Consider the following 72,089-nt stretch of genomic DNA (forward strand, 5'->3'; position numbering starts at 1 on the left):
TGAATACAACTTGACTACTCTTCTGAATGAGCTACAGACTTACCAAACTATGATGAAAGCTAAAGGTCTGGAACCGGAAGTACACGTTACTATGCTGAGAATAGAGGAATGTCCTCCAATAAGCTTGATGTTGCTTCCTCTTCACAAAGAAAAAGTATTCCTATTAAGAAGAGCAAAGGGAAGGGGGAGAAGAAAACTACTAGGAGAAAAGGCAAGGCTAACGTTGTAGACAAAGGAAAGTGTTTCCACTGCAACGAGAAAGGGCACTGGAAGAGGAATTGCCCTCAGTACCTTGCTGAGAAGAGAGCAAAGAAAGCAAAACAGACAAACTAGTTATTGAGGACTACTTGCTCAGCTTAACCAGTGAGAGATGTTGCTGGCTAGAGATAATCTTATCTGCTTTTGTTATCTTGTAAAGAACAAATTGTATATATTTTTGTTGTAAATGAAATGTTCATTTTTTTCGAAAATTATGTTTGTTCTATCGCATAGCAACTTCTGTTAAGAATCAACCTAGTTAAAAGCCATTTGCAAATATTCAGATATTTAAAACGACTAGAAATCAATTAAAGCAAATAGTTATTTAACCTAAATGATAAGTTTAAACACTTGAAAAGTTCAGAGTGTACAAAACTTGTTAGGTAAAATAAAACTAAAATACTTCGATTGGATCAAAGTATGGAAAATTTAAGATTTCTATATCTATTTGATAGAACATGAAATCTAGTGAAAAACTTTTTAATTGCCTTAAATTGTTTTCTCAACATCATTGGAATGTTGTTCCAGATCACCTTATATTTTTTGTTTCCATAAAATATGCATAAATCAATAAAGAGTTATCGAGTTAACACTGTAAACAAAAGTTGTTTAGACAAGTCAAATACTTCTTGAGTACCTCAATGTAGTGGAAGGAGTGTATGACTTCCTCGTCGTTATTGAGAAACAAATATTGTGCGAATAAGATGCATTCCCCGTGTAGTTTAATAAGAAGTCTATTGTACATTAACATGTTTACAAAGATTCTCTCGGCTAAAGTATTTGAGAATCACCTAGTAAGACTAGAAATACTAGATTAATAATCTAGAGCAAGTAGGAGAAAAATTGGGTATGAGATACCATATGGTAAACCATGGGTTTGTGATGCCCTTGTTTATTGTATTTCTCTTTAAAACTCATAAACACAGTTTTATATATTAAATATATAAGTTACCATTGGAGTTTTAGTCTAAGAGGGAGTTTGTTGGGTTTTATATCCTAAAACTCGTGGTTTGTAAACAATAAAACTTATTATGAGAATTCAATAAGTTGTTATTGAAAATATGTATTGCTTATTTCGTTTTAGAAACAAATCCAATAAACTAAAAGATCCATGACTATTACATGAGTACTTGAACTTTATGTGGAGATATAAACGTGGATCAAGTTCGAGTAAATAGTCAAAATGATTTATAATATATGAATGAGGTTGGGTGCCTTATTTTGATAACACTATCAGATGTGGCACACTCTGTAGTTGTTACAAAGAGTTGTAAAGTGCTACAAACGATATGATCCTAATTCGTACATGTTAGGATACGAGGAGTGGAGGCGTCCTGTGCAATGGGTTTTGTATAAGATCAGACCACGAAATCAGTCACTCTTACTTTATAATGTTGTTTACTATTTAAGACTGACTATTTCAAAGCGATGACCTAGGTAACCCGACCTTAATCCTGAGCTAATTATGAACTCCTGTTTATTCGGGATTATCCTTATATTTGCATAGGTGAGGGTTGACTCAACAGTGCCGGCTCAATAAACCTCCATTTTAGGGGTATGACCGGGTACATAGTTGGGGACATAAGGTGCAAGATGGAATTCACTCCTACCCGTGGAATTCACTCCTACCCGTTTTCAGGGATAGTAGAAAAGGTTGTTCCCTTAAGTGCTGACTCTGGGTTTGAACAAGGGGCCTCATCCTCTCGTTGCCTGAGGGAGACTCGATTTTTTGATTGGATCACAAACTAATTGTTCATTAGAGGATCAGTGTGACTTAAGGAACAAGAGGTAATCTCAGGGGTAAAACAGACATTTGACCCTAGTCGTTATTACGAATAACATATGAAGGGTTAACTTACTAATCATGGTTATATTGAGTGGACATAATATATCTACAGTGAGGGGAGTACAACTATGAGTTTTAGTGGAGTGACCCATTAGTTAACGAATTGAGGTTAATTCGGTATAAAGAGTTTAGCCAATTAATCTTAGATCATTGGAGCCCATGATCTGTAGATCCGCGAGGTCTCCCTACTAGCTCGTAAATGGGTTAGCTTTAAAGTAGTGTGATAAGTTAATTTGAAATGTTCAAATTAGAATTAAGGGAATGAGTAATTATATGAGATATAATTACGCGTTTAATTTTGGAATTAAACATCATTAGATAATTTAATTAATATTTAAATATGATTTAAATATTAAATTCATGAAAGTGGAATTTGTGTAAAATTAATTTAATCTTTGATATTAAATTCATTAGAATTAATTAAATTGTTTAATTAATTAATTATTATTAATTTTATTAGAAAATTAATTTCTGAAATTAATTTTGTAAAATTAATAAAGTTTTAATTTTCAAAACTAAAATTGATTTTGGAAATCAACTTCTAAAAATAAAATTGAAATCAAAATTGGAAAAAACACAAAAAAGAAAAAAGTTGGATTTCTCCACTCACCTGCCAAGTAGCTCACTTAACATCCACTAGACTCTTGCTTCAATTCACCAAGCATGAGTTGCACCTCATGCAGCCTTCTCCATTGCATGATAGTTCTACAATAAATAGAGAAGATTCAAGTGGAAATGTAGCATGCATCAGTTGAACTTTTACCAAAAAAAAGAAAAGAAAAGAAAAGAAAAGAAAAAGTTGAAGAATGTGTTCTTCAAGTGGGTGCAGCAATGAGTTCTTTTCCAAATTTCTTTCATTCAAGCTTATTTTGAGTCCCACAACTCAATTTAAATCTCAAAGAGAATAGTAGGGAAGATCTTGAGGTGGTTCACAACGAGATTTGAAGAAGATTTGCAGCTGAGAATCGTGATTCAAGGTGTTCTTAAAAGGTATGTCATGAAACCCACTTTGTATTTTATGAGCACACTTAGATTTAAAGCCAAAATGAATGAATTATAATGTTTATTGATCCTTGTTGCTTCTGCTGCATGCTGATATACTTCTACAATAAGGGTTTGTTTGGGGGCTCATAACCCCTATATCATCGTTTGACCCACTAATATACTTTCTTCCCCTTTTACTTCTTTAACATGTGCACAGTAACCTTCTCCACCCCCACTTCCATGTCTCCTCCTTTTTCATACTCGATCGTTATTCTCATCACTCTCTCCTCCCTTCCTATGACCTACTTACATTTTTATTTCTTTATTCTTTTCTTGAGTTTATTTCATTATACTTCGGGTGTAATTTTTTCCCCACTACATTCATTTTATTAAGAAACCATGGTATTTCATTCTAGTTCCATGCACCCATATTTTTACCTTTGATTTACATACATCATTTTTTCCTCCAGTGTCCTATGATAAAGTGTATCAATAATTTATTATCTATAAATTATGTCATTCAATTTTTCATTTTTATTTGCTCAGTATATCAATTATTTATTTGTATAATGCCTATTAAAAAAACCACAATATTTTGGATTAAATCTTTGTACACAATTTCTTAAAAATAAAAAAATCTCTTCATATACAACATCAATATTCAAAATCTACTATTCAAAAGCCTATTAACTAAAATATTTATCTGACAATTCATAACCATTTAGTTCTTGATAGTTTTTAAAAATTAAATTTATAAATACTACTTTCACTCGTTTATTTTAATTTTTTAATTATTTTGCTTTTGAAGACTCTTTTCAAAATTCAAGTCATGATTATATATATTTAACTAATTAATTAAAATGTGGAAAAAGGTTTTAGAAAAAAAAATTGGTACGTCCATCCCTGGCTTAGAATTAAATTTCTATTTTTAAATGTTGGTATTTCGTAGACTATTTACGATTAATCTTAAATTTTGACTAAGTTTTTTTTTAACAGCAATAATAAAGAATTATTTAAAAGACAATAATTGAATACAAAAAACTGAATTGATACAATGATTGAATTATAAGAATAAAAAAATAGTGTTCATACAGGAAAATTATTTTATAGTGCAAAAAACTAAACCAGATAGCACTGACATATGAACTCTGCATACCCAAACACAAACATATGAACTCAGACATAACAACTCTACACACCCAAAGCAAATATCAAAACTCCTCATACATCAGAATTCCCGAGACATCAGAACTCCATACATTCTATATCATCTAAGTGCCCCAAATAGCCCTTAAGTGTCATGTCACATCTCTATTAGTGAGCTATCCATATTTTAATTCAGGGGTTATTTAAAACCATTTTATGGACATTAAGGACTAAAATGTTTCTTTTGAAACCTTATGATCCAAATAGACACTAACTTAAAACCCCAAAGACTAACATTTTTTTTTTAAAAAAAATGTTTAATTAAAGAAATGGGGAAAATAATGTTATAATACAATTCGTGTGCCATGTTAGTTTGCCATTAGTGATTAGCCCCCCCCAAAAAAAAAAAACCCACAAAAAAAAAAATTTAAAAAGTAAAATTGTCGAGTTTGAAAACTCGCTTCCCCAAATGCAACTAAGGCCACATTTACCTTAGGAAAAACGTAATAAATCAATGGTAATCTGAAAGTAGGCTCTATTTGATTATGTATGGTGTTGTTTGCTTGTGTTCCGTATTGTACGGGCATGTAAGGTCTATCTCTAAATCTGTAATAAAGAAACACAAATCGATTGATAAACGAATGATGCTTAATCTAATTGTGTTTGAAAACTACGATAATATCGTTATCGTTATTGTTACCATTACAAACATGAGAATTATTGATTTATCACATTTACTATCACTGTTTGATCATAAAACGTAACAGTAATAGTAAATATGACATATTCATAATTTTAAATAAAAAAGATAAAAACAATTTAATTAGATTTGCGATTGTGGTCTATTATAATTTATCTATCAATGAAATCTCGTTACAATTATATCTATTTTCATTACGGATTGTTAAATGTAACCCTGGAAGTGTAGTTTCTACTCCATAAAATTTAGCAAAAAAGAAAAAAAAGAAAGGGGCAAATGGGATATTTAAGTGAAATAAGAGGGGCAAACGAGGAGAAGAGTGAGAAGAAAGACAAAGATCCAACGAGCTTACACACTGAACTCGGGTTGCGTGCGATCCGTTCTCCAGTCTTTGAACACTCTGTGTTAGTGTTCCTTCAGTGGCCAAAAAAATCAAAATACCCTCTCGAATTAAAGCCAAGGTAAAGCAAAATTCCTTCTTCAACTTTCTCTGCAACTCCGAAAAGCTCCTTCTTCTTTTTTCTTCATCTTGACCCCCAAGATTTTTCCCTTCTTCCATTTCCATTTCCCTTTCCATTCACTCGTCTCGTTTTCTTTTCCAATCACCACAATGCCCATCAATAGCGAATCTACGCCGCCCCCTTTGATCGGAAAAATTGGGCCCTATACCGTCTTCATGACCCCACCGGCCACTCCTTCGCCGGCTTCTCAGCCGCAGCCGGTGTTTGAGTCTCCTAAGAAGGTCATTCAGCCGCCTCCGGTTCAGCCTCCGCCTCACCAGTTCGATAAGTCTGTTTCTGTTGCTGCTTCCCCTAATGGGAATGCGTCCGTCTCTGGATTCTTTAGAAATGCGGTCTCTAAAGTGCAGAATGGTAATTCTTATGATGCGATGTCCTGTTCTGGAAAATGGGTTTCTGCTTTGAGTTTCCTTTTTTTGCTTTATTTGAATTTAATGTTGGGATATTGGGGCTTCAGGAAATAAAAACGAGATTCGCTTTCTATTTTTCTGTTTTTTCTGATAGTGGTAGAGATAAATCTATCTAGGGAAGCTGATAAGTTCGAAAATTATGAAATTTCATGAGTTTATTCTGTGTAGTGTAGCTACAGGGGGTTTAGCATTGTTTTAGCCTATTTTTTGATGTGAAATTAGACTAGGATTCTCATGGAATAGTCATATTTTTTATTATTCTTTTTCATTTTATTGTTTCCATTATTACTAATCAGGGGAGACATGTTTGTGAATGTTAGTTCTTCTCCCTGTATTATCTTGTGAATTTCCTCTACCATGTCTTGTTCTTCTGTATTTGATACTTTTTTCTTTTTTTGGAAATTCCTGTTGATATTTTAAAGGTGGTTTTCTTGTAAAAATTGATGGAGGATCTCTTTTGTTTAAGGTCCACTCCATCTTGTGCTAAATGTGTGCTAGTTTGTAAGTAAGTAATCTGTTATTGTTTGGGAAATTGGGGGAAAGAAGAGAAGAAACTGAAGAAAATTAGTGGTGAAACTTTGCTTCATAATTCAAATATTTTCTGCCATGCCGTTATTTTTGTAAATGATCAAAACATTAAAGGTTTTGGTGCAATTTTGCAGCACATTCAAGCTTGGATGACCATTTGGCACGCTGGTTCGGGTTAAATCAATCTAAGTACCAGTGGGCACTAGATGATTATTACGAGAGCAAGGGAATGGTATGCATTTGTTCAAATTTATTAGTACAATTACATATTCTTGTGTATTGTTTTTTTAAATTAGTGTTTTTATTTGTCCTTAATCTTAACATCGATTGTCCATTTTGTCTATTTATGTAAGCAGGTTGGTCTGGTGTTTGATCTTGAAAAACATTGATTGTCCATTTCACTTATTCTTTCTCATCCCTAGCCTATAATTTTGGTCTATTCGTAATTGAAATAGTAATAGTTATTGATTGAAACCGCATACATGAAGTAGCATTGAAGCAAACTTGCACTACTTACATTTGAAGTAACTTTGAAGTCAAGTGTCTCTCTAACTTGTTCTACTTTTCCATTCAGTATTTCATTTATTTTCATTGAATGCATACGGTTAACTAGTGGAACTTATTTGCTTTCCACTCTTGTTTTTATGAGATAGATAAATAGGACGAAGAGGCTAACCGTGTTATAGATTTGTGGTCGAAGTGAACCTGTATGCTTCTGTAGAGTAAAGGGAAACAATAAGATGGACATTTCTTTCTTGCCTTTGATAAATGGTATAATTTGGTGCATGAATAAGAAACAAGCAATTAAATACCAGACTAGTTGAGATGGTTGTCCTTCAAGATTAAGTCTTCTTTTAAGTTATTTATTTTATTTCTTTTTTCTCTATCTAAATGTAGTTATAATGTCATTATTGGTATACTCGTAAAGTATCCTTTCTCTATTTGCAATAGAAGGAACTATAATTGCTTTACCTATGATATTGTTGACACGAATGATTGCCAAATATAAAAAAAGCTATTATATATATGCATGGGTTCAAGCCCTCCCACTCCCCAAAATGATTTGGTTCATCTTTTTGCATTTTACTTTCATCAGTTATGATTAGATGTTATACTTATACCTAAGCTTTTACTCTGACTTCCCTGTTCTATAACGTAGAAAATCTCAATAAACCTTCAAAGCTTGTGCTACACAATTCCAAAACTCAATAAACCATTTATTGTATGGTTAGGCATGGGTCTGGGCATTTTCTTCTGTTCAGTTGTCTAGTTTGTCCTTCTGTATTCTTTCATATTATCTCAATCAGGTTTTCTGATTAAAAAAATCCCAAAAAGCCATTATGTTTTCAACCCTAAAATAATTGGACATATTCATACACAACCCCAAACCTATCTTAAATTGAATTTCCAACTTCTGGTAGTTTGGTGGAAAGACCAATTCAGTTTTCTTTTTTAATTGAGGAACTTTCATTGAGAACAAATGAAAGAAGAACACAAAAGGGCATACAAGAAAACAGGACAGCGAAGCAAAATGCCCCCAACCCAAAAAACTATACAAAAAAAGGGTCCGATCTAAATGGATCAAACTAAGAGAATGATCACAAAGAACTTAGTTACTGACATCCAAGAAAGATGTTTCACGTAACAAGGACTATACCTCTCCTCAAGATTTCTTAAACTCCCAAGAAATTCTCTTGTTTCTCTTGAATCACAACCCTCAAATAACAGTGATAAAAGAAAACTGCCACAGGATTGGCCCCTTATCGTGGAGAGGGGAGGGGGGAGTGCACTGCCTCCATCATCAACAAACACTTGCAATTCCAGAGCCAACTAACACCAAAAGTCTGAAGGAAACAGGACCAAATCAAAGAAACATAGGGACAACTCCAAAAGCCTGACTCAACTTCAACTCTTAACTCAAAACCATCTGCCTCAAATTGTTGAAGCAACATGTTTTAGTTTCCTTGAGCAATTGGTACATTCACAGTTAGAGTGAGAAACCATGGTCCATTGGCCGAGAATCCTACAAGCTTCCTTTACAACCAAATTTAATAGGGCTAGATGGTTGTCCATGAGACTTGTCTAGATGTGCACAAGTTAGCATGGAAACTTTTGATATTAGGAAAAAGTAATGATGAAAGAAAAAAAAATCGAAAACTTGATTTTTAAAAAGAAATTTTGGGCTGTTTCATACCAATCTCAAAATTTTGCAAGTTACTTCAATACTTGGTCTTACAAAATTTAATTTGAATGTCTAGCAAAAAAAGGGTGTTTATTTATGCCTTTAGAGTTTAACCAGATCGTGATCAATATCGTCACACATCCAAGTGAAATGAGAGTTTATTTAATTCTATATCAAATTCAACTTTAACTGCATTTTTCTATATCAAATTCAACTTCTTATATCTGTATATATATGTATGTAAGATCTTGAATTTTAGCATTTTTCTCTGACTCCAGGAAAATGGGGACATGAAAGCAAAGGAACCATCGAGCAAAGCCCAGAGCGTGTAACAGGTGCTAAAATTTGTGATATTGTTGCGTAACCAAGTCCTTCACTAATTTCTTCATGCCAACATGTTTGGTTTTATTTTAATATCGCCTTTTGTATGCTTCCAGAATCAAACTTGTTGTATGTTTGTAGGATACTCCCCATCTTTGGACAGTAGAGAAACTATTTATACCTATCTATGCATTGGCTGGAAGTGGGTCTGATTATTTATACAATGCCTGATGAAGTGGCCAGCTCTTGGAATGTGATTCCATCTACCTTATACAAAAATCGACAGAATTTGGTCGTGTTGTAGTTGTAAGCCATGTAATGTTATGTACCGTCATCGTCTTCATTTCTCCCCTCATTGATCTCTCTTTTGTTCTTTTGAAGCTGAACCTTTGGCTTATGTATTTTGAGCTACCTTTTCGGTTTATTTGTGCCATTATAGTGAAGGTAATGTTTGAAGGCAATATTTGGTTCCAACCATCCAAGTCATTTGAGATTTCATCAAATGTGCCATTATAATGAAGGTAATCCTACAAGCTTGTCTTAACATTTCTTAAATGGTAAGATGTACTTTTAACTAAGATTTGTGTTCCAGAATTAATTGTAAGGTTTGGCTACAAGACCATAAATTGCAGTATCACCAAGATTTATGGAATAGACCAAAGTAGTATATTTATATCAAGTTAAACAAGTCTTATTTTTACAAGCATTGCAAATATAGTTCATTTAAAAATACACATATACAATAACTATTTGGTTTTTGTAAATCATGTTTGTTTTCTCAATTTTTTTACAATGGTTTCATCTTTCTTTGGGAAATATTTGAATTCATGTCAAAATTTAAAAAACAAAATCAAGTTTTTAAAAATGGTTTCTCCTTTTAGTTCTTAAAATTTGACTTGATTTTTTTTAAAAATGGTAAAAATGTATATAACAAATCAAAGAAATTTATAGATGGAAGTAGCCTTAAAAATTTGATTTTCAAAATCAAAAAATCAAATGATTATCAAATGAAACCTTATTTTTCTTTAACATCAAATAGGATGAAAACAACTCTTTGATTTAAACCATAAAATGTTTGAGGCAATAGAATGTGAGATGTATAATGATTAAACCAAGTTTGATTTACTAAACTAAAAAGGGGGAACATAATCATCTCCCAATCTTTGAGATAATTATCAATTTTGTCATTAATCTTTTGAAAATTTCAGATATATTATGGATATTGAAAATTTCAATTATTTTGTTACACGAACAAATTAATATTCAACAATAAAAAAATCAATATGCTATTAATTTACGAGTTATTTTGAAATAAAGAAAAATAAACTGACTTAATTGTAAATATAGCAAAATGTCACTCTCTATTAGTGACAGATCGTGATAAAACGAGATTGAAATCTATCTGTGTCTGATAGATATCTGTCACGATCTATCACTCATAGACAATGACATTTTGCTATATTTGAAAATACTTTCGATTGTCTTACCATTTAAAAAATTAGCCTTAAATTATTGGGGGGATATATAGGTTTTATTGGTAGGTGAACTTTTCTATTATTTTCTAGTTTTTTTTTTTTTTTTTTTTTTCAGAAATTGAGTTTTATGTGTTACATAGCATCACGATAATATGTACTATTTCTTTTCCTTTTTGTTTTATATATATGTATGTATATGGTAGAGAATTGTTACTACATTAAGAATAATTTTGAGAAATAGTTTATTTAAAAAAAAAAAAAGATTTGAGAAATGTCAAAATTAGTACAATTGGAGGTGGAAGGATCCAAATCACAAAACTCTTGGGTGGTTAACATGTATTGTGTCACTTCTAATTTGGCAATAGTATGTTTGGCCAAATATAATATAATATATCATTATTAAAGAAGAAAATTTTAATTGCGCACAATGGATGGAGGTATAAAACTACTACTTATTCCAACATCTTAATGAGTCGCTCATAATCAAATGATCTATTCCCAACACATACAGGAGAGCTATGAGAGTCACAAATCACCCAATCCACCCCTACTTTCCTTTCACTGCTCTTTAAGATGTCAACATTAATCAAGCTTTCATCATGGGGACCACTAATCCTGGCTCATGTATCGCTCAAATCTCCCTACACTAGGTTGAATAATCTTTTGGTGCTAAACTTGATGAATATCATTCGTACTCTCAACGAGTCATCCACTAACCTATTTGAGACTAAAAAAATGTGGTTGAAGCTTCTTTGGAGATCACTTGTGGTTTGGGTGTTTGTCGATTTTTTCTATTGTAAGTTTGTTGCGCTTGTCTGGTTTGGTTTCAGGCTCCTTACTTATGGGGAGGTTGCAAGAGAAGTCTGTTGGGACTTTAATTATCCTAATTGGGTGTCCTCTCTTCTTAACGAAGTCGGGTTCATTCTTTCTTTCTCTCCCTCTTCTTTTTTTTAGTACCTTGTTTGTGACGACTTATTGGGTCATGTAATGAAGTTATCATTATTATTTTAAAAAAAAAAAAGAGAGAGAGAGAGAGCTTGGTATGGAATTAGTAAAATATACGAGGGAGAGAAACCAATAGATTACTTAAAAGGGTCTCTTTTGTAAATTTGAAAAAGAGGGCATAGTTCAACAGAAACTTCTCATCAACGGCGGCTGAAGAGAAAACAGAGAGAGAGGTTTAATAGTCGCTTTAGGGCTTTGGCGGAGGAAAACTCACCAATCGTCATTCTCGCAGCTTCTCTCTCTCCGTTCAATGATTACCGGCGGGAAGAGCTACGTTTCAGCTTCTCCAGCTTTCTCCAATGACGCCAAGCGGCTTCTCGTCTGCACCGCCAACTCTGTCTCCATTTTCAGTACCTCCACTGGCTTGCAGGTGAATACCTTCTTCCTCGCTTCTGTACTCAGTTTCTATGCTGTATATCAATTCTTCTAACACGTCATTTGTTTTGGACCCTTTTGCTTCTGCTTAAGATTGCTGCATTGGAGGGTCACAAGGCCTTGGTGACATCGGTCACCGTGGTGCCGGCGTCTAGTCCGGCAAGTAAGATCTTGTGCTTCTGTTGGACTACCTCACTCGATGGAACAATTCGCTATTGGGATTTCTCGGTGCCGGAGCTCATGAAGACCGTAGATATTCGGCTACCTGTTTACTCCATGGTTAGCTTGTTCTTTATTTGATAAGTCTCAGTGTCGTGTATGGAAAAGGTCTAAGAAAACACTTACGTCTAGATTTTGAAATTATTTAGATTTAAAACTGCTCGTTGGGGAGTGAGTTTCTCAGCTTTTCCTTTTCATTATGCTACGATGCTGCTTTTAGACTCTAGACTCCGCGAAATTAGAAGATAATGAACCTTGTTTTATACAGTTTTTTGTTCCCTAGTATCTTAAGAGAAGTGACAATATTTGCTTTCACGTGCTTATGATACGGAATATTTTAGGGACAGTTTTCACCTAATATCTTATAGGAAGTTGGAACAAGTAATGGAACTTTGTTAATTTTAAATTTTGGTACTTTGTAGTTGGCGGTTATAAAAAATTAGAGATGGAACATAGAATCAATATGTAGTGCAATGATCTGTGACTTGGGATGGTAATATCGGTTCAATGAAGTGTGGCGGGAACAGTGATGTGTGTGTTCTCAATACTCTTTTTTGTAACGAACTGTGTTGGTTCTTTCTTTGAGTTACTAAATATTGAATAGCTTATTTTGCTTGCTTTCTTTTCCTCAGGTCATCCCTTCTTTGTTAGGCCAACTGTTGGAGAAGGATGTGAAGTCTCAGGATCTTTTTGCGTATGTGTCAGTGGAAAACATTCAAGTGAAGGATCAGAAACCAATGCCTGTGAGAGGACAACTCCTTAAATGTAACTTAACCAAGTCTCGCTTGGCAGCTGGGGTCATTTTGGCTGAGGTGCAATTGACTCATATTCTCTTCATTATCTCTAATGCTTTCATAGTTGCTTATTCGAAAACAAATATTTATTCACTCAAATAATATGTTTTGTATATGTTAGTATTACTCTACATGTTTAAGTACAAGGCTATTGGCTTGGGAAGTAATTGGGACAAACATGATAGGGTTGGGTGGTTGTTCTGTGAAATCCATTAAGATGTGCTAGTGCTTATATTGGGTTAAACATCCATAAGTATATTTGGGGTGTAAAACATAGTAGTTGTGCATAAAATTGTAGAGTGCTATGGATGTTTTCAAAAGGTTTGGAACTTTATTAACACGTATACTTTCCACTTGGAGTAATGTGTTCTCACTCTTAACAGACTCATCAACCTGAGTATATAACTATTAGCTCGTCAGGGAGGTTCTTTGGCATCCGAAATAAGCGCAAAATCCACGTATGGGAAGTGCCAAAAGCAGCAGAGACTGAAACTTTAGGGGCTAAAAAAATTACTCTGCATCACACAAAAGACTTGACGGTTCTTGCATTTCACCCAATCCAAAGAATAGTAGCTGCAGGTGATGTGACTGGGAGAATTTTAATATGGAGGGGGTTCGGTAATCGGACATTTCCTGTTTCCGGTGAAGAAGCTGGCAAAAAATCCTTTGACAGTGATGAAGATAAACCAGGAGTAAGAGGAAATGATGATGCTGATTCTTGCTCGACACGGCACTGGCATCCTTCTGAAGTGATTGTTCTATCTTTCTCCTCTGATGGGGCATATCTTTATTCAGGTAAAATGTTAACAAATAACAATTGCAAATGGGAATACATCTGGGAACTTTTAATAGAAAATGTGATTTTATTTACAAGTTTGACAATGAGATCTTGGGAGGGAGTAGTAATTTAGCAAGTCTTAATCACTATCATCTTCCTCATTTTGATATTATGTGATGATATAGAATTAATCTAAGTAGACATATTATGTTACTTTTAATGCCACTATTCTTATCTGTTCACAATGGTTGCTTATTACGTCCTATCATAATTAGATTTGATCTTAATGACTCTTAAATCTTATTTAAGGTGGGAAGGAGGGTGTCCTTGTGGTTTGGCAACTTGACACTGAGAAGAAAAAATTCCTGCCACGAATTGGGTCACCACTATTGTATTTTACTGATTCTCCAGACCCTCTGCTTGCATCTGTAAGTAGATCTTTATTTTCACAACCAAGTATATTTCGCCACAGTTTTTTTTTAGTCCCTTTGTTTGAAACTGAAACTAGGTTTTTAGGTATCTTGTGCAGACAATCAAATTCATTTACTGAAAATGCCTTCTATGGTAATCTTGAAGTCCATATCTGGAATCAAGGTTTGTTTCAACAATCTTTTATTCTTTCTACGAATTCTCTTTTTATTGAAGCAGCCTTGATAGTTCATAATGTGTGTGGTTAACGAATGTTGGAATGGATGAGACTGTTTGAGTTAGAGATGTTGACTATGCCACCTTGCGTGCCATGGAGATGTGTATAGGAGAATGGTATACACTTTAGAAGCCTCCAAATAGAAAAGCTATATAAAAATTTTCTTTCAATTCTGGGTCTTTCTGTACAAACTATTGTTTTCTTCAACATTTTCTTCTTATCAGCATTTTCTCAGTATAGTATGTAGTTTTTCCATGTACGTTATGATTTTATATGTCCAATAATGTGGCCCTTGCTAGAAGAATGTAGCTTTCCTAGTTCATTGTTGTCTTATATGATCGTATCGATATTTGATATTTCTGTCATGCTGGCTTGAAGTAGGTTAAGGAAATCTTTTCACTATTCTATAAGGTTTGTTAGATACACTTATGTTATTGCCTTAGTGTCTTACTTCTTTTTGGGCATATAAAGTTTGATGATTGCACAACTGTATGTAATTTCAACTCTTACACATTATCTATAAGTCTTATTAGAAAATAATGGCTATTTTTTTGTTTATAAATGTTCTTCAAGCCTTATTCTACTGCAACTTATTGTGTTTCATTATTTTCAGCTTCCTTGTTCGTTTTTGGATGTCTGTCAAGGCTCTAATAATGGATTTGCCTTCAATCAAAATGGTGGTCTAGTTGCCCTTCGTTCAGAAAACTATAGCATTCAACTGTACAGTCTGTTTGATGACTGTGGAATTTGTGAGGTGAGAATGTACTCATTACTTAATTAGCTAATGAACTGGGGTAATAACATGACTCATTACTTAATTAGCTAACAAACTGGGGTAATAACGTATTAACATGTATTTGTTTGCATCCCTTTTGTGGTGTCGCTTTATAAATATCTATATTGACATGAGTTTCATTAGGCAATGATATGTCCTTCAATGTTATCTATAATATGCTTATTAGACTTTCTTAGACCAGAAATGCTCTTTTTATTAGGTTGATATTCTAGTAGTCTCAAAATCACATTTTCATTAAGACTAACAAAAGTAGAAAAAGGTTCCCATATAAAAAGGACCAAAGCCATTAAATTCACCTTGATCCACCAGTGCCAAAGAAGAAACAAAAAGATCCCAATTATCAAAGCCTGAAAGAGAGGGGAAACAAAATATAGAGAAAGAGAACTATCAACACAGTTTGAAAATTGTAATTCTCTTTTTTGAAAGTGTTATCTTAGTGTTCTTTGTAACCTTATTTACCAAAGTGAGGAGTCGCCTAACCAACAGCACCTCGGATATTTGTGCCGTCATGTACAGAACTTCAAATGTTGTAGGTATGGAACAGGATGTGGCTCTTTTCGCATAGATATGTCTTCACATGGCTTCATGTTTAGATACAAATTCAGATCTAAAAACATTCAGTTTTTGTCACAGTATTTTAGAAGCAAATCTAAGTCTTAACTGTTCTACATATAATGTTAGCAGGTTCAAATTTGTGAGAGGAACCATCAACCCGTCGAAGAGCTCACTGTATGTGAACTTATATGTTGGTGTCATTTTATGGAAATAATGTCTGTAGGAATTATGTGTCTGATGTTATCATTATACTTGAATGTTGGGTGGCAGGTTGCTGTTACTGTAGTGGCTCTCTCCCTAGATGGCTCTTTAATGAGTACTGCTGAAGTTAGACGTCCTGAGGGTGGTATTGGAGGTTTCACCTGTCTCAAGTTTTGGGACTCAGAGTTGGAAAACAAAAGGTTTAGTTTGTCAACCGTTGTATATGAGCCACACAGGTTTGTTTTTGGTCCTTTTCCAAAATCACAATGAGACTTTATTTCAAAGGTTATTTTATTATATGAGTTAATACCTGGTCAATACAGCTTAATGATGGTAAGACCGTAAGAGTTAAGTTCTTGTGGTCATAATTTCATAGCACTCGTTTGTATTTGATGCTGGATGCAGAAAATGCTGTTTCCGTTCTTTAATCTGAATGGAAATTTGCACTGCCATTTGACAGGGATGCTGGTATTTCTGCTCTCACTTTCCACCCTAATCGCCATATGGCTGTCAGTACATCATATGGTGGAGACTTTAAGGTACCGTTGGAAAAAAAAGATAACTTCACACAGAAGTATTTTCTGCAATAAAATTCATTTTATTTTATTTTATTTTTATGTTTATGTTTAGATATGGATTTGCAATGATGGACTTCAGAAAGTTCAGGGAGAGAAAAATTCAAGTTGGATGTGCCATTCAGTTGGGTCTTACAAGTATGCATCCGATTCCTTTATTTCTTTATTTTCTGCTTAGGTTTTCTGTTTTCTGAATGGTGGGGCAAAATATTTCTTTTATTTATTTGTAAAAATGTAGGCTTAAGTTGGATTTAGAATTTTTTTTCTTCCTTAAAATGTTTCTAAATTGTAATGTAAACTTTACTCTGGTGTTTGTAAGTGATGGCTTGTTGTTCTTTTTCCAATTCTCATATAAGATTCCGCTTTAACAGAAAGAAGTCGATGACTGCTGCCACGTTTTCTTCCGATGGTTCTGTTTTGGCCATTGCTGCAGAAACTGTCATTACATTATGGGACCCTGAGCAAAATATCCTCGTTGCCGTACTTGGAGAGACTTTTACGGTACATAAAGTTCTCTTGAATTTGCCTATATTCCCATTAAAATAACAGTGTGAATCCCAATAAGCTGGTAAACTTGACCTAGTCCAGCCGGCATTTCAATTGGAAGTATTTTAGCATGCGTTTCTCTACATAAATGCCTGTGCTTAATTTCTTTTGAAAGCTCTAAAGGTGAATGGATCCATAATGTTTTGATTTCTTCTCTTTTGTTATTTACATTTTGTGACAAGTGTGTAATGTTATTTGGTGGTGGGTCTGAAGCTTCTCTCCATTTTAAGTCTGTCAATAAAGCTTGAATACTGTATTTGAACAATCAATTAACAAAAAAGAACTTCCTTCGTTAATGATAAAAGAAAGGAAACAAGTTAAACTGTTGATATGCTGTGCCATGTTAGTAATTAGAAAAATTCTCTCCTCCGATGTTATCATCTGCATTCATCTCTCTCATGAATTCAAGTTTTTTCAATTTGGACAGCCGATCGTGAATCTTTCCTTTGCGGGAGACTCTGAGTTCCTTGTATCTGTTTCACAAGGTTCAAGACCACAACTGTCTGTCTGGAGTGTGTCGAAACTATCAATATCTTGGTCATACAAACTTCATATAGAAGGTTTAATGCTCTCATCTCTTTTCTCCTTTAAGTTGAATTAAGTATTGACATAATTCAACTCGAACTTGGTTGATTGCTTCACTTCTACACTAATTTCACAAATTAGCAAGGAAAAAAATTATCACTAAAACTTCTTGATGAAGGTAGAATGTTAATAATGTCAAAACAACATGTTTCTATTTCTATTTTATGTTAATTAGTTCTAGACCCCAAAGGCTGTGTCTTAACAGTGTAGTGCCTGCAATGGGTGAAGGCTACTTTTCTTTTTAAGAATTCAAATAGGTTAACTTGTGACAGATAATCGACTAACTGGCAACTGCGTGCTTTTGGGACTATAAACATGCTAGTTTGACAGAACCTAACTGCTAGGCTACTGGGATTGATTCAAGTTTTTCTTGAGCAATTTGAAATACTTGGCTTCTGTTAAAACATCCAAGCATTTCCTTGTGGCCTTATTTGTGTGTATTCTGTAAAATGAATGAGGAAAGTATATGGGTCCTGATTATTGAAGATACATTTCTTTCAGTTAGCTCCTTCATTGGAATGTTGATCATTTCATTAACTGTTAGCTGTAATCTACATAAAAATCTATTTTTGTTTATGGTTAAAGGACATTTGAGCCATGACCATAGAGTTTGTTCCAAATTCTAATCCTGGCTGTCCCATGATTTGCATCTACAGCTTTGGCCTGTGCTGTGGATATGTCTTCTTTTGCTGTACTTGCCCTTATCCCCGAATCTGTACAGTTGCAATTTAGTGACTCAACATTCCAAGGGAGAGATGGAGTGATATTGCATTTTAATGCCAATGATCCTGTTCCCCAGAGTACCTGGTCTGTTAGGAAGGTACTGTATTTTCTACATGTTTTCCCCCGCTCTTATTAATTATTACTTATTTATAATTAATAATTAATTAGTCTTGATGTACACCGCAGGCTCAGGGAGGGGGTCTTGCCTTTCTTCGATCCAAAAAATTTTACAATAGTTCAGATGGGAAATTTGGGCATCCTTGGCTTGTCTATATCAATGGTGACCACGAGTATGCTCTATTTGACCTATCTGGCAAAGAAGCACAAGAGCTTAGTTTGACCAAGCGGGAAAGTTATCACGCCCTTGAAGAAACAGGAGGTATATTATTTTCTATTTCAATCGTATCAACAGTGTGATTCTCTATAGCTGTACGGCCTAATTTTCTCATCTAGGTCTGCTTCACAATATCCACTTTTCTCTAGGAAAAAATCCTTACCCCACATTGACCTGATATTGTTTTTTGTTTGCTTATTTTGTGTAAATGTGCATGCGCAATGTATAATTTTATATATATATATAAATAATATATATTTTCAGGAATAGGGACCTTTAAATGGGGTGTTCTAGGTTGGGTTGAGTTGGTTTGGATTGAAAGACTTTTTAGACCCGACTTAATTGTTCGGATTGTAAGTTTCTTCAACCTAAATAACCCTTGAACCCAACCGAACTATGAAATATTTAGGTTAGGTTGATTTGGGTTACTTGAGTCATTTATTTAAATATTTTGTTCTAACAAGAAGTAAAATGTTAATATGTATTAATTTTGTTAATTATTTTCATATATCAAATTAAGATTAACATTAAATTTCAGTTTATATTATGAAAATTTTCTATCTAAAGTGCTAAAAAATTAATTCTGGGAGTTGTTGGAGAATACATTATCTATAAAAATCATTAAATTAAATAAAATTAAAATAAATATATGCACATATAGTTGCATCATAAGTTAAAAAAATATACATTTTAAACTTAACAAGTTCGGGTTGGTTTAAGTTATTTTAGGTGACCCATTAATCAATCCAACCCATAAAGTTTTCATTTATTCGAATCCAACTCAACCGAAATAAGTTGATAACCCAATTCAAACCGTATGGGTTAGATTTCATGGATCGATTTTAGGGTCATTGGGTTTTGAACATCCCTACTTTGAATCTGGTTAAGACTTGAGGAGATCTCATGTGCCATTTTCATTCTAAGTGAATTATTTTAAACTCCGCATTTTATCCCATAGTTGGCAGATTATATTTTACTCTAGCATTAATTTCATTTTGAAAAATCATGTCACTCATGATTATTAATGCATCAAATTATTACAGGGAAATCTGGATATGAAGCTATCTATGGCGAACTACCAGAATTTGACTCAAAGATGGACCAGACCATGTCTGCCCCATCTATTCCATCACAGAGGCCTTGGGAGACCATCTTCAGTGGCTCATCACATGAACTTCCACCTCTGAGTAAGCTTTGTTCAGCATTTTTAGAATCATTATTGGAGAGGAGGACCGTTACTACCAAGTAATTTCAAGTCAGGTATCCTATAAACTGAAACATATCACATTATATGCTTCTCGAGTTCCTGGATTTCACTCGATCGGTACAATCCAAAGATAGAATCAGTTGGCATCAAATCAGAAACCTTCCATTTCCCGATTTCTATTCGAGTACACAACAGGGATGGAAAAGCTGTCCTCAGGTGAAACAATCCAAAAGAAGCATCTTCTCTGGCTCACTTGAAGATCTTCAATACAAAAGATTGGATTTGCTTCCAGAAGAGTAAGAAACATCGGAAATTTTTGTTAGATAGGTCAATTTTGAGCGTGTAATTTGGATTTTGAAAGAGTATTGGAAAATTTTGTAAATTAGTATGCGTTGTGTTTTTAATTTGCTAATTTATCCCTTTAGATTATCCGGAATCTTATCTTATAATTATTTTATTATAAAACATAACTATAGTGGTAATGTTAACTATTTTATACAAAGGTTGGTGATGATTATTAACACATTATTCAGATATATGTTACATATGTTTATGTGGTTGACTTTCATTATATCAGTTACCTTCGAAAGATTAATTTCCTAAGCAATTAAAAATGATATTATAATGAACAGTTGGAATCCCAATAATCAATGAGTCATCAAAACACACTTTTAAAAACCATGTTACATGTAGTAGTAGTTCAACTTAGAACAATAAATTGCATTGAATTCTGAGCAAAGGAATTTTCCACTATTCTGCCAAGTGCAACCTCTGTGTATTTTATAATTTTTATGTTGTTATGTAGCCGTTGGACCAGCCACCCTCTATTGTCTTTTTAGGTTAAACTACTCCCATGCCTTTCATCTCTAAAAGATCTCCCTCCACTTTTTTAATTGGAATTCTCTTTTATTTTAATTTTGGTAAACAACAAAAGGGTTTATTCTAACTATTGGGTATCAAGGGAAAATAAGGCTGGTAATGACTTAATTTCATTTTTAAAGGTGGGTTAAATACTACTCAATAAATGCATACCAAAAGAAGTTAAAATGAACGTAACTTAATCGATATAAAACTTGTACTATTAAAAAAAGTTATATATATCGAAAGGACAATGGAGGGAGGGGTTGTTTAATTAGTTCGAGCAACTTTTGAAATCATGTGTATTTATTTAGGGTATAATTGATAAGTATTGTGAGTGAGATTTTTTTCTTTCTTTTATAGTTATTTTTTTTAGTTTTGTGAGAGTGAATTTTAGAAGTATTCTTTTTAAAACAAATTTAAGAGAGGATTTAAACCCAGCTTCAAAGAGAAAATTAGGTACGTACTTTAACAGTTTGGTTATGCTCGTACTCACGATTGTTTAGATTTTTTTTAACTCATGAATTTAACAAATTCATAAAGGTAAGCAAACCATTTTAGTAGGTTGAACTTCACAAATTTAATGACATGCAAAACAAATTCTTGGCCAAACTCTCTCTTATAGTCACATATTATTTAATTAAAAATTTTGACATATTGAAGAAGAATCTTTATTCATTTTCTCTAATATACAAGCACATTATTTATCAAGTATTGGCTTGTGATTATAACTAATTATAAACTGACATTTGACACAAAAATGCAACTACTAAAACAAACATTATAAAAATCCTCCCTTTTCAAGAAATTATTTTATACCAAAGTTTTTGTGAGTATATTTAATACAATCTATAAAATTAAACAATATACATATATATAAAAACTATAAAAAACTTTGTCCACAAATAACTTGAGGCCATAACCATCCAACTTTAGAGCTACTTTGTATTTATTTAATAAATACCATAAAAACTCCGAGTTGTTGAGTTGGCTAGGGCTACCCTTATCATGCCACCTCCACCCATTGCCTTATCATATTTTTCCCCTTTTATTATTATTATTATTCCATAATTTAAAATTTCTTATTTTATATATGTGAGAAGTCTCTATATGTAGGTACATTTGGTAATCCATCACACTCCCAATTTTGATACATTTTAATGACTTCATTTTGATGATTTAACATCAACTGGGTCAGATTTGATTTTGACACACCAATTTAATTTTAGTTAATTATTGAGTTGAAAAAAGATTAGTATCAGCAATAAGAATAAGATGAATCATGATGAATTTGATTTGTTTCTCTGTATTATTGTTCAAAATCCATAATTAAGTTAGTTCCTTAGGATAAGTAATGATAGTAATATTATAATTTGAGCAGTTTTGAATTGTGCTATTATGGGTCAATAATTCAATGAGTATGTTAATTAATTTACCAAATGATAGAATAATACCAAGGAGTGATGAGTAAGAAACTTATTAAACATTAACATGATCTAAACTAATAGGTCTTAAAAATTATTTGGTTATAATATTATATATTTAATTTAGGTACAAGCTAGATAAAATAAATTATATAATGAATTAAAAAATAGAGAAAATCATAACACCATCTTATGTAGAAGAAGCAAACAAATTTACAATTTGCAAATTGTGTAAAGTAGGGCCCTAAACCTGCTCACAGGAATAACAGTACATCAGAATTTGATTTTTTTTTTTTTTTTTTTTTTTAATGATTTGAATGCAAAAATTGTTAAAACAAAAACAAAAACAATCATACAAAAAGAAACCAAATTACAATAGCACCCCTAAAATATCGTTGTAGTCGTTATTATATCCTCAAACTTTTAATTGTAAAAATTGAATCTTTAAAGTTATATAAGTATTAAAATTGGAGCTTAGAAACGGGATGAATTTTAACAATTATTGTAAATTTGAGAGTTCAATTTTTGTAATAAAAAATTAGAAGGGATAATCGTAACTACCATCATAGTTTAGAGGTATTATTTTGTAATTTACCAAAAGATTTTTTTCACTCAATTCAAAATGTTTAGGACCGAGGCAGAGGCATTGTGGGTGATGGGGGCAAAAACACATCCATTATATGAAAAATGTACTTGTTCCATGAACCCCACCCCTCAATTATTATCGACTTAAATGCCTGAAAGCCCTCAATTTCATCCACAAATTTCTTGTTTTCATCTATCCATTTCAATGATTTCTAAAAGGTTCAATTTCCAAAGCTCAGAATGATTTCTGGTAAGACTAAATCAAAACTTTATGAGCTACACTTTTTCTTTTTCTTTTTTTTTTTTTTTTTTTATAAAAAAATCTGTTAATTCACATAGTTTAACTAACATAAAATATATATCATTGACCAGATATTCATGGGTTAAGTTAGATTGAAGTAAGTTTTAGACCTCACTCGATTATTCGAGTTGTAAATTTCAACTCAAATAATTCTTGTTAAATAATGAACTCAACTCAACCCAACCATGAAACGTTTGGGTTTGGTTGGTTCGGATTAGACGAGATCTTTAAATTTGTGTTTTAAAAATAAGTAAAATATCAATAGGTAATTTTTTTTATTTAATTATTTTTATATACTGAATTAAGATTAAGGTTTGTTTTCAAATGTAAAAAAATGAACCACAATATTTACAAAATATAGCAAAATTTTAGAATTATCAATGATAAATGTTAATAGACGACACTGATAGACTATGACATTGATAAACACGGATAGAAGTCTATCAATGTGTATCAACGTCTATCATTGATAGTTATAAAATTTTGCTATCCCTTGTAAATATTTTCAACAACTTTACCATTTGAAATAATTTTCCTAAGATTAATCTCTCAATTTCAATTTATATTATAAAAATTTTCTTTCCAGAGTGCTAAAATATTATTTCTAGGAGTTGTTAAAAATTAAATTAACAAAAAAAAAAATCATGTAATAATAAAATAAATATAAACATGAAAAATATTTACAAAATATAGCAGAATTTTAGAATCTATCAATGATAGATAATGATAAATAAATAGACATAGACACTGATAGAAGTCTATTCATCTATCATTATCTATTATTGATATATTTTAAAATTTTGTTATATTTTATAAATATTTTGGTTCATTTTTTATATTTGAAAACAATCCTATAAATATATGTAAAAATAGTTGTATAGTAAATAAAAACATCATATTAAGCTCAAGTTGATTTGAATTATTTTAAATAAACTCATAAACCAATTTAACTCATAAAATTTTCATTTATTTGAAGATTGAGTTGATAACCCAATCCAATATGAACCGGTTGACTTGAATTGGATTGATGAAGTTTTTTAGGTCATTAGATTTTTTGAATACTCGTATCCTCGACAAAAAATCATAGATTCGAATCTCCCATTCCATATACTGTAGAACTAAAAAAAATATATATTAGTGTTCAATCTTGGAATGGATCCACCTACAAATGGGTTTAAGTGGTTCAAGTTCATTCATCAAAATTAACCAATTCTAAATTTAGAATATGGTGTGACATGTTTGGTCCTAGTTGGAATCTAAATAATACATGGCAGAACAAGTTGGCAGGTGCTCAATTTTTATTTATTTTTTTTTTCTCTTTTTTAATAAATAGAAGATTTGCATTATTAGCAGTTCAATCTACCTTTATATGTACACAATTTACTGTCTCTATTGTGTGGTTTGGACATTGTTTAATCAAACTTCAAGCTCTGAATGGACTTTCAATTCTGGCCTACATTTAATTATGGGGACTGAATAGAGAAGGAACTGTCCCATTCATATTCCAAGTCCTCAAACCCCCAGAAATCATCTTTCTCTTCTGCTTCTTCCTCTGGCATTTTCCACCTCTCGGTATCGACATACCGGTCCTCCATAATGTCGAGTACCTGTCAATTTCAAAAACAGACCATTCTGCTTAGGCTTCGCCTTTGCTGGCACAACCATGAAAAAGAATCTTATATCATCGCGTCGGGGAGGCTATCCAATTTCTTATGGTTTAGTATCGTCTATGAAAATCTCGAAACTAAATGAACAGAGCTAACGTGACGAAACTACGACTAGCCTAACAAAAAGTGCATTGTTCGGTTTCTTTTCTTTTTCCCTTGTTTTGAGCTGGTTGAGAACACATTTACTAATGAACAGTTGAAAGAGAAAGAATGTGGATGAAAGTCAAGATCAGATCTTTCATTAATGTGATTTTAAGCATTGTTTTATTAAGCTACTTTCTTTTTATTTCCTAGCTTAGAAATTCAAGTTAGGTAGGATAGTTGAAACATTACTTGGGGTAATTTCATTTCTTATGAAAGGTACCCACTTGATATTTCTTCAAAATCATCACTACAAGGAATCCAATTTTTTGCCTTCTACTGTGAAGGCTGTGATCTTCAAGATCAAAACTTCCTAACTACTGTCAATGAAGAATATTTCTATACAAGAATCTATAATTCACTACATAATTTGAAAGCAGACAACCTATAAGAGTCCAAAAGAGAAATTTTAATTATAACATCTAACTACTTCACTTTCGGGACGATATAATATAGAGATTTTCGACATTATCTAGAGAAGGATGATGCATTTGATGATGATTTTAGGGCCATGATTAGAAAGCTTTATGACTATAATACAAAAAAGACAAGCTTGCAAATATATAGATTATTCTTGCAAGGATCAATTAATTTCATAAGAGGTTGATAATAGATGCAAGGAAAGAGTTAGCTACCTCGGTCATGGTGGGTCGCCACAACGAAGACTCTCGAATGCATAGAGAAGCTGCAAGGGAAAATCTTTTCAGCTGTGTAATGTCGTAGGCCCCCCCGAGTCGTGGATCTACCAGCTTTTCATACTCCCCCCGGTTCAATATTGGTTTGGCCTGTGTTTGTTTAAAAGTAGTGTCTGATTATAGCAGCACAACCACATTACCAACAACTTCATATAGTTCAACTCTTAAAGAAACCAAAAGAGAAGGGATATTCTCGAAAAACAAAAGGCGAAAACGATTGCCAACCGTTCGCAAATGGAAAGAGAGAAAAGAACAGGGAATTCAATCTCACAAAGACTACCAATAACCATTTTCTTAATTGGATCGAATAGTTTGATTGAGAAACAAGCCAAGGAAATGATTGTTCTTTCTTGAAGATGAAACTTGAAATATATATATATATATAGTGAAAAGTGGAATCCACATGATAACAAACACAAAAATGGAAAGTGAGAAATATATTTGATCAAATAATTAAGCATACCCAGCTGTGTAAGCTTTGGTGAGACCCATCAACAGGCTTTCTTCCAGAGATAACTTCTAAAAGAAACACTCCAAAAGCAAACACATCTGTTTTCTCATCTACAATCCCATGCATATAGTATTCTGGGGCCAAGTGCCTGCAGATAATCAAAGCCCTTTTATTTATTTTTTATTTTTTTAAAAAACAAAACTTCATCTTTTCCAATTAATTTGATCCAAAAAAGTCAAAGCTTGCTGCTAAATTACCCAAAGGTCCCTTCAATAGGAGCAATTGAATGATGAGACCACTGAGTTGGGAGCCATTTAGCCAACCCAAAATCTGAAATCTTTGAAAACAAAAACCAAAAAACACATCAGATTCCATGTAAAAGAACACATTGCAGCTTAAATTCAGACAATAACAATTGATAAGAATGACAAACCAGAGGTTCAAAATCTGCAGTTAATAGAATATTTGAAGACTTAATATCTCTATGAATAATCCTTCTCTGGCAATCTTTGTGTAAATAATGAAGCCCTCTAGCTGTTCCAATTGCTATTTTGAACCTTGTTTTCCAATCAATTGGACCCAAATTATCATCTACAAAAACAGAAGTTTCATCATTATTGAAGCTCATTTGGCAAATGGGAAGGCAAAAATTTCAAATGGGGATGTAAAAGAAAAAAAAAAAGTTTACCATGAAGAAGAGAAGCCACAGAACCTCTTGAAGAGAAATGGAAAATGAGATAAAGGCCATTGTCAATACAACAACCTAAGAGAGACAGAACATTTTGGTGTTGAACATGTCCTATTGTCCCAATTTCTGTAAGAAACTCCTTCTCTTTCCTCTCATCAATGGAGGTTTTTGTAAGTCTTTTCACTGCAATTTCTTCACCATCGCTTAAAATTCCTCTATAGACCTCTGCATAGCCTCCTTTTCCAACTAAGTTCTCTAATACCCACATTAAAAAACAGAGTCTTTATACGATTTAGATTGGAGAAAAAAAACCCAAAAACAGAGCACCCCCACAAACCAAAACCCCCCCCCTTTTTTTGGCCGTACCTGAGCTGAACCCATCGGTGGCTTCAAAAACTTCTTGAAAAGAGAAACATTTCCAAAAGGGTCTTGGAGAATGGTGAGAAACAAAGCAATCTGTGTTGTGAGAGACATCTGGGTTTGGGGATTCGTCTCCTAAACTACGTCGTTTAAGAGAGAAGAGGCGTCTGAAGCTGTTGCTTCTAATGTACTTCATTCTTTGTGGAGTATGAAGAGAATGGTGTGAGTTCATGCAAAGAAAGAAGAAGAAGAAGAAGAAAGAAGAGAGAAAAAAAAATGGTGGATGTGTTCTGTGTCTGAGTTGGGGGTTGAGAAAAATGAATTTAAGAAGAAGGAGGAGAAGAAGTGTAATGTATTGTGTGTTGTAGTTGATGAAGAGTTAGTATAATGGGTGTGAGTGAGTACGTGTGGGACTCTCCATGGTTTTTATTTAGTTTTTAAAATATACTTTTTAGACACATGATTGCTTTTGTCTCTTCTGCTACACCCATTTTTTTCCCTTTTCTTTCGCTCTTTCTTGATTATGTTTTAATTTAATTTTAATTTTAGTTCAGTTTTTACTTGGACTTATTAGTTAGTGGATAAAGTATTAATTATTTTTAGAATTTGATATGATATAGTATTTATCTCAATTTTATTTTTCACTGCATTGAAAACTCTTAAACTTTAAACGAAGTACATGTATCATAAGATAATCATTCATATTTAAATCAAAATAAATATAACTCGATTGACATATGTATGTATTAATAGTCACAGATTTTTTTTTTTTCAAATTCCTCTATCCAAATGTTAAAAAAAAAACTATTAAATTTTTGAAATTTTCATTTTTTTTAAAAAGCAAGAGTGAAACAAATATAATAATAAAGAAAAGAAAGAAATAAGGAGATGGAGCAAGGATGAATAATATATTAAACTTCATACAATTAGAAATAGAGTAGAGATTTGAATCACTATTTTTTTAAAATAAAATGTGGCTAATCGGTTGAGTTATGCTTATATCATGTCGACAATCAATTAAAAATTGCTAAACTATGTTATTATTGGTAAGATAAAAAAAAAAAATTAGTCATATTTAGTTCACTTTTTTTTTAGGATTAGTTCACTCATCTTTTAAAGTGAGTATAGTTCAACCGTAATTGACATATATTTCTTTTTTTGAGATTGAAGGTTAAAACTTCTATTTCATGTATTTTTTTTTATAAATATATCAATCATTTTGTTGGATCTAAACCAAAATGGAATCCTTAAACTACTTAAATCAAAATATGTCAGTCATTTTTCTTATGAACATAATACCTAAACTACGCAAAAGAAACATAAATATTACATTTTTATAGAGCAATGTTCAAATTGACACGATTTAAAACTATAATTTGACAATTTTTTTTTTAAGGATCATACAAATCTATTTGGGTTATGGTCAATAGAACAGAATGATGAAAACATTTAAATTTAGAACATAGTACCTAAACCTTGAACTTATGTAGAATATTTAATGGAAAAAAAAAGGTTAATTTTATGTAGATTAATGAGAATCAGATCAGCCCATATGCCTCATGTGGATTTAAGACTAAACTTGGAAATTTGGAAATGGTCACTTTTTAACCAATTATTTACTCATATCACATGGATGATTCTGTTTTTGAGAAACATTAACAAATTATTTAAGATCCTTAATATAGGGTTCCTATTCAATGTCTTTTTATGAAAAGATGAATGAAAATATTCAATTCAATTGATTTTTGTAAAAACAAAACTTTAATTAGAAAATTCCAAAAATGAAAAACTAGGGAATATATATATATATATATGGGAGTTGTGTCCCTTTGTATTATATATTGGAAATTTTCCTCAAATCTTTTAATCACAACATCATATTGAAATTAATTTAAAATTATCACTTTTGTGAATTGGTTAGATTTTTAAAGCCTACATTTTTTTTATAAAAAAAAATATGAATCAAAGCCATCAAAATTTCATGTATAATAAATTGAAAAAAGAAAAATAAATAAATATGACGCCGGATATTAAGTATAAAATATTTGTTTTCTTCATTTTTGTTCGATTTATTTTTCAACTTAACCTGTGAAAGTGAAGATTCAAATTCTAACCTTTTGGTCAAGAATATATGTCTCGATCGATTTAAACTATACTTTAACTAATTTTCATTTTTTCTCTTTGGAGTAGAAATAAAAATATGAAGATGTGAGTTTCCAACCTCAAGAAAAGTACAAATCGATGAGCGTTGAGCTATATACTAACTTATTTATTTATTTATTTAGAAAGATAAATGCAAAAACACAAAACTAGTTTGATCTCTGCATATTTAGTTTTAGTTCATTTTAATCCATATACTTTCAAGATGTTCACTTTGGTCATTGTACTTTCAACTTTCGTTCATTTTGGTTCATGTACTTTCAAAATGTTTATTTTGGTCCAATCCTTATATTTTCAATATTTTCATTTTTACTTCATTTTTAAGGGATCAATATAGACACTTTTTGAAAGTTCAAGGACTAAAATAACAAAAATTGTAAGTATAAGGACCAAAACACATTTTGATAGTACAAGGATTAAAATAAACTAAAATTGAAAGTACAAGATGAAAATAAATATTTTAAGAAGTATAAGAATCAAAATGAATCAAAACAAAAAATACAAAGACTAAAATAGTATTTAAATTAACTAAAAATGAAAATTACAAGTAATATATGATGATATAAAGGTAGAGAAAAGGATGTTTTTCTCACCCACCAACAAAGATAAAGTAGCCTTTCACCCTTTTAAAATGAATGCTACTAATTAATTTTATACACACACACACCTAATTTCAACACATCAAGAAAAAGGAAGTGACAACCTTAGCCTTTTTTTTTTTTAGTTTTTCACGAGCTCATCACCATGCATACTTCACCTTTTCTTTCTTTTCTTTTCTTTTTCTTTATTCTATTAATTAATTTCTTAATCAACTTAATCATATACTCAACGAGATTAAGAGCTTCCACCTAAATTAGTCGTAGAATATTCACATGCAAAGAACTCCTCACACATTCAATAATAGAAAGTTCTATTGTCTTAATCTAATTATTGGTCATTGAATACAAAATCGTCTATTTTATGCATCTTCTTTACTCTAATATCATTGGTCAAGGACAATATATCTCTTCGTATTTTCATCTATAAGATTTTTCATGTTTATGAAGATGTTCTCTACTTTTATACCATAATTCTTCTTCTTCTCTCATAATGAGATGCGGACATTAATCAAAGTTCTAGTTTGACTAAAAAGTAGAAGTATTTGTAAAGAAGTTTAAAATTTAGATAAACGATACCGTGGATGAATCTAATGACATTAAAACACTATGAAGATAGATAATTTTTAGATAAAAAACTTGAGATCTCATGAAATATTAAAATCTTACAAGTTTTTTTTTATAATCAAACATTATAGAGTCGGACATTTATCTCGAACAATGACGTACATAATTAGTTCTTATATATTTAATTAATTATATATGAGTTTCCCTTTTTTTTTAAAAAAAAAAAAAAAAAAAAAAAAAAAAAAAAAAGTAAAAAAGAAGTAAGAGAGATTTTTCTAGGGTATTGAAAAAGTAATTTTATTGGGTTTGGTCCCAAGAAAGAAAAGGAGAAAAAAGGCAAGCATGTGGGAGATGGGGTAGGGGTTGAGCTGCCCTTGTTTACCCGATTCTCGGTATACGCATGCTTTGGCCATTCCCATACTTATATACATACAAATTTCAATACACCATTTTCCTTTTTCTTTAAAAAAAAAAAAAAAAAAATCTAAAGGCATTGTTTCATATAAACCTACCCCTACATATAATGATACTTTTTTTCCTTCTTTTTTACTCAATTCTGAGTTTTATTTCTAATTTGTTTATTGTTGATGACAAAATTCGACCAGGCGAACTCACTTAACTTTCACATGTCACCAATAGTAAATTTATAATTTGAGAAAAATTTACCTTTAAAATAATTAAAAAAAGAAAAATAACATACTGTTATGGTGTTTGCCACAAATACTCTTATACTTAAGTCGGATCTCAATACAAAGATTAGAGTAATCAGTTTTAGGGAGGAGATGGACTTTCCTTCTGCAATACTGTCATGCTCTGATTATAATGAAGTTTAAGGGTCTTCCTTATCCCTTTAGGTTTAGGATTCCACTTCATTTTCCTATTTGGAAATCAGACACTTAAGAATTGGACTTGTGCCACCAGGGATGTTCTAAAATAGAGGATCAATCCTGATTGGCCACTTATGAAGGATTCACCGGCCTTGGTCTCGACCTCCAAGATTGAGGTGAGCTCTTTGGTTGTGAAGGCCTAATCGGCCTCGATTTTAGCCTCCGAGGTCGGGGCAGACTAACTAGCCGTGGAGGTCCAATTTCCTTTTCTCTCTATTTGTTAGGAATTCTTCTGGGCATGCTTTCTATCGATATTGGGTATGTTTTGAATTTTGCTTTCTATCGATATTGAGTATGTTTTGAATTCTGCTTTCTATCGATATTGGGTATGTTTTTTAAATTAGGTAATTCTCCTCATTTTACTTTTATTTTTAATCTTTTACCTGTTCAAAATTACACAACATTTTTAGTTTTTAAAATTTTACATTTTTTTTTTTAAAAAAATTTGATTTTATCTATAGATTTCAAAGAGAACAAAAAAAAAAAAAAATCTTTCTTCAACTTACTATACGGTTTCTTAACCTATAAAGAAATGGAAAAAAAAAAAAACCCTTCACAACAATCAAGTGTCGGATGTTTATTTGATTTCTTTAGAATGCTTACTAATTTTTAAATATAATTTCAAAACTTAACACAAAGCTAAAGCTTAAACATAGTTCAATTGGTTAAGAAAACATTAAGGGTTGTCATTGACACTTGACAACCTCGAGGGTCACACCCATTTTGATAGTATCGATATTACACGTAATCCCTAGTGAGTGTCAAATGAATGACCTTATAAATAACCTCATATATACTCTATGTACCATCTTAAGTATTGAAGTGTACTCAGCTCGCGAACACCTTATAACATTAGTCGTTTTGAATTAAAAAGAAAAATAAAGGTAGATAGTTTAGATAAAATCAGCCATGTTAGCGGAGTTGTATGATGGATTTGGATCTGGCAAATTCCGATTCATCTAAAAGCCCAATGAGAAGCCCAGAAACAAGGGAAATAGCCCAATCCTTCTCACGAATTGTGTGGAGGCCCATTTCAACACGAGAACCAAACGAAGGGCTGCTTTGGTAATTTTGGAGTAACCCAAGGGCCTTTTCCGCTAATTGCAAAACCCCAAATCATATAGCCAAATCATTTCCTTCACTCTGACCTTACAGTATCAGAGATTCTTGCAAATCCGCCATGGTCGACCGTGAGCGAGATAGAGATGGAGATAGAGATAGAGATAGAGATGAGACAGAGATCGGGACCGTGATAGATACAAAGACCGGGAGCGAGATCGTGATCGGCGTAGGGATCGAGAAGATCGCGACCACCGTGAACGTGATCGGGACCGGGAACGGCGTAGGGATCAAGAAGATCGTGAACGTGAAAGGGAGCGTGGTCGGAGTAAAAGGTCACACACTCCCGACCGCGCCAGATCCCGCCACACACGCTCTCGCACCCGCTCACCGGACCGGCACCGTTCGCGGTCTCTTTCTCGTACCCAATCCTTCTCACGAATTGTGTGGAGGCCCATTTCAACACGAGAACCAAACGAAGGGCTGCTTTGGTAATTTTGGAGTAACCCAAGGGCCTTTTCCGCTAATTGCAAAACCCCAAATCATATAGCCAAATCATTTCCTTCACTCTGACCTTACAGTATCAGAGATTCTTGCAAATCCGCCATGGTCGACCGTGAGCGAGATAGAGATGGAGATAGAGATAGAGATAGAGATAGAGACAGAGACAGAGACAGAGACAGAGATCGGGACCGTGATAGATACAAAGACCGGGAGCGAGATCGTGATCGGCGTAGGGATCGAGAAGATCGCGACCACCGTGAACGTGATCGGGACCGGGAACGGCGTAGGGATCAAGAAGATCGTGAACGTGAAAGGGAGCGTGGTCGGAGTAAAAGGTCACACACTCCCGACCGCGCCAGATCCCGCCACACACGCTCTCGCACCCGCTCACCGGACCGGCACCGTTCGCGGTCTCTTTCTCGTACCCCTGAGGAACGCTCACATCGCCGCCGCCATCGTTCGCCCTCCCCGGATCATGCTCGGAAGCGTCATCGACGGGATTTGACTGCCGACGATGAAAGGGAGCGGCAGAAAGCAGTTTCTGACTTCGTTGATGGCATTGCGAAGGAGCAGCACAAGCAGAAGAATAATAAAGATAGCGTTGGTGGCGGAGAAGTAGTGGAGGAGGCCATGGCTGACGAGGATGAAATTGAAATGATGAAGAAATTAGGTATTCCCGTGGGTTTCGATTCGACCAAGGGCAAACCTGTCCCAGGTGCTGATGTGAGTATTTTTAAAAAGGCCGTTAGAATTAGGGTTTTTCCTTCTGATTTCTTAGCTTAATTAAAAAAATCAAATTTGGTAAGGATTTTAAATCCTCCCGGGCGCACGCAAAATTTCTTGCCTCGTTTAGAGGGTTTTTCCTTCTGTTTTAATTAAAAAAATCAAATTTAGTAAGGCCTTTAGATATTTTTACTTCAACTGTGCTTTCTCTCAAGTAGTATTGTCATGTATAATGCACCTCACAAAAAAAAAAAAAAACACTTTTTCTTGTGCCTTGCTTAAGCCCTAGAAGACATATGCTCATAATAGGCAGAATGTGCACTGTGTTTTTATGCTCCACTTGCTAGATTTTGAACATATTTTGGCATTTAGATTTTGAAACTACAATCGTAAAATTCTTAATCCAGTTGAGGAAGCATTGTGATGTACTTCTTTGGATGTGTTATAGGGTCAAAGCTCCTTGTATCAAGATATTGATCCTACATTGAACTTATGTGTATGGTAGCTGGGCATGTCAATTTCTTATATGTTTGTTTATGTAATTTGAGCCAACAGTTGATGGGAGCTCAAAAGTGATGAATTTAGGAACATATTCAGAATTGCTGATATATGAAATATGATCTAGTTTTTCATTAAAAAAAACTTACTAAGGATGGTTAAATAACAAAACTGAGTATGTCTCCCCGTTGATTTCAGTGCAGCAACCAAGACTGACACTATTCCTGAGATATCATTGAGCGGTGGGAGATGCATGCAGATCGGACTATTGTGATGTGCTCGAGAATATTCTGGTAATAGAATCTTGTTACTGGATGTGTTTCCGGCTTAATCTGAAGTTTCTGATATATCCCAAATACTAGGCTCGAGTATCATGAGGGAGAACCTAGTGGTTTAGGCAGAGTTTTAGTTCCCAACTTCTGGGAGTTGATCTTACTCGAACTATATTTGTGTAGGTCAAGATTACGCAAATATAGTTCATCGATAGCAGGATTCAAGAGTTCGAAAATAGATCCTATCTTTGGGCCGCTGTTAATCGTCTCATTCTTTTAGATTGGAGTTTATTCTTGTAGTTAGTCGTGGAGTTTTCTGTTGGTGGGTTGTTTTTTTGTATGCCCCTTTACGTTCTTTCACATCTCCCAATCAGAGCTCAGTTCCTTGTAATAGAATTTTTTTTTTTTTTTTGGGGGGGGGGGGGGGGGGAGGAAGTTATTCGTTCCTTTCTTTTATTTATTATTATAATTTGTTAATACTCATGTGAAGCTAGATGAACTCTTTTTGCTTTCTGCAGGATGGGGTTTACTAGACTTCGCTGGAGAGCCCAGATGAAGTCTCCAGCCGATCTATTTTCTGTATGTAAGATTGTATTCACGAAACCTTGCAAGTCGTGCTGAGTTGATTGATTGATACTCTGTAGACATTGTTCGAATATAGAACGAGGAATATTTTTTTTTCCTATTGTAGAAATTGGAGGATTTTCCCTATTGCATATTTTTCCTATTTTGGTATTCACAACCTTGTCATTTTCATCTATCAGCTCAGTAGAAAATGGATGGTGCTTTGACAGACTGAATTTAAACCAATTGAATTGAAGTTGGTACCCCAACTTAAGACTAGTTGCTTTTCACGTAGTGTTGTTGATGGTCCAAGGCCCGCTGTGGTGCGGACACTGAGAATCCTTACAGTCAGTTACAGCAAACAAATGCGATCGCTTTACAACAGTAGTGATGATGCCAAGTTGAAACCAAGGCCACTGTGCCTGGTGCTTGTCATAGAATGCATACCCCAACGTATACTAATAATATTGGTTATTTGTTTCGGAACAACTCTCGACATATTCAATAGTGCTCCTGTTTCTCTCTAATTTCTTAACAACTTTTAGTGTACTGTAAAAAGTGTTGAACAAGCAGGAGTGACGAATCATTATACAATGGTAATTGCTCTTTTTTGCATGAAAATGAGATGGTGGGGCCTCAGTTAAAGAGAGTCCTATTTTAAACGTTGATTTAGCTCACGTCTATGTTGGATAGATAGATCACAAATCATATTCACCCAATTTGATGACCCCCTCAATCTGTTAGTTTGAAGGGTCGTTTTGAAACAACTGAAAATGGGCAACACGTTAGTATACCAAACCGATCAAAGAAAAAAAAAATAATTTTGGCATAAGAATTTGCACTCTGATTCAGACACTTTGTTGTTCATCCTCTTAATTAGTCTTGACGTATAGTGATTGGGAGTCTTGAGGTTTTTGATCCTTTATTGGAATGATCAATATTTGAAGCCTGTTCGTTTTCGCAATTAATGGTCTAATGAAATAAATGAATCATAAACATATTGAGAAGGCACTCAAAACTCCATAAACAAGTTTCATAAATTAATTACTAAATGGTATCAATGAGTAAGTAAGAATGTTAAATCATACTCATCTACAAATCTGTTCGAAATGTTTAAAATGGCGAATGTGGATGACATTTTATCTTCATAGAAATGCTAAAATAGAGCTCAGATGATGCCCAATTCAATTGATGACAGTTTAAATGGAGAAAGAAAATGAAAGAAAAAGTATCTAAAGAATGCCTACGACTGATGGAATTCCAATCTAGGACTTGTTAAATTTGTTGCTTTTCGAGATGATCAATGCCAAAGCTTCATACAAAATCCAGCGGGCACAGCACATGTTTTCTTGCTTGAAATGCATTCTGAAAAGGTATCCACAAGTTGCTCTGCAAGAGCTGATGGATCTTCAATGAAGTTATCAACAAAGGCCTTCACAATCCTAACTTCTTGTGTCGTGGCTCTCAGGCTGTACCAAGTTAAGAATTTTTGTCTGAAGTTCTTCTCTACGTGTCCTTCACATTCTAGCCATCTAATCAATTTTACATAATACTCAAAATCCTTATCTGAAATACCATTTGCCGTACAATCCGCATCTTGCCTCTCCACACTTCTCTTCTTAGATGTGCTGCCATGTCGGAGTTCCTCTCTTCCCGAGCCATTATCTCGATCCTTGGCACTGGACTTTGATCGGCCACTCCTTCCAAGAACATCCTTGAGTATTTCCATCTTGCAAGGAGTAACTGGCAATCCAGCCTCAGAGCTGCTAACAAATGGTGTGCATTTACTCCCTTTTTGAATGGCGGTATTTGACCCGTTATTGATGCTTGTATCTTCAATAATATGGACCTCTGAAGAATGTCTGTCTTCAAGTTTTGAAACATTGGCAGCAGGTAGCGTGCCGCTTTTTCTTGTAACGTGTTCCTCATCCAACAAAGAAACAGAATCTTTTGTTGTTCCCCCTCCACTGACAGTGGTGCAGTTTATTGCATCCTCAGACAGGTTAGCAGTGATGGACTTGTTAGAATCCTTGCAATAAGAAAGATATCTCTCTGTTTGACAATCGTTCTGGTCGCTACAGGGCAATACATTGTTAGTTTCATCTTCTACTGAAGAAGGATTAGAGAGCTCACTGAAGTTGGTCACAGGACTCTGACTTCTTTCAATCACCAAGCAACTTGTGTCGTCCTCCCGAGCAGTGGCAGTTGAGACTTGAACTTCACACATCCCTAAATCTCCTGTCCCATCAAAGGAAATGGCTTTGAAATAATATTCTGAAGATGGGGTTAGTCCTCGGACGACAAACCTCAAATTGGGTTGAGACAAGGTGCAAGTTGGTTCAATAGGGTAATTTGTTTCACATGCCTTTCGATGCCATAGCCTGTAACCAGCAGTTTTTCCAGAAGAAACATCTTCAGTGCCCACGACCACCGTAACAAATGTTGCATCAACATCTTCAAACCTTAAGAAGTTTGTAGCTACCAAATTAGAAACTGCAATATTGACAAAAGACAGGTTACTTTTACTGTATTTTATTTTTCTTTTAATAATCTTTAATGAAACACACTGCACAATAGAACACAAATATCGTTTTTAATACATCTTTTTTAGTTCTATTGCACGCAGAAGATAGTAAAATGTATCAGCAATCAATTGAAAAATTGTCTTACACGCTAAAATTACTTGTAGACTTTTAGTGCAGCTGCACGAGTACACCAAGTGGCCATATAGAGGCTATTCCAGAATTGTAGTAAAGAGAAATTGAGATGAGTAAAAAAGTTAGGAACCTTACATACAATAAATTACCTTGTATCATGGAACTGGGCAACTGATGTAAGATCTTCGTGGAGAGCAAGAAGTCCAGTGTATCAATGGCTATCGTGCAGAGTTTCTGAACCTCTGGTCCTGAAGAAAGCCTGTTCACTATTCCTCTGCCCGTACCAACCGGTACACCAGTCAAGGGACCCACTTCAGCTTCAAGTTTCTTCACAGCCTCATCCACAATCTGATAAACGTCTTGATACTTTTCACCTTCACCCAAAAGTTTTTTGCTTAAAGAGATGCGGTAACATAGTATATCCACCCTTCTGGTTTCCTTTGCCTTCATCAATTGTTTCCTCAAACACCTAGAAATTTTAATCTGAGTGTCATTCATGATATGGTAAAACATAAATATTCAAATGCAGTCCGGCAATTTATGGTATTGAAATATCTGAGGATGTTGCAAGACCTTGAACAGAGTTCGTGAACTACAACACTCAGTAGCATTTCAAAAAAATTTCAGGGCTAAACTTTGAAAGATCTGGAAGAAGAAAATGAAATAGAACTTGCACATAAAAGTTAGGATTAGGACATGTTGAGTATTGTATGGTTCAATCTGGGACCTCTTCAAATCATGCTCCACAACCACAGATGAGTATTGCAATCTTCACGACTTCTTCTCCTTGTAAGCTTAGTTTTACATAATGCCAATTCACAATTGAAAACGGTTGAAAGTCTAGTTTTACATAATGCCTTTGCATTGATTTTCTTATTTTGACAGATCTGATATGACATATGTCATCTCTGCTGCTCGCTCCCCAAAGTGGTCTCTTTTCCAATAATAACGCAGAAGGCCAGCATTACATCTTCGATCATTGCAGTTTGACTAGAACTTATAGTGTCGAAATTTTACCCTTTATGATTTTCAGCAGCATGACTAAGACCCTATCAATTGGCAAAATTACTACATGGGGATGGGAAGAAGAAAATGGATGGCTGAAAGGATGTCTAGACGGATGCAAGACATATAGCATCCTAGCTTTTTTCTAACTCTAAGATAATGCAGCATTTATAGAAGTTCTTCCTATTCTTCTTCTTCTTTTTAATTCAATCTAACTATTGAGCTCTCTTAATAGTCTCCATTTGGGTTGGACTGGTCGGTCTTTGAGGAGAGGACTTCTTATTGCATTCTCAGTTGGTATGCGATCAAATACCCATTTCCCAGAATAAGTAACAGACTCTAAATGGTTAAAAGATTATGATGATACATTAGAGATTATCTCGGCGAGGTGAAACTCCATTACGATCTCAAAGTGCCTGAAAGGCTGCAAATATGTAGAAATAACGGCCTAAACTTGGTCAAATTCTAATACATTATGGACGAAACATAATTAAATTCTTAACTTGAATCATCGACAGCCAGGGAAACGAAGCAACAATCACCAGCAACTTCAATTCTTCAAGATAAAGAGAATCACACGTCTCATGTCCAAATTAAAAAAGAAAAAACAAAAACAAACTCCACCAACCCAGAAGATTTGCTGTCCTATATGATCCAATCCAAAAAGACCTAATCACTTCCCTCAAAAATTTTATTCGGGAAGCAATAAAAATATTTTTTTAAAAAAAATCTTTCTGGTACTTTTCCTACACGATTAAAAATATATTTTCTTTAAAATAATTTTGTTTATTATTTGATAAGAAGAAATATTAAGTATTAGATTCATCATAACTCATAACAGCAGCATGAATATTTCAAAAGCTTCACGTGACGGCAGATTCGGTATCGGCTTTAGAATGAATGAAAATCAATAGCTTGACGCTTTCAATACAATAACTAAGGCAGTTAATATTAAAATTACATTACTAGATTCATCTCAATAAAGATCAATCGATGTTTTTTTAAAAAGTAATCAAGTAATTAAAGATCAATCAAATAAGAGGCAAACTTTTTTAAATCCTTTCAAATTCAATGAATGTTTATATAAAATATTTTGAAACCAGATATAAAGGTCAGAGTAATTACCCAAGCAAGTCATTGACTTTTCCACAAGATACACAACAAAAAGTCCCTTCAATTCCAGTCTGCTGTCCTCTGGGAATCCCGGATTTTTCATGTTTCAATGCACATTCAAGATGGCACGACATACCGCATGAAGTGTCTTGAAATGGTGGATCAGAGCTGCAACTTAACCATAGACTAGGATCCTTATTATCGTCATACTGATAACAGATGCAGCATGAACACCTCTTGCAAAATATATCATCTTGATTTAAGGTAGCTTTGCATGCCGAATTTCTGCAGTACACTGCAATATTTGAGTCATTCCTAGTGTTACTGATTGGAATATGGTTCACAGGAACAGGTACCCCTGCTGACTGATCAATTTTTCTTTGCCTTTTAGTAATCTTTGGGGAAAGACAAGGAGAAGACTGACTGTCGAGGTCTGTTACATCCTCAGTTGACCCTGATTTCTTTTCACCAACAATTTTCAGAAGGTTCTCAATTATTTTCAGTTTTGTTAATCCAGTATATTTCCTCTCTTTTCCCATCTCTGCACACAGGATCTCTAAAATCTCATGTCGACTCCAGGACTGAAGCAGTTCAGAAGCATGTGGCTGATCTGATATTTCATATACCAAATTCCTTTTCTCCTCCATACTCATCATACTGGATCTTAATGGATCGAGAGCAGCTCCTAGTACCAACATAGACGAGGATGTACATCAGAGTTAAGAAAATCAAAACATAAAATCAAATGTCAAAAAGGTACCAGGTGCCATCCTGCTTGGTTTGAGTCAGACTGGTTTTGACTTCGAATAAGATAAACATGCATGGATTAGTAAACCAAAATTTGGGTGAATCATATTGATTCAAATTTATAAATTATATTTAATCAATTAACTTATGATGAAATTACTTAATATATACACATGACTTATTAATTCTCCGATGAATAACTTTTACAGGTTGTTCTACTCTAACATCTTCCAGGAAATAATTGCTTCAAATCCATGGATCATTGTATTCCATAAAATAAAATACCCTACCAACTTGTGAGGAAACATATACACGGTTCCTTAAAATACTAAAACTTACACTGTTTTCTGCAAAAATTTATACAAATGACTCGAACAACCTGAAGTTTGCCCAGCCTAAAAGTACAAGCATGGTTCAATTAGGTCAGATTGAGTCCAAAACGAACACCCGTTTGGATCCTTTCAAAAACCCTCCTATGATTGAAAATCAACAGTGCAATCAAACAATGAACAGTTCTCATGCAATTATAGACTCCTCTGCCAAATTAATCTTCCAAGAAGCGAAAATACTCGAATGATTGGACATAGCAAAGCTACCCAACCGTCAACGACACGAGTAGGGAAAGACGATGAGTAGAACTGGAAAACTCGGACACGATTGTCAAAGAGATCATATCCACTATTGACACACACAAAATTACAATCCAAAAATTTAGCAATAGCGGCACAAATTTCCGAAGCCCAACATCATTACCAAAATGTGGTCTAAGAAGTTCCACATCAATGCCTGTAAAACCAACAGATGGAGGCAATTCAACCAAAACCACAACTAAAACCTCACAGTACCACAAAGTCAGACACGAAAGTAGAACAAAAATAATTTCCGATTCCAGCAGAAGTAAAAGGTAAAAATTAAGAATCCAAGTACAAAACCAGAAGAATGAAAAATTAACAAAACGGAAAACGGAAAACGGAAAAAAACGAAAAGGATTAAGGAGATTACCCTCAGATGAAGAATCGGAAGGTATAGTGAATCCACGACATTACGAGCAAATGAACAAACAGAGACCTGCAAGCATGAAATCTGGAAGGATAATAAAACCGGCGAAGCGGAGAAAAAAGAAAAAGAAAAAAAAAATTGAAGAAGAAGAAGATGATGAAATGGATGATGAAGGAAAAGAACAGTACCAATAAACAGCGGGAAATAGCGGGAGGAAGAAGAAGGAATCCATGGATGGAGAGAGTTTGAGGAAGGAACCTTTTTTTTTTTTTTTTTGGGGTTAGGCTTTAGAGAGAAGAATATGTGATTCGATCAAATCAAATGAATGAATGAATGAAATGAAGAATACTATTAGCCGCTCTCTCTTTCTTTTTTCTTTTCTCACAAATGCGGCTGCATGATTTGTCCCTTCCTTCCTTTTCCTTTTTTTTTTTTTCCCTCTTCTTATTAGTTTATTTGTTTGATAATTAAAAGTTTAAATCCCGTCTTGATTTCTGAACTCCGTTTATTATTTTATTTTTCGACAAATGGTAAAAACTACCGTTATATCATAGTGGTAATCTCTAATTATACAGTTAAATTTTCAATTTTGAAAATTGTATCTTCAAACTTATATAAATATTAAATTTTATTCAAACTGAATCTTAAAATTTACATAATTTTACTAATAGTAAGATTTGGTTATATATTAGGGTTCAATTTTTATCATTTATAGATCCAATTTCAACAATTATTATAAATTTATGATCCAATTTTTACAATTAAAAGTTTGAGAGTGCAATTACAACAACCACCATATTTGAGAGGTGGTTTTTATAATTTTCCCTTTATTTTTCCTTTTAAATTCTTTGTATTACTTTTATTTTAGGTTAAATTATGAATTTGTATGATTCAAAACTTTTAATTTTGTTTTTTATATATTTATAAATTTTAAATATATTTTATATGTTTTTCGACATTAAATTTTATGTTTAATAGGTCCCAAATATATTTAAGGCTTTTAAATGTTAACTAATCTATTAGATATATAGTTGAATTGTATGTTTAACTAGCCTTCTTGAACTTTTAATTTTGTTTTTAGTTCGTTTGTGATTTTTTTTTTAAAGTTGTTGAATAGAACAAGAATCTATTAAATACAAAATTGAAAAATTTAGCGTCCGTTTGGCAACCAATTTGTTTTTTGTTTTTGTTTTTGAAAATTAAACCTAAGGACACTCCTTTTACCATCAAATTTCTTTCTTTATTATCTACTTTTCACCGATGGTTTAAAAAATCAAGCTAAATTTGAGAACTAAAAAAAGTAGCTTTCGAAAAGTTGTTTTTGTTTTTGAAATTTGGTTGAGAATTCAACCATTATATTTAATAAAGATGCAAATCATGGTAAGTATTGTGGATGTTATAGGTTTAATTTTAAAAAACAAAAATAAAAAATCAAATGGTTACCAAACAAGCCTTAAAAATTGTAGGACATAAAATTGAAAGTTGAAGGATTTGTTAGATAATTTATAAAGTTTGAGAGACTTATTGACCATTAAATTAAAAGTTTATAAATTTGTTAGACACTTTTTAAATTCTAGAGATGAAATAGTCATAAAGTTGATTTTGAGAGACCAAACTTGTAATTACCTTTTTTTAAAAAAAAAAAAATATTTATCAAGGTCGAGTTTTGAACCTTAGAATTTTAAATAAAACGAGTAAAACAATATTTTAAGTTTTTAACCACTCATTTAAGTTTATAATCAATTTTTATTTCCTTGATTTTTTTAGTATATCTTCTTTTATAGAAGCAACTGTTTTCATTGAGAACAAAATGAAAGAATACAAGGACATATAAAAAAAAATCAAACCCACGAAAACCCACTAGAGAAAGGGTTTCCAACTAAGAATGATGTTGCTTATGGCATAATTATAAAGTCTTCGAAACCAAAATCCAAAGAGAAACATGAAATCTCACCAGAGACCAAACCTCCCTAGGGTCATTCTCTATACCACGAAACACTCTATTGTTTCTCTCCTCCCAAAGATCCCATAAAACCACACACTTCCCCTCCCACAAAAGACAATTGCTTCTCTCTTTGAAAGGTAGATGGAGGAGGAACTCCTCGATCATCAAGTGAATATCCTTTTACGTAGCCAGCGAAATTTCAAACTCTTGAAAAAGATCGTTCCAAACAAAATTCACAAACTAACATTTCTATAGAAGGTGATCAAGGGTTTCCTCTACCTTCCAACAAAGAATACAACAAACGAGTTGTTTAATGAAGACACCTTTCTCACCAGCTCATCCAATATATTCACACGACCAAGCAAGACTTACTAAGAAAAGAACTTGAATTTCTTTGGAATTTTAATCCTCCACAAAACATTAAAAATTGACTTAGCAATAGGAAATGGATCCAATAAAAAGCATAGAAAATGATTTACAAGAAAAACTCTCCAAAAGATTCGGACTCCAAACACGAACATCCCGTGGGGATTTATGTTCTAAATTGCGTAGTTTGTAAAATGTAAACAAATTTTTGAATGAATAAAGTATTAGATAGACGTGTTATTTATTATTCGCATAACTTAAATCCAATAATGTAACTTGAACAGTATGTGGTTGACATACAAGTGGATCATATTCAAGGAATAACCTAAAAGGTCTACAGTATATGAAGAATATTGGGTACCTTATCCTAGTAATACTATGGATACGACCCACTTTGTTGATACAACTGTTGTAGTGTTACAAATGATTTGATCAAAATTGTTCATGTAATGGCATGTAAGTGAGGGAATCTATACAGTGAATCTGTGTAAGACCGAACCACAAAATATAATTTCTCGTTGTAACACCGTTAAATTGAAGAGATTTATATTTCATACAATGACCATGTAACTCGATCTTAATCCTGAATGAGTTATGAACTGCTGCTCAGGAGGTTCGTTCTTTGACTTTTATGGGTAAGGGTGGTCTTAGCTGCCAACTTAATATGCCTACCATTTTGGTGACGATACTGAGTGAGGAGCTGAGAACATAGCTTTACAAGAAGGAATTCTTCATTCCTGACTTTAGTAAAAGTAGATAGATTATTCTCTTAAATGCTAACTCTAGGACTTGAGCAATGAGGCTTCACCCTTTCATTGGCCCGAGAGGGACTTTGTTTATGGTTGGACATAAATATAATGGTTTATTAGAGAATCAATAGTACTTAAGGTGCAATAGGTAATTACAGGGGTAAAATGATAATCTGACCTATCCGTAATTGCAAACAATCTATCAATAATTGACTTACATAATATCGTTAAATCAATGGACACATAAATATACTACATTTCATAGAAGTGCAACTATGAGTCTTTAGTAGAATGTCTCATAGTTAATGAATGATGATTAATTTAATTAAAAAGTTTAATTAATTAATCACATATTATAAGAGCTTATGATTGTAGGTCCATTAAGTCCCTCTGCTATATCACAAATGATTACAACAAGGATTTTAAAGTGGAAGAAATTTAAAATGTTCGAATTATTTTTAAGGGAATTAAATTTTATATGATACAATTAATATAATGTATATTGATACATTATATTATAAAGTTAATATTGACTAAGATTCAAATTAAACTATATAATATAAAAGTATTAATATTTAATAAGATTTAAATATTAATTTAATCTGGATTAAATTTATATTTAAACTATAGTTTAAAATTATGTGAATTGGGACTTATATTAAAAATATAGGTTAAGAGAGATTATGTTCATTAGAATATGATTTATATGTACATTAATTTAACTATATGATATTTAATTGGATTAATTAAACTAGATTTAATTAATTTAATTAAATTACATTTATGTAAATTATTTTTTTTTTATAAAAAAACTCATCTACATTGTAGGGGAGTGGATTAGTGGGGAGTGTAGGAACTCTTAAAGAATAGTATCCATGAGCGTGTTTGGATCTTTCCTATTTCATTATGACCGAAATACTACACACACATTCTAACAAATAGGTATGCAATTTAATACTAATTATAGGCATGCTTTCACAAATAAAATGCAAGAGATTGAGTTCATGTACCAGTTGAAAACTGTATTCACTTTGAACTCAGCCCAGCGGAAGCAACCCTCTACGTTCTTTATTGCTCAGCAATCAGTAGGCTACCAGCAGCACGATCGTCTACACGAACGGCACCAAACGAACAAGCAGCACCGGGGACGACACCACCACTTAGAGCCCTTGGTATTCTCGGAGTAAGAATCCAAAGAGTGTTCTTTGCTGGAATTGGTAGAGGGAGGAGGAAAGGGATGATCGTGTAGAACGACAAGCAAGTGGGAGAAGGTTATCGTATAGCGGATGCTTATCGTTTAGAGAAAGCTACACGATCGTGTAGGTTTTACTAAGAGATCGTCTAGTAATTAGTAAGCGATCATTTAGAAAACTCGACACGCTAAGTGATCGTAATGCGTGCGATTGTTTAGTAGCAAGGTGTGTGATCGTTTAGACAATAAGGTACTATCGTATAGGCTCCTAGCTAAGCGATCGATACGTTTTTACACCTATTGCGATTTTTTTGAACTCTTTGCAAAATAAAACCAATTTTCATTTTATTCTTCAGTTACAATAACCGAATAAGATTTTCCCACTAATGCACGATTGAGGAGAAGTTTTCGGCCAATTATCACATAATTAACCAATTAATTAATAAATAAATATAATCATATTATATTCTTAATATGATTATATCATATATTTACTATAATAATTTCTCCTTTACTTGATATAAATCATATTTATATTTAATTTCCTCCAAAATAATGTATCTCATACATTTAGTCAATTATATCATATATAATTAACCAGTTCAATTATATCATATATAATCGAACTACCTCTTCAATTTGAAATTTTCAAATTGACTAAAAAACTTATTCTCGACTTTATCTAAGCTACATAGGGGACCTTATGAACCTGTGGCTCAAAGCTCCAACGATACGTGAATAGTTGACTAAACTCTTTAGTCACAAGATCCACCATCAATTAACTGTCAGACATTCCACTAAAAACCAACAACTAAACTCTTTTTACCACAAATATATTATGTGTCCATCAGATATAACCAATCATGAGTACGATGATCCTTCACATATGCTCGTAAGTACAACTAGACAAATTTACCGTTTTGCCCCTGTAGTTACATTTCACTTCTTAAGTCCCACTGATTCCTCTAATGAACAGTACAACATAGTCCAACTATGTGTGAACACCTCTCAGGCCTAAAGTTGTGTGGCGCCATATCGTTACATCGTTCAAGCCCTAGAATCAGCCCTTAAGGGAGCTATCTATCTACTTGCCCCTACTACAGGGAATGAGTGAATTTCATCTTGTGTAGCTGAGGTCCCAGCTCCCAAATCAGATGAATCTCCAAAATGGTAGGTTTGAGTCAGCGACCTGGCTACTTGCACTCATACAAATCAAATGACCGCCCTCAATGGCAAGAGTTCTCAACTCACTCAGGATTGAGATCATGTTACCTATGGTCATTCTAGTGAAATGAAGTCTCTGTCATGAACGGTGTTATATAACGAGACGTTAACACTTTGTACCTAGGTCTTATACAAACTCTTTGTATAGGACACCCCCGCTCGCATGTCCCCTACACGAATGATCAAGATCAAACCATTTATGACAAGTCACAACACTTGTGACCACTCCACAAAGCAAGCCGCATCCGTATCGTTACCAGGATAAGGTTTTCCTCCTATATCCACATACAATAGACCATTTTGAATATCACTTAAGACATGATCCATTTGTATGTCACCTCATACATGCTTAATTTACATATTGATAACCATAGATTTTATGTTTATTGGTCTGTGGTAAAGCAAATAAAACAAACAATTGAGCAAAATCAAGAAGTGGAGTAAAATATCATATATTATATATCACAAGGTTCGTACAAACTGTTTACAAACTACAGGACACGAGACTTTAGGGCATCAACCCTAACAGTGAGGGGAGTTATAGCTCCCTTCACGTATTAAATACGGGGAAGAGTCAAGGTTGAGCAATACAGAAGGTTTCTCTAAAAATAAATCTCACCTATCTCTTTCACTCTCTTGCTCTCACACTTAATAAATAAAAATTTATTTGACAAAAATTATATCCTTTCCTTGACTTCCAAAAAGGATCTCACCATCCTCCTTGTCCAAAGAGAATAGTAGAGGCGACTGGTGATCATGTCTCCTTTTGATCGTGCTGCCTTTCTTCAAGACTGGGAGAAGATGTGTAGAAGAGGTATTTCATGTTGGGGTTGGTGCCCTAAATCTTGCGGGTTCATAGTTTCTAAATTATTTGTATATGAATTATTTATTTAATAAAGTAAAGTGTTATTTTATTTGATATTTAGTCTGCATTAACCCAAATCTAAAAACTAAGATCCTAGGTTATGTATATGGTGACATATAAGTGAATCATGTTTAAGTAATAACCTAAATGGTCTGTAGTAGATGGATAAGGTTGGGTACCTTATCCTGGTGACATTATGAATACAATCCACTTTGTAATTGTTACAATTGTTGTAAAATGTTATAAATGATTTGATCCTGATAATTCATGTAGAGATATGTGAGTGATGGTATTATATATAAAAAGTTTGTATAAGACTGGATCACGAAATGATTAGTCTCTCTTTATAATACCGTTACTTACAGAAACTGACATTTCACTAGGATGACCATGAGTAACTTGACCTTAACCCTGAGTGAGTTGTGAACTCCTGTCTATGAGGGTGGTACTTTGATCTGTATGGGTGAGATTGACTAGTTTCATCGACTTAATATTCTACCATTTTGGGTATTCATTCGAGTGGGGAACTAGAACATAGTTACACAAGATGAAATTCACTCATTCTCGTTGTTAGGGTAAGTAGATGAATTGCTCCCTTAAAGGGTTGATTCCGGGTCTTGAATAATGAAGCGTCTCACTCTTTCACTAGCCAGAGAGAGGTTTAGTTTATAGTTGGACTATAACTAATTGTTTATTAAAGAGATCAATGGTACTTAAGGTGTTAGATGTAACTATAGGGGTAAAACGATAATTTCAACCCACATGTAGTTACGAGCAATTTGTGAAGGGTCATCTTACTATTGATTGGTTATATCCAATACACACGTAAATATATCTACAATGCAAAGAGTATAGCTATCGGTCTTTAGCGGAGTGACCGACAATTAATGAATGTTGATTATTTTAATTAAATAGTCTAATTAATTATTCTCACATCCTTGGAGCTTTTAATTTGTATATTTGTAAGGCTCTCTTGCTAGCTCAAGAAGGGTTAAATGAGATTTAATTAATTTTCGATTAAATTTGAATTGTTCAAACTAATTAAAGGGAATTAGTTGTATGAGATGTAATTAATATAATGTATATGGATATATTATATTATTAAGTTTAGCGAGAGAGATAAATATTTGAATATGATTCAAATATTGATTATATAAATGAGATTCATATAAAAACCATAGGTTAAAATTAATATGAATATGATTCATATTAAAACTATAGGTTATATGAGAGAACATAAAGTTAGATCATATTATATATTGTATAGTATGAACTATAGATTTTATTATATGAGATATAATATAATGTTCTAATTTAATTATATTATTTTAATATGATTAAAGGTAAAATAACTCTATGGGAGTTATGGAGTTATATTACGTACGAGAGAGATAAATATTTGAATATGATTCAAATATTAATTATATAAATGAGTTTCATATAAAAACCATATTATATATTGTATAGTATAAACTATAGATTTTATTATATGAGATATAATATAATGTTTTAATTTAATTATATTATTTTAATATAATTAAGTTAAAATAACTCTATGGGAGTTATGAAGTTATATTACGTGATGAAGGGAGTTACGAAAATAACTTCCCTCATCTCTCTCATATATAGGATCACAAAGGGTCTTAGTAAGTAGATGAACATACATGAATTTAAAAAAAAAAAAAAAAAAAGTGGTGAACTCTCTATACATTTCTTCTTAAAGGGATCGGATTTTGCAGAGGAAGTGTTGTGAGCGTCTTGCATCCCGCAAATCGATTTTTACATAAACAAAAACTGTAAATTAAAACAAAATAAACATGTAAATAGCATGTTGTAGGGAAAGGTTAGAACCTTAGCTTTGTAGATTCCTAGGCTCCAAGAACGGTCCTCTCGAAGTTATGAATGACTCCTCCAACGATCTTGAACATGAACGTTTCCTCGAAAAATCTTGAACATGACCACGAGAGTAACCTTGTTATTCTAAAAAATTCCAATAAAAGGATAGGTGGTATCCAATTATTGGAATCCAATTATTGGAAGAGGGTGAAGAGGAAAAACTTTTGAGAGAGTAGAGAGGATTTCTTTTGTGGCTTAAGGAAAAATTACACAATGAATGTTTGCAACTCTGTTGTGTTCTGTGTGTTATGTGTCTCCAAAAGGGTTATAAAGAAGACTTTATATAGAGAAGAGTCAACCCCTTCTCCTAGTCTTTTTTCAATTTTTCCTTGTGCGTAATTAATTAAAGAATATTTATTTAATTAATTAGCACAATTAATTAAATAACTATTTATACAATAAATCCAATCTAAAGAATATATATTTAATTTTCATAAACATAATATGTATATGTGTAACACCTCTCTATTAATTAATTCTCTATGAATCTAATTCACATGAATTAATTATTTGAATCTTATTTAAATGTTTTTTCCAGTTTAATTTGAATTAAGGATCATATCCATTATCAATTACATATTAATCATATTGATATACAATTTCCTCAAATTGATTTGAACAATTCAAATCATCTCTCTTTAGTATCTTTTAATGTGTTAACAAGGGGACATGTAGATCAGAAACTCTAACAATATAAGATTAATTGGCTAAACTCATTAATCAAGTTAATCAATATTCGTTAACTGTGGGTATACTCCACTAAAGACCCACAACGACACTCTTCTTACTACAGATATATTTATGTGTCCATGGATATGGACCAATAACAGCAGGTTAGTCTTTCACAAGTGTTTGTAACTCTAATTGGATCAAATTACCGTTTTACCCTTGGACTACCTTTGACTCTTTAAATATCGGTGCTTCTCTAGTCCAACCAATAAACAGAAACCCCTCTCGGGTCAACGAGAGGGTAGGGACCTTTGTTCAAATCCCAGAGACACCACTTAAGGGAACACTCATCTACTTACTTTGAAGACGGGAAAAAGTGAATTCCATCTTGTATTGTTATATTCTTAGCTCCCCACTCAATCTTGTCCCCAAAATGGTAGGCATATTGAGTCAGTGTACTGATCACCCTCACCATACAAATCAAAGGACAATCCCTCGTGAACAGGAATTCATAATATACTCGAGGCTTGGACTCATAACTTGGCCCAATCCATCACTGTCTCTAGTCCCCAACCCATCAGACTCCTCAACTGCCAAGGCCTTCGTCTTCCCCATCTTAATCACATGAATGCTTTCCCCTTATGCTAATTGACTAGAAGACGGAGTCAAGGACACTTCCCCTACCAATTTCAGTGGACTTGAGACACAACTCTAATCTCTTCATTCCCTACTTCAATCAACACCAAGTCTCACCGGAAAAGAAAAGTCCTTGTAGTTGACGTAGCAGACCATCAAAATAAAGTCATCCTCATTACATTTGGCCTTAAAACAAAACTCTCTCAGCCACCGATCCTCCTCTTTGAAAGCTTCAACCTTCATCAAACCACCATACAAATCAGCCAGCGAAGAAATAAAATGTTTCATTCTAAGAAAAATAGGGGAGGGGGAATATTCATGAAGGAACCGTGAGGTCCACTGTGGAGTGCGGATTGTTTCCAATTCCCAATTTTCGTAGAATACAAATTCAAAGAAAAATTATGCAATCCAAATAAAATTTATAGCATGCATATAGAAAGAGATATTAAGGTTAGAAGATAACTTATCCTTGAATAACCAAAACCTTCACGTATTTCTTCTCTAAATGGTCACGAGCAAAAACGACAACCTAACTTTGTAAAAGGTAATCCTCTGTATTCTCCTTACCGATGAGAATTATAGGAGGTGTAGGCTTTGTATATTTTGGGAAGAGGAAGAGAAGAATATTTCTGAGAGGAAAATTTTTCTGGGAGAAAAAACACATACCCACTCTTTATGATCACCCTTTTGTGAAGAAGATGTAAAACCACTCCCACTACCACGATAAAAGTTGAGAGAAAATATGGGAAGGGAGTTATAACTCCCTCCTCAATTAATTTAAAAAATTAATTTAATTTAACTAAAAAATAATTTATAATAATAAATTATTTACCTTATCATATAGTATATATTAAACTATATACTATATCAAATATAACACAAACCTATAGTTTTAATATTGTATCGAATACAATATAATCTATAGTTTGTATTTCTCTCAATAATGCATGACATTTAATATAAATTCAATTCATATTAAATTTACTTATATGAATCTTATCCATACAATTAGTATTTGAATCATATTCAAATATTTAATTCCTCTTAAGATAAACTTTACATTATAACGTATCAAATACATTATATTAATTATATTATATATAATTAATTCCTTCAATTAATTTGAATAATTCAAATTAATCCAAAATTAATTCTCAATAATCCGAGTTGAGCTATAGGAGAACCTTATGAACCTGTAATTTGAAGCTCTAATGGTACTTGGACAATTAATTAAACTCATTTAATTAAATTACTCAACATCCATTAACTGTTGGCCACTCCACTAAAGATCGACGGCTACACTCTTCGTAGTACATATATATTTCTATGTCCATTGAATATAACCAGTCAACAGTGTAGTGACCCTTCACAAATTGCTCGTAAGTACAAATGGGCCAAAATTACCGTTTCACTCATATAGTTACATCTAACTCCTTAAGTACTATTGATCTCTCTAACGAACAATAAGTCATAGTCAAACTATGACAAAACCTATATCGGGCTAAGAGAGGGTGTGGTGCTACATTGTTTAAATCTTGAAATCAGCCTTTAAAGGAGCAATTTATCTACTTACCTCGACATTAGGGAATGAGTGAATTTCATCTTGTGTAGTTGGTTCCCAGCTCCTCAATCAGACGAATTCCCAAAATAGTTGGCTTATTGAGTCGGCGATCTAGTCACTCTCACCAATACAAATCAAATGACCGTCTTCATAGGCAGGAGTTCATAATTCACTCAGGATTTAGGTCATGTTACCTATGGTCATCCTGGTGAAATGTAAGTCTCTATTATTAACGGTGTTATATAATTAGACTATTCATTTCATAGTCTGGTCTTATAAAACCCCTTTATATAGAACTCACTCACATGTCTCTACATGAATGATCAGGATTAGATCATTTGTAGCACTTTACAACAATTGTAATATCTACAAAGCGAGTCGTATACGTAGTGTCAACAAGATAAGGTACCCAACCTTATCCATATAATACAGTCCATTTAGGTTATCACTTAAACATGATCCACCTATATGTATCTACATACATGTTTAAGCTACAGAAGATAACTTCGGATGTTAGTTTATTGGTTTTGTGAGTTAATACTACTCAATGTCAAATAAAATATAATAAACTGTTTGTATATTACAATTACAAACTACATGACCCACGAAATTTAAGACATCAACCTTAACTATCACAGCACTAATCCAACCACCTCTAAATGGTAACTTCCGATTCTCCACCACCACTCTGAAAATCCCATCTTTGTAAAATGAAACCCTTCGGGCACAACGTCGAACCTTGCCTTACACACTTTGCACCTCTTCTTTTGATTTACAAAGCCTCACCGCCAAGTTTGCACAAAAAAAAAGAAACTTGGTTCCAGACTGCAAAAAGGAAACATTGTGAAAAACTTCCTCAAGGACCTTTCTCCAAAGCAACATTCTTTTTCTTATAACGACACTTGATTGTAAGAATAATTAAAATTTGATACTCAAAAGTAAACGAAACTCGAAGTATAAATATCCAATAACCATTTTGCTTTCTATGTTTTGGGTTTCATTCTATTTTATCTTTTATATTTTATTGTCTATTTTTAATGTCAGTATTTTCGAATTCTTAAATTTAATTCTTGTAATTCTAATAAATCTTAAATTTAATCATTAATTTATTGAAATTTGTTAAATAATAACAATAATTTCCATACAAGAAAAAAAAAATACTATGTGAATATACTTTCATATTCTATAAAAAAAATGTCATTAATTTATTAAAATTGGTTAAATAATAATAATAATTTCCATGTAAGAAAAAAACTATATGAATATATTTTCACAATTGAAAAGAAAATATTAATAATGATTATTAAAAAGTTAATAATTAATTGACTATATGGACTACTTAAAAGAAGTATTATATAAACTAAATTTAAGATTTATTAAAAGTACAAAATTTAAAAATTAAACATTTAAAAGTATAATAACAACCGAACTGAAAATACATACACCAAAGTAATATTTTGACTTAGTTGCATTGCATATAGATTTTAGAAGGGTTATCCTTAAATAAAAGACCTATTATTATTATTATTAATATAATAATAATAATAATAATAACTTTTCTGAATAGGACGAACCGCCTACCCTTATCAATAAATTTAAATCGATTAATAATAGTCTAAAAAATGACAAACAAAACAACAAATAAAAAAAAATCAAATCAAGTCATTTTTATAGTATAATAAATAGGGGTAGATTTGAACCTTTTTAAATTAGGGACAAAACGAGCATAACTCAATCGACAGAAAATACATTATAGTACCAATTTTGTAATTAGATATATTATAGTACTAATTTTATAATTAGAGATTTGATTTGTCATCTCTATTATCGGAAAAAAAAAACTTAATATAAGTAGATATCTTCATTATTGCTATATATTAATGTTGTGTTTTATTTATCTTATAAATGCAATAAAATTGTGTCACATGAAGAAATTATTAATGATAAAATTAGACCTGACTTCCTTGTCCTCGATTCCGCCATGAATTTCAATCACGATCCCTACCTAAATCGGGTGAGCTGGAGAGTTATGTAGGGAAAAGTAAAAGAAAGTTGTTTATTTTTTTTCCATTTTGATTGTGTTAATTATTTTAAAAATAATTAAATATTTATAAATAGAAATATAAAACACATTAAAGTTATTGTTTGAGAGAAATTAGTTCTTTAAAAAATATTTATTAACTTCACTCATTAAATTCATTTTAAATAGTTGCTTTTTTTACTAACTATTTAATCATTGAGAAACTAAAATATAATATTTAAATTTTGATGAAAATTTAAAGAGAAAAGGGTCCTTAGATTTTTTATTTAATTTTAATTTAGTCCATAAATTTTAAAATGTTATAAATTTATCTTTAAGATTTGAGTTTTTTTAGTTTAGACCATAGGTTTCAAGATTTACACTTTTAATCTCGATTTTTTTAATTAAATATTCATTTTTCATCTTTTTAGTCTTAATGTCCGTTAAAATAATTAAAGTTAATTAAATTATTCAAGTTTCACTATTTCATCACTATTAAGATTAAGTTTAAAATTTTACTTTATAATTATTTAAAATTAATTAACAGACATTGACATTAATGACTGAAAGTAGGTATTTAATGAAAAATCAAGGTTAAAAATGCAAAATCTTGAATCTTAGAGATCACATTGAAACAAAACCCAAATCTCAATAGAAAAATTGTAACATTTTGAAATTAAATGACTAAATATAAACCAAACAAAAAATTTAAAAACTAAATATGTAACATCTTGAAAATTAGAAACTAAATGAAACTACACACAAATTTAAGGATAAAAATGCATTTTTCCAAAATTTAAGTAGGACCTAAATACTTGTAGAATATATTTTAAGAAGTGAAAAACAAAATTTTATAGAAAAAAAAAAACAAAAGAAGACAAGTGGATAGGAAAAATGCATGCAAATATATGGTGAAGATTTTATTGTTTTTTTAAAAATCCCCTTTGGTGAATGATAGTGCTCCCCATGCCATGCCTAGTAGTCTATAATTGCCCTGTGACATTGCCACTGATCTTATTGGCCCAACCATTATAGTTATTATAGTTGGTAGGTTTATTGCTTTTATGCAACACAATATGATAATACATTTTTGGCTCCTTTTATTTTATTCCTATGCCAAATAGGAAATAAAAACTTTAAATTGTCCTTTGGTTTTTCATAAGAGGCAATATTCTTTCAGATATATGTTCTTCTTCCCTTTTTTTTTTTTTTTTTTAATAATACAATAAGGAGAAGATAATTTATAGTGCTATAGTATAATACAAAATTTTCTATATTATTTTCTTTCATGATTGACCACAAAATAGTATTTAAAAATTATGTAGAGTTCACGAAATCAATAAATAATAAATTAATAAATCATTTAATGATATATCAAACAATGAATAAGGATAGTATGTACTAAGATAGTACTAGATTTTTTTCAATAAAGAAGGAGTTAAAAGCTACATTTAGATACAAGAGCTAGTTGGATAATATTCTTGATTTTTATTTTCTATTTTGAGAAACCATATTAATTTGAAGATATGTTCTCAAATAACATTTTTTTAATTGGTCAATAATGAGGTAGTTCGACAATTGGCTTTAAAAAAATGTGAAATTCAAATCTTCATATGGAGATTTAAATCTCCAACTTTTAAAAAAGAAGTATATATCAATTACTATTGAGTTATGCCCATATTAACAAATATAAAAGTTATAACAATATTATTTGTCGTAATTTTTATGTTTGTCAATATGATATTTTTAGACTCATATATAATATCTAGACTCGTAAAGATTTGAAACGAAGTATGATATATTTGAACCCATATAAATGTCATATATTTTCATAGTAACAATATTTCTTATTTTGATAATCCTTAATATATTAAGCAAGTAGTCTACGATCGAGTTACTGATAAAATTATAGAGTTTCTCAAATAAGAGAGTTTAGTAATATGGAGAGTAAAATATATTTTAGGTTAAAGTTCAAGTTTAATTCCAAAATTTGGGATTGTCAAATTAAAGATGTAGAGATGGGAGATAAAACCTTCGATTTAAAAAAGATGATTAATATCTCATCTACTAAACTATACTCATATTAGCGATCTCTAAAATTCGAAAATTAATATTATAACAGATATAAATTGAATTGATATTGATATTAAGTTGACTTTGTCAAAAAAGAGGGGTGAGTGCATGGGATACTAAAACTTTATAGTTTGGTGTATGAATTAAGAAAAGGAAAAGGAAAGATAATTGGGTGAAAGTGACAAATGCATAACCCTAGCAATAGCATGAGAGAGTTGGAGATAAGGTGGGGAAGGGAGTTTTTAGTTTTTGGGTGCCCACAATTAATAAAAGAGATATAAAAGAGTTGGGTAAGATTGGTAAACCATATTATAACTAGAATTAAAGATGAGCTTCTTCATCTCGACTTGAAAAATTGGTAATCGAACAAATTAATAAAACTAGAAATACAAAAATTAACGTGAAAAAGTTTTAAATTGGAAAAAAAAACTATGTACCACAAAAATTTCCCTGTGTGAAAAATTATTACAATCATAGAAGAATCTTTCCCCGACCACAATAATTACAAAAGTACTTTTCTAGAGTACTATATCATTCCCACAATTAAGCTAGTATATTAAGCTTAAAATACTTCGAATTTGGATGATTAGAAACCAAAGACATTATAAATTTATAAGCTTCTTTTAGGACATGTTTGGATTGATTAGAGAAAAAATGTTTTTCAAAAGGTTCATTTTTATTTCTATTCTTTTGATAAAAATTAGTTAAAATATATTTAGAAAACTATTTTGAGTGGTAACCGTCAACTTTTTTCAAAATTAAAACTTTAAAGGTTAAACCAAACACACTGTTGTTTGCAGTTTATCATATCTTGAATCTTTTATACATGAGACAACTACTCACTTATAATATTTTGCCAAAATTCAATAAAATTATTTTCTTAATTAATCCATTCAAAAACATGGATGAAAAAGATTTGTTCCTTCCTTGTTCTTGGCCCCATTACAAATAAGGGTAGTTTGTCCCCAATTCTAAACGATCATTCCTCTAGCTATTGTAATAATTTCTGATGAAAGGAAAATCCTCTTTTACAGGTTAAATTATATAAAATATATGCTCATTAACTTTCTAGAATATATTTTAGGGTTATTTTTAAATATTGAAAAATGAATCAAAATATTTATAAAATATAGCAAAATTTTAAAATTATCAATGATAGATACTGATAGATACTAATAGACTTCTATCAAACGTCTATCATTGATAATTCTAAAATTTTGTTATATTTGGTAAATATTTTCAACAGTTTTATCATTTAAAATAAATTTTCTATATTTTAGTTATGACTTAAAAAATTTTCATTTTAACTTTTGAATTTTAAAAATTTCTCCCCCAAAAAAAAGTCATTAATCATACAGAAAAGATTGACACAATAGTTGGTGTATATATAGAAGGTGTACATTGCACCATTTACTACGTTATTTATATAAATTTACGCAAATTAATTTTATGAACGATGTTATAAATGATGACAACATCTTGATTATTTTAATATATAGTTAAAATGATTGGTACCAATAATCTTAATCTTCAAATAAAGTTTAATGATCTTGGGAATATTTTTTCAATTTTTCACTCAATTATCGCCTCAATTTATGTTATTTTTTTTTTAAAAAAATAAAAAAATAAAAAATCTTCAAGAGTACTTCAAGTAATTTTAAAGGTAAAAGTTAAAATAAAACTTTTTGAAGTTTAGAGAAATAGTTAAAATATATATCCAACTTGAATTGTATGACTAAACTGGATATTTATAATTGATATTTCTTCCTCTCAATCTTTTGTCTTCGTGTTCTGTTTCCTTTTATCCTGTCTCTGTCTTTGCCCATCTCTCTCCTCCTTTTGTCTATGTATGTTTGTTTTAATTCTTTAATTATTATTTTTTTGCTCAATTATTTCTTCAACATGAAAGCCAATTTTCTACCATTTTTAATCAACATACATGGTACTTTTTTTTTTTTTTTTTTTTCTCTTTTTTGAGTAGAAACATAGTACTTACCTAATTGTTGTGAAATTTTTGTCTCTTCCTTGTTCAAAGAAATATTAGATCTGATTTAAATTTAAGATTATCATTAATAGAGTTCATGTGCATTATTTGTTATTTTATCTTTCAAGTCTATTATTTTATTGGGTCGATTAAGTAAAAGATAATTCTCTAATTAAACACCTTGATGGGAGGTGTCTATGAAAGATAAAACCCCTAGAGATGTTGTTCGCCATCAACTCTGGACCAGATCTTAACTATTTTGTGTTGTGGAAGATCCACTACCTAGGTTGAAAGCAAAATTGGCGCGACCTTGGTGCCAAATCGTGTATACCGGTTGCTCCCCAAGGTTAACACAACATTCCAACTCAAGCGTGCACTCGCTAGAGAAAGGATTGAAAAACGTCAGAAATTTTGCTCATACCACATAAGAGAAAACCAAAGAGGAGAGGGAATCGATTTCTATTCTACTACTTTTTCCAATAACCTAGAGCAATTTGAAGGAAATATAAGATCCGCTATAAAACAAAAAACCTTTTTTAAATTAATTTTAAAAACTATTTTAGAATTATTGAGATTAATTTTTGGAATTAATCACAAACAATTAATTCTTTCATTCTTACTTTTACTATGGGCCAAATGCCCAAAGTCATTCCCAACAAGGGGTTGGTCTCTGGCTCATTGAGTAGTTCTGGTTCTCTCTCTTCCTCGTTGAGTAGTTTTTATCTTCTCTTGCCTCATTAAACACTTTTTTCTCTCCATCAAGAAATCTAATTAAGTTCTAAAAGAAGACTAAGAGAGAGAAACACAATCCCTTATTGAATCATTATCATGGATCAAGGTCTAACTCATCTTATTGTGAAAATCATCTAATTCAATGATCTTGACCTCTATTATTTTATATAATATTAGAGTTTTATTGTATAATCATGAATTTAAATTTACAAAAAAAAAAAAAGAGGTTCATAATCTTGTTATACTTAATCCAAGAAGAAAATTAATTAACTAAACAGGGTTAGGTTTTTAAATACATCTAAATTTAAAAATTAAAAATTCATCCAAGTAGAAAATTAATTAGCTAAACAAGGTTAGTTTTTTTAAATACATCCACCTCATGATTTTAAGGGATTTCAATTCATAATGAATTTTAAATGAATTTCATTACATTGTAGTAAATAGAATAATTTTGAAATCCGAAATAATTTCAAATCTCATTTTACGTTAAAAAAAAAATAATGACTAAAATGTTCAGATTTGGTAGGATTTTATAAGATTTGAAAGTAAGTTATTTAATTAATCTTATCAAATTTAATTTTCAATTAACACATCATGGTTAAAAGCCTATATTACTAAATTCTTAATTTTTTTTTCAGTTACTATTTATATACAAAATTTTAAATACGTTCATTTCAAATTTTTTTCGTTTCAAACAAAGTAATTAATTTAAAATCATTTTTTAAAATTTTTTGAATTTCAAAAGAGGGTAAAAGTTGAAAAATCAATTTGAACTCATGTCATATCATATTTTAATGTTTCAGACAAATATATGCATTTTTTTTAATTTAAATCAACTGTACAATTTTTTTTAATATAATAGGAAATTTAAACCAAACTGACTTTACTCAAGTGATAATTATCTTTGTTTGAGATTAGAGATTTGAAAATGTAGTTGTTAAACAAAAGTTTTAATCACCAAAAAGAAAACAAAGTAAAAACTTTAAAAAATCAGAATTTTATTGATAATAATTTAATATGAGCCTAAATTATAGATCTAAATTATGGGAAAGACTGAAACTTGTCCCGTGGGTTTCATTAACATAATTAATTACTTGGAATTAATACACAAGTCAGACTGGGAACAGTGCGGCACGTGATGTAGATGTTGTAAGTGGATCAATTTTTTTTTAATATCAATTAATAAATGGTTAATGTACTAAAAACAATAATTAATTAGTATTTAAAATAAAGATTAAAGAGTCGCTGTCAAAGTGACAACCAATCTCAAACTCTCTTCTTATAACTGTTCCTTTGGTGTCACGATAATGATGAGCATTCTTAGGAGAAAAATGTCAAAACATTTTTTTTTTTTATAAAGAGTATATATACACATTCTTTTTTGACCGTTTATGAAACGAAGAAAATAACTTAGTCTTCATTGGATAAATAAATTATTTATGGTGGTATATATTTTAGGTATAGATATTTGATATAATTAAATTTAGGAAAAATATATAAATATTTTGTCTCTAGATTTTGAATTTGATCCCTAACTTTTAAAATATTACATTTCTAATACATTATTAACTTTAATTTTCATGAAATTAATAATAAAAAAATATCTAACACAAATAAGCCTATTTTATCCACGTTTCTTACAATAATTTGTACAATTGTTAGATTTTTAGCCAAAATCTAAAAATAAAAATAACTTTTTGAGAGCTACTTTTTTTTTTAATTCTCAAAATTTGGTTTGGTTTTTTAAATCATTGGTGAAAAATAGACAACCAAGGAAGAAATTTGGAGGTAAAAATAGTGCCCATAGACTTAATTTTAAAAAACAAATGCTCTGTTTGGTAACAATTTTGTTTTTTGTTTTTGTTTTTGAAAATTAAACCTATGGACATTACCTCCAAATTTCTTCTTTTGTTATTTACTTTTCACCAATGGTTTAAAAAACCAAACCAAAATTTGAGAACTAAAAAATGTAGCTTTAAAAAAGTTGTATTTGTTTTTTGAATTTGGCTAACAATTTAACCATTGTACTTAAAAAAAAATATAGATCATTTTAATAAATGTGGATGAGATTAACTTATTTTTAAAAAAACAAAAAAAATATTACTAAAAGGGCTAAAATGATTACCAAATCAATTTATTATTATTATTATTATTATTTTGGTTTCTAAATTCAATTATGGTTGGTTGGAGTCCAAACAAAAAATATATTAGTGGGAGAATTATTATATTATATTAATATCCAGCGTGGTCCAAAGCTGCAACCAATAACGGCCTCAAAAACTCACTTTACTTATTCCATGTGATATATTTGTTTTGTTTCTTTCCTTTTCGGAAATATTTTAAACCAAAATTATGTTCCTTTTTAATCCCCATATCTCCAATAGAAAAAGAAAATTAATAATAAAAATAGAACGTCTCCCTTTTTTTTTCCTTACAAAAAAAAAATGAAACGTCTACTCTTTATCCTACTTTATTCCGTATCAATATATATTTCTTCTTCTTCATTATTCCATTCCCGTCATATCAAGAGATATTTATATTTATAATCTTAATTTAAATTAATATTTATGTTGATTTTACTTCTTTTTCCTTTTTTTTTTTTAAATAAACACTTTCCAATTAAGTCAATCTTGTTTTTTATATATTTAATGAATATTAAAAAATATATCAATCAATGATGTCGAACCCCTTGGGGTTTACAAATATATCGACCTATTTACACATAATAGTTTGAATTAAAGATCAAGGAAGAATAATAGATAAGAGGAGATGAAGAGAAGGAGAGTAGAGGGAGGTGAGATGAGAGAATAGACAATTAAATAAAAGAGCTAATTAGCATAGTAGGGTAGTTTTTAAAACTATTCAGAAAAAAGGGGTAATTTTGAAATAAATTAGTAAAAATGTGTAATTTTTGTCTTTTATGCAATGCCTTTTAAGAGCCTAATTCACCTTGAAATTTGTGTTATCACCACAAAATAAGACTAATGGAAGTTTATTTGGGGTTGAGTTTTAATTATATAAATAGACTGCATAGCTATAATTTTTACCCCATCTGGGTTCAAGACCAATGCTCGACTTTTCTTTCTTTCTTTCTTTTCTTTTTAATGGCAATTTTAAATATTAATAATTATATCACTTGGCTATAAGGAAAAAAAAACTATAATTTGTACATCATTTTTAAAAATATAATTTAAATATTAAGATAATAACTATTTTAGTTTTAAAATGTGGTTTAGTGATAACTGGTAAAAATATAAGTTATTTTACCTTTTTATTTAGGATAATTAAGAAAATTCAGAGGAAAACGCATTAACTTGACAAGAAATCCGTGCAAATAATCATACTCTGCGATCATGTGCTTATAAAACTAATAATCTTTGAAAATTATAAAATTTGTCACTTTTGGGCACAAGATTCAGATGAAATAAAGAGAAAAATGGCCAAAGAAACAAGCTGCAACCTTGAACGCATGGAAGAAGTCAACTCGGTGCCTATTTTTGCAACGCATAGCACCATGCGATAGACGAAACACAAAGATAAAAAATGACAAATGCATGGGGGGTGGAAGTTAAATCAACAGAGCAAGTTGGAAGCTAATTTGAGACATTTGTGGCAGCATCAATGGCTATGTGACGTGAAGCAGTCGGTGCAGCAGGGCATGAAATTAAATGTACAGCGTTAACGAAATCATTAAAGAGAGACAAAGAACTTTTTTTTACTCCTATAAATAGCCCATTGAATAGTTTAAAAAAAGAGAGAGAACAGATAACAATCATCAAGAGAGTAGTCATTATCATCACAACTGTCAGACTTCTAGCCAATAAATTGGTTGAAGCTCTGCTAGTCCTCCACCATAAAATCCACCATTACCACCACATCTTCAAGCTTTTCTCTGAAGAATTTTAAGTGAGAACTTAAAATTCTTTTTTGAAAAGTAAGAGCGCTCCATTCTCACTACAACAGTCACTCGGAAAGTAGTCATACCAAGGCCAAAGGGAGCAAGAAATTACAACCACCGGCTTGACACATTTCTTTTTTTATAATTTATCTTTTTGTTCATCCATTTCACTGTGTATTAAGTTATTAAGATTGAGAAATTGTTATTTCTTAATAAAAATACAATTTTCGGTCATTCTCATATATCTATGTGTCTTATCTCTCCATTATGAGTAGCTAAATTTTCAATGGGTTAAGAAGAATGATCTAACATTTTCAAGAATGAGCATTTTGTTTAATGTGTGATTAATCTATGACTTGAATCCATTGATAAATTGGTTCAAGTAAAAATAATCTATTGCTTTATAAAGTAGGAGTTTGTGAAAATCATTAAATAAAGAGAGAAATAGCTTTAGAGATAAAAACAGGTTTTACGCTTAAAATCAACTTGAGCATGCGTCTTAGAAATAAGATGAATGTGGCCTAGAGACCAAAAAGTTAATGTTTCATTCTAAAAAGTAGAAAGCATGAACACCTACTTATGCATCATTTAAGAGAATGTTAGTGAATCTTCTTAGCCCTATTTTATCAAATGCTTTTTCTTCATTTCATCGCAAGCTGTTTTCTTTGTGATTGCAGCCATCATCCATATCACAATCATCATCATTCATCGCATCATCATCTTTCATACACTTTCACCGCATCATATCTCACTTTTCCACCATTCACTGTCGATATTCAGTACCATCAGTTACTCTAATTAGTTAGTAGTATTTTAGGCATATAAACACCCATTTCGATACATTGATTAACATTTATTGCATAAAATCCTACATCTTCAATGCATAATTAGTATAAGTCTTTGTCTTCAACCCTAGACTCACGAAACCTTATTTAGACTTATAATTGGGTTTAGATAAGGAAAACTTCATTTATATTCATACATCAAATAATCCAAGAAAGACACGGCTTAAAGCTACTTTATTATTCACTGCATCATTATTTAGTGCAAATAAAACGTGCAACATTTAACATGTGGAGTTGTCGAATTAAAAATTTTGACATTTTAATCAATATCATATACCTTATATAAAAAAAAGTATTTTGTAAGTACAAAAATATAAAATATTTATTATTTAAGTATTTATATTATATTTTAACTTGTACTAAAAAATTAATTTAATTATCATAATATTAAATAAAAATGATAAAGTGTATCAATATATTAATTATAGGAATTTTTTTATAATTGTGGTTTTTTTTAATAAAATTAAATAACTGTTAGTTTAGTATTTAAATTATAATTTAAACTGTCTAACTAAGTAAATTGCAATGGAATTAGTATAATTTATATATATATATATATAATAAAACTCATGCTATATACTAATGTTATATATATAAAAAAATGTAAACCGGTTTATATATTAATGCTATAATAATATTAAATACAAGTAAAATAACTAAATTTAGACAATTGAATTTGTATTCTTACTATTATGAAAAATCTATATAGATTAAAATTATATAAAAATAATAAATAAGAACCAAGTTTATTCATTACTTTTAAGTTTTTAAAGTAATAGTAATTATTTCAATTTCAATTTTTATTGAATAAGCAAATATATGTGTATATAAACGGGGTACTATCATTCAGAAAATAATAATATTATCTATTAAAAATAATATTTGTTTAAGAAAATTCAAACTTGGGTGGAGAGAGAAAATAATAGCAAAATTATTACACATTTTTCCTAATTTATTTTAAACTTACCATTTTTTCTTAAATAGTTTTCAAAACTATCCTATTATTCTAATTGACCCTATGTAAATTAAAATAATCTTTTAATGAAAATTTTCATTTTGAAAATGGAAAGACCAAACACATCTACTTTTAAAAATTTCAATCAAATACATTTATTTTTCAAAATTAGGAGACAAAAGATATATATATAAACTTTATAGATCGATTTTTTTTTTTTTAAATAAAACTTTATGGATTGATAATTGAGTACAATACACGCCAATTATTTTGCTGGAGAACTAAAAAGAAATAAAAGAATCTCATGGAAAAACCCATTGCTTCTTCTAAAGAAAAGTTGCTCCTTTAGCCTTTACTTCTTGTGGTGGACTAGTTAAATTTAAAAAATACTTTAAATCAATATTTAGTGAGCTATACCAGTATAATATAATAGATATTTGAAATTTTAATTTTGATTTTTATATATCTCTAAAGTAATAATTTTTATACAAATACTCTATTCTAATTTTTTTTTTAAATGTGTATTCTGTAAAGAGAATATATTAGCACAAATAATTAATTACAAGAAAGATCCTATCTAACAATGGAAGAAATACTTTGCCTTCAAAGGAAGATAGAAATGGTACAAGAAGGACTTAGAAGACTTCAAAATTTTCCAAAGTACGAGTGGCTTTGTTACTGGCTCTTTTGTAGAAACAAAAATCCACCGCTCTAAAATAAGAAACAATACTAAGAATTATTTTTACAATGTTTTTCACTTCCATGGGATCCTCACTATCCTTGTTAGTGATCTTGATGAGCTCTCGTAAGTCTGATCCAACTATTATAGAAGAGATAAAAGTAATTCCAAAGTGATTCTTTAAACTCTTTGGGTCCTTTTAGAAGAGTTAACTCTTGTGAGTTTCCTTACATTTAACACCTATGACAGACTTTGAGAATATCGCATAATTCAACCCGTACCTCCTCTATTCTTTGAGGTCCATCATGAAACATTTGTGTATTAATCTTTTAAGGATTATTTGGAGAAGACTTTCACTTTTTCAAACTCGCGTGTAATTCATTTCTATTCCGAATCGAATAATCCTAAAAAGAATGTTTACGTTCATTCAAAGTTAAACTTTTCATTATTCATCATGCAAATTTTATGTTAAACAGAAATTACTTTTAGCAAGTGGCAAGAATAGTAATAAACCTATTACATTACACATATGTATAGAAAAAACACAACTACTATCTAAAATTCAAATAGCTTCTAGTAGTCGCCTAAAATTCAAATAAAAAAATTTGTCGTTGTTATTATTATTATCATTTAAAAAAATATCACTTTTGATCCTAAACTTTCATAAAGTAACTTTAGTCCCTAAACTTTGGTTTTTAACAATTTAGTCCCTATATTTCAATTTTTGTAACAATTTAGTCAATGAACTTTAGTATGTAACAAATTAGTCCTTGTACTTTTAAATTTGTAACAATTTAGTCTCTAAGGTAAAGAAATTTATCAAAATTAGATGTCAATTTTTATTAATTTATGATGTATACTTTGTATTTTATAAAAATATTGAGTTTTTGATTAGTTTATTGTATTATTTATACGAAAAATCGCACAAAATCTAAGCACTAATTTTTAAAATGGGGACTAAATTGCTACAAACTTAAAGACATAATGACTAAATTGTTACATAATAAAATTTAAAGATTAAAATATTATAAAATTGAAAGTTGAGGGATTAAATCGTTACCATCAAAAGTTCAAAGACTAAATTATTACTTTTACGAAACTAAAACATATTACTGATTATTATTATTATTTTTATACAACTTTAGGAAATCAAATTATCATTCATTTATTGAAAGTTGGGGGGAAAACATTATTTCTACTCATCAAACAATTAATGGTGGAAGGGGAAGTTGGAATTAAAGAGGTAAAACGTGGTTAGTCAACTTTATAGGTACAAAATTATAATATGGCGTGTTTGGCACAAATCTTGAGATTGTCGCATTTATTTCTAATTCTTACTAATCAACCATGCTTTGGAAAATATTCATATTGTCAAATGGACCATTTTCCTCCCTCCCTTATTTTCTTTGAATCCTTTAAAAATTCAACAAACAGCCTTCTTTTCACAACAAAGAAAATGAAAAATCATATATTATATCAAGTTCAATGATTTTTCATTTGAACATTCTTTCCCGGCCCCTTTAAAACTTTTAATCTCTTTTAAAAATAAATAAATAAATAAAGGTTCATTTTAGTATTTTACACAAATAAAAATGCTATATCTAAATTGGACATGCTGTCTGTGGAGTGGGAAATTTGAATGTTTGAACTAAATATATGACCTAACTAATCTTTTATAATTATCATGTATTATTATTATATTGTCTTTACTTTGAAATAGAAAATCATCAAATACTGACATAATTTAAAAGAGGAGAAAAAGATATCACAAGTACTAATACTCCACCTTTGTTGTACGATCATTCTGATTTATATTTACATATATATATATATATATATATATATATTTTTAAGAAAACTACAAATTATAATTGTCCATTAAAACTTTGGGGAAATGTGGTTAGAGGTGCAATACTACTTGGGCCTGCTAAAGCCCATCCCTCTTGATCTTGTTTGAGTTGGATGGCCCAAGTCGAAAGACGTTGTCCAATGTTTGTTGAACAGTGGGCTGTGAAATAGCTAGCCTGAGCGTTGGCCCATGCCCATTAAACTATATATAAATCAGGCCCATATACAAATGATTCTTTTTTATGGGCCCATAGGCCCAACTGATCTTCCCCAAACATTTACCAACATCACGAAGATAGCCCCATTCTTCTTGAATTATCATAGTTGTAATCCAGATAAAACTTCGGAAATTTGTACGGATTGGCCCAGCTTTTAAAAAACACTCGAATTTTGGTTGATGGTGCCAGTCGCATGTGAAATGTTTGTTTAGTCCCAAAATGCTCGATGTCACACATGCATCGCAGATTCACGCTCGTTCATCTCGTTTTGGACTCATTCCTCTTGTGTCTTCCTCTCGTTCTTCATCAGACAGATCGAACATTTTAAATTTTAAATTTCAGTCCATCAGTTTATTCTTCCTCTTCGTCTTCTTCTGGCTTTTTTTTTCTTTTTCTTTCTTCTTCTAGCTTTCTAGGAAGAATTCAAAAGAAGGTAAAAAAAAATCAAGGAAAAAATGATGAAGAACAATGTGAATTGGGGAGCTAGATGAAGGAACGAGAGGAAAGAGTGAGAAATTTGTGTTGCTCCGGCCTCGCGCGCGTTTTGGGGTTAAAACGGTACTTTCGATGCAGCAAAGGCCAATTTTCAAGCGTTTTTGAAAGGCGAGTCAAGTTTTGAGGCCGTACAAATTTCCCATAAAACTTTCCCTCGAATGATGGATTTAACATTTTAAAATTTTCGCCTTTTAAAAGGTGGGTCAAATTTGGTTTTGTTTTACTCTGCATAATTATTATTTATCTTTATGTATTTAAATTGAGCATGTAATTATAAAATGTTCGAAAGGTAACTTTCTTTAAGTTAGATTATTGTCCTATCTCATTATGCATCACGCGTCACTTCAAATAGAAATATATTGATGTTTAAGTTTTATAACTATTTTTTTAAAAATGTTAGTCATTCATGGAAGATTGTTAGAAATGACTTTTGTTCATCACCTTTTGAATTCCTATCTTGTGGAGCTTTTCCTTTATAATTATCATTTCATATGTCACTATAAAGAATGACTTATAAAAAAGTATCCTCCATTGGAAGTTTTAAAATGTTAAAATGTTGAAGTTGCATTTTTTACCAAAAGATTACAAATCTATTATTCTAGTCGTTACAAACGTTCTTTTACCATTCGGTTGTTACAGATCTAAAATCAATTTTCTATTCGAAATCTATTTCGAATCTCCTTATAAATAAAGAACACTGATTTCAATTTGAGAACACACATTTTCTTTCTTTTCTCTATTTTCATCTCTTTGATTTTCTCTAATCAAAGTTTTTCTTTGACTATCAAATTCTTTGTTGACGAGTGCTCGTTTATCAAGTATATTATGTCAATCTTGAGAAGCAATCGATATGCGACGATCAGTACTAAAGTCGTACTACAATTACTTCTAAGATAGTGGTCATTCTACGACATAATAATCCAATCCTTCCAAGATATCAATCATCATAGTCAATGAATTGAAGCTGAGATGTTCCGAGCAAACTTCAGTTTTGTTGTTCAAATGAGAAGTTCCCGAACATTGGCCAATGATATCCCCTCATAGTGCCCAATTTCTCTTTTAGAAGTTGCAGCTAATGGGACTGTAAAAGAAATTTAATTGCAACCATTTTACATATTTAAAGGGTAATTGCTTCCGTTGATTTAGTCTTTTAAGTGTTTGATTTTAAAAATAAGTAATTTAAAAAAAATATATGTTTGATAATCATTTAAAAGCTTTTGAAATATTTTTAAAGTGTATTTTAAACATTTTTATCAAAAGGGTTTAAATAATAATGACTTTCTTGAAAAATATTTTTTTCTTTAGTCAATATAAACGGATCTAACTTTTCATTTTGTAGTATATACAAAGTAGTATTTGTCAACCTAAGTATAGTTCAACTAGTTTGAACATATACCTTAGACTAAGAGATTAAAAACTCAATGTTAGAACTCAAATAAAAATATCTAGACAAACACACACAAAGTAGTGTTCATTTGGGACAAAATAGCTTGAGAATTTTGGATTAAGTTGAAGAATAATGTAGTTTTTTAAAATAATGACAAAAATAGGGTATCGGAGAAAAAACTTTTAAAAAATAAAGAGGTTCAAGAAATAAATTTTGGAAATAAGGATAAAGACCAAACTATCAAACGTGCGGAAGAACTGAAAGTAAAACGAGTTAAATCGTACGTACTTTTAATCAAATTTTAGAGGAGTCGACCGTTTTAGAAGATTGAATAGTATAAATCGGGTTGAATCTTAGCGTTTCTGTTAAAAAATATCAATAAAATTGAAAATAAGAATAATAAAATAGTATAAATAGCGTGGCTCTAAAGTTTGCAACTAGTGAGGACCAGGTAAGAAAAATGAAAACAAAAAGTTTGGTAGGAGAATAAAAGGGCTGTGAAAGAAGATGGAATAGAGGAAGAACAAAATAGAGGAAATACGAAGAAGCCTATAGAGACATTGGAATATGAAAATTTTAATAAATTAAATGACAAAAACGAAGGGTCAATTTTAATATTTATCTATATTTATACTATATTAAAAGGGGTAATAAGGAAGAATTTTTACATTCCCTTTTTGCCCTTACATTTTCTTGTAATACCTATTTTTTTTTCTTTTAATTGTTTATATTATTTGTGAAAGAAAATAAAAATCTTGTATTAATGAATAGGTGGGTGAAAAAAACTTTTTAATGCAATTCCAAATAAAAACAACATAACTCTATACTAAAAAAACACAACCCTTTAATTGTATTATATGGGTGTGATCTATCTATAAAAGTCAAGAAATTGATAATCGTATCGCCAATTTTCATTTCCATGTGATGCCACAAAAAGTTCTTATTATCGGAGAAACATTTCCACAAATAGTGAGGATTAAAAAAATTTGTTCTTCATAATGAAAATATTGAAGTTGATCAAAATGAGGCCTTACAATTTTTGATGGAGAAGTATTGTTATCTTATGATTAAATTAGTAGTGAGTTTTGAGAAGTTTTCGAGGGTGAAAGATTTGATTTTAAGATGTTCTTTCGTTAGTAAAAGAAAAAGAAAGAGAAAGAGAGGAACTATGAGATTTATGTTGAATGCAAAGTAGAAAAATAGATTAGGGTTTAGAGAGATATTGAGAGAGAAGTTGAAAATTGTAGATAAATCTTCTATAAAAAAACATTTTAATCTTTTTTAATTTGAAAATCCAACCAACTATTATTTTTCCTCTTTTTTTTTAATTATTTTTTATTTTATTTATTTCATAATCTAATTTTATTATATTTATTCTCCTTTTATTGTATTGGTTCTTCAAAAACTTGGAGATCAATCTTATTTGATTAATAAAATATTTTGTGTTTTCTATTTTGGTGTATTAGTAAATGTAGTTCGACGAGATAACGGTGCTTGGCGAGGGGTCTTGAACATGAGGTGAGTTTGGTATTCCCCTTTTAAAATGTTTAATTTTTTTAATACATTTTTTTTAAGAAAAATTCTTATAAATAAAAAAAATATGAACTATTTACACATATAGCAAAAAAAAAAAAAAAAAAAAAGATTAACTCTGTTGAATGAGAAAGTTTAGACCAATCATAAGTTGCCACGTCATTTACTAAATTAATGATGAAATTCCAAATCATTAAATTTGGGCTCAATTAGGAGTTGACATATGTCCTGAATTGAAGTTGAAGACAAATTTCGATAACGCCACGTAGTTTTATCATTACCGTTGAATCAGATTAATTTGACCCAATTTGATATTATTATTTGAGTCAAAGTCCAATTAAGTTAAAAAAATAGGCTAAATTTGACCAAAATGTCAAATCAGACCTAAATCCGATTAATTGGGCCCAAAGACCAACCCCATGGACCAACCAAGCCCAAGTCCAACTAATTGGGCTCAAAGGCTAGGCCCATGGATTAACCAAGCCTAAGCCCACCTGTGAACTCTATAAATAAATAAGCTCTTCTCATTTGGAGGGGTTAGCAATTCTATACTCTAGAGAGCTAGGGAATTTTCTATAACCAGAAGCACCTGAAGACTGAAGTCCTTTGAAGATACAAGCCATTCTTAAGTCGTCCTTTGAAGATACAAGCCATTCTGAAGACTGAAGTCGTCCTTTGAAGATACAAGTCATTCTGAAGACTGAAGTCCTTTGAAGATACAAGTGAAGACTGAAGTCCATTTTCAAGTCGTCCTTTGAAGATACAAGTCATTCTGAAGACTGAAGTCTTTTGAAGATACAAGTGAAGACTGAAGTCCATTTTCTATATTCAGAGAGTCCAGAGAATTCATGACACAAAGAAGACTATTCCAAGACTTCTGCTTCAAGAACGTTCGGTGCTTTTCTTCTTCAAGTCAAGCACATTCACCCAACTGAGAGAGAATTAGAGGATCAAGTATTAGAGATCGAACCACATCGCATCAAATCAACTTCAATATCAACACCAACTCAAGTTCAACTCCACGAAACAAGTTTCTCCGGAAGCCTCGTGTGAACAAACTCGTGTGATAAATTTGGTAAAATTTTCTATAT

General features: G+C 31.4%; 5 protein-coding genes and 1 non-coding gene across 10 annotated transcripts; 4 read left to right on the forward strand and 2 right to left on the reverse strand.

Moving 5' to 3' along the window:
* Positions 1 to 5,245: 5,245 nt before the first annotated feature.
* LOC120070657 (hydroxyproline-rich glycoprotein family protein) lies at positions 5,246 to 9,354 on the forward strand. Of its 2 annotated transcripts, none has more exons than XM_039022490.2 (4): positions 5,246 to 5,806; positions 6,525 to 6,622; positions 8,851 to 8,907; positions 9,010 to 9,354. In XM_039022490.2, exons 1-3 carry the CDS (start codon positions 5,545 to 5,547, stop codon positions 8,902 to 8,904), a joined length of 414 nt encoding a protein of 137 aa, XP_038878418.1. In that variant the 5' UTR covers positions 5,246 to 5,544; the 3' UTR covers positions 8,905 to 8,907; positions 9,010 to 9,354. The 2 variants fall into 2 exon arrangements, with proteins under 2 accessions (XP_038878418.1, XP_038878417.1); XM_039022489.2 differs by having other exon boundaries at positions 9,035 to 9,354.
* A 1,996-nt stretch (positions 9,355 to 11,350) lies between these two features.
* Positions 11,351 to 20,228, forward strand: LOC120071723 (Transducin/WD40 repeat-like superfamily protein). Of its 2 annotated transcripts, none has more exons than XM_039024106.2 (16): positions 11,351 to 11,743; positions 11,842 to 12,027; positions 12,600 to 12,779; positions 13,145 to 13,556; positions 13,849 to 13,967; positions 14,056 to 14,133; positions 14,799 to 14,939; positions 15,666 to 15,710; positions 15,807 to 15,973; positions 16,198 to 16,276; positions 16,368 to 16,450; positions 16,684 to 16,813; positions 17,286 to 17,418; positions 18,100 to 18,263; positions 18,353 to 18,545; positions 19,544 to 20,228. In XM_039024106.2, exons 1-16 carry the CDS (start codon positions 11,624 to 11,626, stop codon positions 19,747 to 19,749), a joined length of 2,436 nt encoding a protein of 811 aa, XP_038880034.1. In that variant the 5' UTR covers positions 11,351 to 11,623; the 3' UTR covers positions 19,750 to 20,228. The 2 variants fall into 2 exon arrangements, with proteins under 2 accessions (XP_038880034.1, XP_038880032.1); XM_039024104.2 differs by having other exon boundaries at positions 11,480 to 11,743; positions 15,663 to 15,710.
* A 3,755-nt stretch (positions 20,229 to 23,983) lies between these two features.
* On the reverse strand, positions 23,984 to 27,276 carry LOC120070808 (Protein kinase superfamily protein). Its single transcript, XM_039022691.2, has 7 exons — positions 26,884 to 27,276; positions 26,518 to 26,772; positions 26,263 to 26,420; positions 26,087 to 26,166; positions 25,842 to 25,977; positions 25,319 to 25,468; positions 23,984 to 24,482 (listed from the first exon to the last, which is right to left on the reverse strand). Exons 1-7 carry the CDS (start codon positions 27,107 to 27,109, stop codon positions 24,339 to 24,341), a joined length of 1,149 nt encoding a protein of 382 aa, XP_038878619.1. The 5' UTR covers positions 27,110 to 27,276; the 3' UTR covers positions 23,984 to 24,338.
* A 5,426-nt stretch (positions 27,277 to 32,702) lies between these two features.
* On the forward strand, positions 32,703 to 33,433 carry LOC150037681 (U4/U6.U5 small nuclear ribonucleoprotein). Its single transcript, XM_090310980.1, has one exon. It carries the CDS (start codon positions 32,753 to 32,755, stop codon positions 33,431 to 33,433), a length of 681 nt encoding a protein of 226 aa, XP_090167106.1. The 5' UTR covers positions 32,703 to 32,752.
* A 537-nt stretch (positions 33,434 to 33,970) lies between these two features.
* Positions 33,971 to 34,878, forward strand: LOC120071982 (uncharacterized). The gene is made up of 2 exons (XR_016527948.1): positions 33,971 to 34,164; positions 34,662 to 34,878. It is a non-coding gene; the product is annotated as an uncharacterized LOC120071982 (transcript).
* An 848-nt stretch (positions 34,879 to 35,726) lies between these two features.
* Positions 35,727 to 41,648, reverse strand: LOC120070988 (VIN3-like protein 2). 3 transcript variants are annotated; one of them, XM_039022959.2, is made up of 5 exons: positions 41,417 to 41,648; positions 41,232 to 41,312; positions 39,495 to 40,167; positions 37,514 to 37,833; positions 35,727 to 37,200 (listed from the first exon to the last, which is right to left on the reverse strand). In XM_039022959.2, exons 3-5 carry the CDS (start codon positions 40,136 to 40,138, stop codon positions 36,008 to 36,010), a joined length of 2,157 nt encoding a protein of 718 aa, XP_038878887.1. In that variant the 5' UTR covers positions 40,139 to 40,167; positions 41,232 to 41,312; positions 41,417 to 41,648; the 3' UTR covers positions 35,727 to 36,007. The 3 variants fall into 3 exon arrangements, with proteins under 3 accessions (XP_038878887.1, XP_038878888.1, XP_090167402.1); XM_039022960.2 differs by having other exon boundaries at positions 41,232 to 41,297; positions 41,417 to 41,645; XM_090311276.1 differs by having other exon boundaries at positions 39,495 to 41,015; positions 41,417 to 41,555.
* Between the last annotated feature and the right edge of the window lie 30,441 nt (positions 41,649 to 72,089).

This window comes from Benincasa hispida, chromosome 2, assembly GCF_027475165.1.
Source record: "Benincasa hispida cultivar pf3 chromosome 2, pf3_genome.v1.1, whole genome shotgun sequence".
NCBI lineage: Eukaryota > Viridiplantae > Streptophyta > Magnoliopsida > Cucurbitales > Cucurbitaceae > Benincasa > Benincasa hispida.

Excerpts from the sequence above, each read along its gene's own strand:
- LOC120071723 (XM_039024104.2), top strand. The coding sequence starts at position 11,624 with ATGATTACCGGCGGGAAGAGCTACGTTTCAGCTTCTCCAGCTTTCTCC. Across the intron at positions 12,028-12,599 it reads GGCTACCTGTTTACTCCATG|GTCATCCCTTCTTTGTTAGG; the intron begins GTTAGCTTGTTC and ends TCTTTTCCTCAG. Across the intron at positions 14,134-14,798 it reads AGTCCATATCTGGAATCAAG|CTTCCTTGTTCGTTTTTGGA; the intron begins GTTTGTTTCAAC and ends CATTATTTTCAG.
- LOC120070657 (XM_039022490.2), top strand. The coding sequence starts at position 5,545 with ATGCCCATCAATAGCGAATCTACGCCGCCCCCTTTGATCGGAAAAATT. Across the intron at positions 5,807-6,524 it reads GGTCTCTAAAGTGCAGAATG|CACATTCAAGCTTGGATGAC; the intron begins GTAATTCTTATG and ends GCAATTTTGCAG. Across the intron at positions 6,623-8,850 it reads ATTACGAGAGCAAGGGAATG|GAAAATGGGGACATGAAAGC; the intron begins GTATGCATTTGT and ends CTCTGACTCCAG.
- LOC120070808 (XM_039022691.2), bottom strand. The coding sequence starts at position 27,109 with ATGAACTCACACCATTCTCTTCATACTCCACAAAGAATGAAGTACATT. Across the intron at positions 26,421-26,517 it reads TGTGGCTTCTCTTCTTCATG|ATGATAATTTGGGTCCAATT; the intron begins GTAAACTTTTTT and ends CTGTTTTTGTAG. Across the intron at positions 24,483-25,318 it reads GGCGACCCACCATGACCGAG|GTACTCGACATTATGGAGGA; the intron begins GTAGCTAACTCT and ends TGAAATTGACAG.
- LOC150037681 (XM_090310980.1), top strand. The coding sequence starts at position 32,753 with ATGGTCGACCGTGAGCGAGATAGAGATGGAGATAGAGATAGAGATAGA.
- LOC120070988 (XM_090311276.1), bottom strand. The coding sequence starts at position 40,180 with ATGTTGGTACTAGGAGCTGCTCTCGATCCATTAAGATCCAGTATGATG. Across the intron at positions 37,834-39,494 it reads AAAGTCAATGACTTGCTTGG|GTGTTTGAGGAAACAATTGA; the intron begins GTAATTACTCTG and ends TAAAATTTCTAG. Across the intron at positions 37,201-37,513 it reads GCCCAGTTCCATGATACAAG|TTTCTAATTTGGTAGCTACA; the intron begins GTAATTTATTGT and ends TCAATATTGCAG.